This window comes from Drosophila erecta, unplaced genomic scaffold (genome assembly GCF_003286155.1).
Source record: "Drosophila erecta strain 14021-0224.00,06,07 unplaced genomic scaffold, DereRS2 tig00000393-arrow-arrow-pilon, whole genome shotgun sequence".
NCBI lineage: Eukaryota > Metazoa > Arthropoda > Insecta > Diptera > Drosophilidae > Drosophila > Drosophila erecta.
In genome coordinates this window covers 2,081-74,169 of record NW_020825238.1, presented here as the reverse complement: position 1 = coordinate 74,169, position 72,089 = coordinate 2,081, and positions in this window count along the sequence as shown.

Genomic DNA, 72,089 nt, shown 5'->3' with positions numbered 1-72,089 from the left:
AGGTTTTTCTGTTGACTCTACAGTGTAGGTCAACGACTCCTCGCTGTGGATAGTAGCGATGTCGGAGTGTGCATCATTATCTAAAGTATTTACGTTTTGCCGCGACAAGGCGTCGGCTACGTGGTTTTCTTAGTACACTTGTGCGTTATGTTCATCAACAAACGCTTTCCACCTTTTGAGCCTGGGATTCCGATTTTTATCCGACATTGAACCGGCCAGTGGTTGATGGTCGGTGAATATGTTTAACTTCTTTACGCCATAGAAATAGTTTCTGAGATTTTGAAGTGCCCATACTATTGCTAGAAGTTCTCGTTCATTTGTTACCATTGGAAGCTCGGTTCCGCGTAACGTGCGAGAAATCATGGTGATCGGACGACCTTTCTGTGAAAGAACAGCCCCTAGGCCGCTTCCAGAGGCGTCAGTGGTCAAGTCAAATGGCTGAGTGAAATCTGGGTATGCCTACATGACATCGTCAGATTGCAGGGTGTTTCTTAGTTTTTCGAATGATTTTCTCTGCTCGTTGGTCAGTTCCAGTTTGACTTTCTTTGAGTGGTTTGCACCAATTTTTTAGTTTTCACCTTTTAGAATATTCGTCAGAGACCTTGCGATGCTAGCAAGCCCCTTTATGAAACATCTATAATAACTGGCCAATCCCAGAAGTAACCTGAGACTGAACAATGTGGATGGGGGTTGAAATTCTTTTATAGCCTTAACCTTTTCAGGTGAAGTTTTAATTCCCCCTCGGGACACTATGAATCCCAAATATTCTACGTTCTCTTTAAAGAACTTCGATTTTTCAACAGACACTCTCATGCCTGCATCGCACAAAGTGTTTAGAACCGTGTTTATATCGTTGACATGACTCTCCATTGTTTGGGAGAAAATGATTACGTCATCGACGTAGACATAGCAAGTTTTACCGATGTGTTCTCTCAGAACATCATCTATGGCTCGTTGGAAAATACTGGGTTTTTTATACCAAAGGGAAGTCTGCAGAATTCATACTTCCCGTTGTTGACCGAAAAAGCTGTCTTTTCTCGATCGCGCTCCGCGAGCTCAATTTGATGGAAGCCCGACTTCAGATCAAGAGTCGTGAAGTACTGAGCTTTTCCAATGTTCGACAGTATGATCGATATGGATAGTATAGGATACTTGTCATCAATTGTTTTCTGATTCAGTTTCCTGAAGTCAATAACAAGACGTTTCTTCATATGACCTTCTTCGTCAAAACCCTTCTTATCAACAACCAAAATTGGGTTATTGTAAGGCGACCGGGATGGCCTTATTATTCCGTCTGCTAGAAGTTGTTTAACCTCCGGATTGACGAAATCGGCAACACCCATCGGGTATGGGTAAAGTTTTGAATATACGGGTTCCCCGTCAGTGCGAATCGTGGCGACCGTATCTATGTTAAAGGGCAGGACTCGTTTGGGTCCGCAAAGGCTTTTGATCTGTTTTTGATCATCCTATTGAAATCTTCGCCGACGGCGTTTGGCACGTCCACGTCATCGATTTTAATAAAGTTTACATTTCTGCATTTTGAGTAAAAAATTTTCTTCTGAACCATGATCATGCTTAATGATGTTTTTTGTTAGATAGATTTTTGCATTGACCCCTTTAAGCACTTTTAGTCCGACAATTCCGTCATATCCGTTCAGGTTGTTTACCAAGAAGAATATATGAATCAGACACTTTTGTTCTATTTTTGTATGGCCATGGATTAACGTGACTTCAAATGGTGTTTCCACCGGTTTGAGGTGTTTTAATTCTGATAATGGTTTTATGTAATTTTTGGAGGCTCCTGTATCCAACAGTAACCTAATTCCCGCCACGCTACCGTACGAATTATGTACGGGTGCAGGGACGTTCCCCTAAAAAATTACATGCTTCGGAATCGGACGCGTAATCTGCCTCGGTTTCCGCTGTTTCGTAGGATGACTTTACCCTATACTCCTGGTCATTTGACTGCTCTTGAGTCGTATGGTTCAACCGCTGCGAGCTGTCTGCTCGCCCCTGAATTTAGAACGTGATGTGGGATCGACATCCATTGGTTCAGGGCCTAGGTTTTGCGTATAGCTTTTTCGAGGATTATTTGATTCATTGCTCTGTTGCGTTTGGCCTTTATTTCCTAGGTTTTTAGAAAACTGAGAGCTATAAGCTTGATTACTAGTGCCCGGTGCATTATTGTTTTGATTTCTCTGGAAAGCACCCTGGGAGTTGTTGTGGTTATTACCTTGTGTGGTGTTATGAAAACGGTTACCCTGGCGACGGTTTTCCGAATTGTAAGATTTTTCTTCTAAATTTTTATTAAAGCTCGCAACGAACCAGGCTCGTTCATTTCAAGACTCCGCCCGTTGAGCCACGGCTAATGCTGATGGCAAATCTTTGGGCGCAGCTGAGAAAACTACATGTCGGAGATCTATTATTTAAGATAGCGGAAGTATTTGTGTCATAAGACAACAAAGTCTTACTAATAATAAGAGTTAGCTTTTTCTCAATTTCATTATAAAAGGTCATTAGGGGAAGTTCTCCCTGACGCATAGTAACCATTTGCTGCTGGGTTACCCCGATTGGAGTTCGTTCTGCATATGCGCAGTCCACTCTAGCTATTATAGCATCGAAATTTAGTACTGTATTATGTGACGTAAGCATTACTCCCGCGGGATCTATTACCTTGTTACGTATGATTTCTACGGCCTGATAGGTTCTAGAACTAACCAAAAATGGTTTGTAGATTTCGTAGGCGTTAACTACTGCGGTTCGCCTTGCGACATACTCATCTTGTTTGCCGTCAAAAATTGGTATGGACTACACCAAGTCTAGTGGTTCATTACAAGGGATAGCTGCGTTGTGTGGTATTTGCTCGCCAATATTTGCTCGCCTGGGCGCCAATTAAACCAGTAAGGTTTGTATTATTTTATTAGAGCCAACTGCTCTTTATTCTGGTCCGTTACGAACTAAATACAAATCAAATTTATTAAGGCCGCCGAGTCTTCGGCTGGAGGCAGAGGACCCAGCAGAGCGCTTGATCAGCGCCTCGTGCCGTCCGTAACGTCCGTAAAGATGCCTTAAAATCTAATCTCTGTAAACTACATTTAAGGTAGCTTCAAGCAAAATATTATAAAAATTGTATGATAATAAAGCAACTCATTAGTTAAAAAATAATTCAGACAAGATTAAAGGCAGTGAACATTAAAAAGTAATTCCGTTGGTTACGCAAGATAGCCAAGTAACGGAATCTTCCGCTAATTCGTCGTTCTGCCGGTTTATTATTGCCGCTATTGCCATATCTACTGAAAATTCGGAAACGTTACCGCTGATGCAAACAGGGTGATATTTTTAAAGCGACTGCAATTTATAACAGAGTGGAGTTCTGCGTTAACTCACAATTCCGTTTTTCATATGAGGTTGGAGCTGATCAGTTTATCGATTCAACAAACATTTTGAGGAAGCTTTAAGAACTTGAAAGTAATTTGAGTGGGAAATATGATGTTGTTCCTGTAACGCTTAAATCTTCAGTTCGAGGAGAGATTTCAAGGCGCGCAACTCAACCTTTGCTGACGCCATTTCCTCGTGTGATTGCGGCCGTCAGTAGCGTCCACTCCGGCATAGGGCACCAACGCTTCCCCCTCTTGAGCTACCAAAATTCGTTGGAGGCTATGCAAACTCCTGGATTTCAATTATATGTTTACTACAATCATAGATAGCCATCCTGACCTTACAAATATAGAAAAGCTACAGCATCTACGATCATATCTGTCGATCACAGGAAATTTCGGAAGGCAACTATGCTATAGCTTTGGAATTCTTACAAAACAGATTTGCTAATCGGGCTCATGTCACTAAGATGCTGGGGCTAAGGGCAGTGCAGAGTGGTTCCGTGTTAATGATTCGTGAACTATCAGAAAAAATAATATTCGCACTCTTAATGGATTTGGTACAACGAAACAAACCATTGGATGCATTATCGCCCAAGTACTTGTCCAAAAGCAGGATCCAGCGAGTCAGACCAAATGGGAAGAGAATTTTAAGGACATTTTAAGGACATTTAATAATTTAATTTCAACGTGGGAATCCATGCGCCAGTCAGCCAGGTGAGAACAAATCGTTCCTCTAATATGCGTAGGTAAGCCTTTTTCGCCAGAAATCTTAACCCTCCGACCTGTATTTTCTGTTATGCTTCTAGGCACTCAATTCAGTTATGTCAGAGTTTTAAGAACCTGAGTCAAGCAGGTCGATTGCAAGAAGCAAAAAGGCTGTCTCTTTGTATAAATTGCCACAGAACCCTCTGCATTGTCTGGCCCATCTCCATCTCTTATTGGTCGATTTAGGCAAAGATGTGGTAGTCCTAGTCACTGCCACCGTGTTAGTAAAAAACCGTTCAGGAACGTTTGTTCCTTGCCGTGCTGAACTTGACTCGGGCTCCCAGCTGTACTTGAGAAAGTCCCGATTTGTAAATCAGCTTCAAGTTAAGAAAACACAATCCGCTTGTGTTATCGGAATAGGTGACTCTAGTTTCAAGACAGATGGCTTGTCAGTTAACTTAACAACGCGATCTCAAACCTCCGAATACTTGACTTCCATCACTGCTGCTGTTGCTTCCAATAAAACCGCACATCAGCCCAGATTTAACACCGACGTTTATAACTGGAACATATCCCAAAACCTTAAGCTCGTGGATACAAATTTCAATCGGCCTCAGCGCATAGATTTATTGATTGGCGCCTATCTATTTTACGAGCTGCTGTGCGTCGGTCAAGTCAAGCTTCTGTCAGGATTGCGTCTACAAGATTCGTTTAGCTGGGTTGTTCGGCTGCGGTCGCTCCAATGGCAAGGCTTTAATATCGTCGTGCGCGGTTGTTCCGCGTAATGAGAAAACCCAACTGGATCGTCTTGAGGTGCTGCTTTGACGTTTTTTTGAGGTGAAGGGTTTCGCCGACCCCATTTTCCGTGCCACTAAGGAGAGCTTAACTGTGAAGCTCATTTTGTTAAACATTTTAATCGCTGGCCTAGTGGGGATTATTCTGTTCGATTGCCAGCCAAGTTTAATTTAGAACTTTTGGGCGAGTCTTTCCAGCAAGCTCCGCAAAAATGCGTATCTCTCGAGAAAACACTATAGAATCTTTCATCCCAGGATACATCTGTAAGATGTACCGGTGTGTCAGGGTTTCCCCTGAGGATAGCTACTTCCAGTACATTTTGTGGAGAGATCTGTGAATGTTCAAGTTGAATACTGTTACGTATTTTTTAGCAAGCTGTGAGGTCGATGCATCAGTTGTCCATGGCTGAGGAGGCGACATTTCCAGTGAGTGCTGGGATTCTTTGCGCCTATTGTCCAGAGCCAATTTTAAAATAAGGAAGTGGTGTTCAAATGTACCAGCCGTTTCGAAAGGAGTGTCAGAAGATGATAAGGAATCCTTCTTGAAGTTTGATGATGAAGGTGATTTTACAAAAACGCTTGGCCTCGTCGGGATCCAGTCTTATCAGCTGTTGTGTTCATTTTCAACCCTACTATCAACAGCAAGGCCTCGTCGACGTTTAGTTTTATAAGCAATCGGTAAATTTTATGATCCTCTTGGGTCGGTTGGACCAAAGACACTAGAATAATAAGATGCGTAACGGCCATACTTTGGTTTTGCACTATGCAGCCACTTTTTTGGTGGCGGCAACAATTGCTCTCTGCCCGCTCGCGTGAAATTGAGAGCATAACTACGCATGTGTGCGTAGTTGTGCCAGAAGACGATTTTCGGCCCAAAATCAATTTTGATCTAAGAAACGAATTTCATTATTGTTTTGGTCAATTTCGTTGTAATATGAGCTAATAAAATATTATTTAAAAATTGAAGCCGTGATTATTATTTTTTTTAAGAATTTATTTTTATATTCGTTAGTTAAAATCGCCGCTCGAATTAGCTACCGTTTACAACAGAACTTTACATATAAAGTTTTATTGAATATAAATACGGATATATGTACATATGTATTATTAAAATTTGGGAAAAATAATAGCAAACCATGAGCTATTTGTCAGCTTTAAGCAAACGGATTAAGAGGAAGTAAAAGAAGAAACAATCAATTTGGCGCCAGTTTTTATCCACCCAAAATTGCGAGGTTTTTAAAAATATCAAATTAGAATATACCAAAAACATTCAACAAAATAATATTTGCATTTCAAATACTGAAAATTGGTCCCTTACATATTTTTACATTTACATTTAGTATACATATTTTTTTTTACTTGTATACTAAGTATTTGTACTAATAAATATACTAAATAGTTAAAAAACTTCATATGGAACCTGTTTATTGCACCTAAGAATTTCTAACTACAAATATATTTTCCACGTCGCGAGCTGAATACTCTAACGACATATTTTCTATTATAAAGAAATCTTTGAAATTAATTAGGAATTATTATTAATTCACCTATTATATTATGATTTATTTAAATAATTATCATGTTAAGGCAATGCAAAATTATAGTTCTTTACTTGGTGGCCATCGAGTACAAATAATATAGATTGAAAGTCCATAAACTTCTGAAGTGAAGGGCATATATGAAGGGCACATACAGTGATCGGCTTTCGCTGTATGCGTACAAGAGAGCTGCTGGCTCTAGAGCGTTCTCTCTTTGGCTCTTGAACAAAAATTCGAGAGAGCCTGGAGCCAGCACGAAAAAATCGTGTGCAAAAAAATCGTATGGCGTTACGCATCTTATTATTCTAGAGTCTTTGGTTGGACCAGTAATCACAAAGTCCAAGATTTTTCTTCAGCTGCTGTGCAAGAAAAAGTTGTCCTGGGACGAAAACCTTCCTTTAGCGCAAGATTCAGAATGGCAAGATATTTGCAGTAGTTTTGCACAAATTCGGCATGTCTCATTCCCACGGTTGACCCTTTCTCCAAGCTCTGAATTACAGATTTATGGTTTTTGTGATGCCAGCATTGAAACTTATGGAGCCGGTCTATATGTCGTTTCTAGGGGACAATCGCGCAGCCACTTACTTTGTTCAAAGTCTCAAATGGCTCCCTTGAAAACCCTAACAGTGCCAAAAATTCAGCTTTGCGGAGCTGAGGTTCTAGAAGTGAAATTCTACTGCTGGTGCGACTTAACTGTGGTGCTTGCTTGGATCCGGGAGGACACATCTAGATTCAACCTGTTTGTACAATTCAGGAAATGACGGGTACAATGGAATGGCGCTACATTCCAATTGCCTTAAATCCGGAAGATATTCTTTCTCGAGGAGCTCTTCCCACCGAGTTTAACGAGCCCCTTCTGTGGGCCCATGGACCGCCCTTTCTGAGTAGCTCCACAACTGATTGACCACAAACAGTATTAACAGAGAAGCCAACACTGGAACTTTGGCGAAGATCGTGCTTGTAAAATCTCCGTACACTGATATTGTTGCATGCGAAATATGCGAATATATTTGGTGCTTTACAACGTAAGTTTGGATAAATCACAGTTTTCGACATCCTGGGCTGACAGTCACCAACATTAAAAGTAGGACATCTTTGTTGTTGCGTCTGGTTCAGCGGGCTAATTTGTGGAATGACATTAACTCCTTGCAAACCAAAGAAGTAGAATAGTTGTCTAGTTTACTTGTCTCGCTGTTGCCCTTCATTGAGCAAGTTTGACTTCTTCGAGTAGATGGTGGGCTAAAAAACTCTTCGTTGGATTTCAATGACCGCCACCCCATTATACTACCGCCATTATAAATCCCGCTCATAATCGCAACCTACATACTGGTCCTCGCGCTCTGATCATAATTCGAGGCACATATCACACATATTAGCTGTATTTTATTCTCGACCATTAGTATAAATTTCAGAAAGCCCAGCCGATCTGGATGCAAAGCATTTTTTATTGGTGTCCCGCCTTCATCGCTTATCGAGCCAGTTGAATTTAAGCATCAATCGTTTGGATAGCTAGCAGCGCATTGCATACCTGCAGCAGACTTTCTGGTCCCGATGGAAGAAAGAGCAGAGCAGTTGCGTGAGCAGCTAAGCTCTCCCCTTTCGTGCGGTCGCTTTTGTACTCTCGTTGTCTTAGCGTTCTACTGTTCGCTCTGCAATTAGGTCAACACTCGCTTTCGGAACATATGCATGCGCGAGTTACCGCCTCAGTATTCACCCTCGGCGGTCCTCCGCCGAAATCCCCTTGGCAGCCAGAGGTTTAGACAGCACTTAAGACTTTGTACCTCCACGGAAGTTGCTGAACAAACATATTGCCTCACTACAGTATCGCATCAGCTCCAATTTCACTTCCAGTCATATCAGCAAACAAAATGTAGCAACCAAAACTGAAAAGATCAATCAAAAGATATTATTCTGGAATCAAAAGCCAAACCCTATAGACGTCATTTCGTGAAGCATACAGAGTAATCTCTTCGAACCGACACTTAACTGGCGCAATCGGCAGAACTCAGGCCGAAGGACGAGCTTACTTAAGATTCGTGAAGACCGAGGATAATCAAGAAATTGTAGAAACCGAGGATAATAAGGATAATATTAGGTATTATATCAATGTAAGGAAAGCAAGTGAGTAGATTGAAGTGCATGGAATGTAGGTGGCGATAATAAACAAATCGCAAGTTATAAAATAAATTCGTAAATCAATGGAAAGAGTAAAACCAAAATGCAAATAAATAAAGAAATAAATAAACCGAAAAATAATGAAAGAACTAAACATATAGATAATTATGGAAATTATGTGCAACTCCCATAGATATAGGTAAAATAAATTAAAACAATAGAAGGCAAAAGAAACAATAAAAAGAAGTTGGCTCGACCAAGCGAACAACCGGTCACGATTCGATGGCAACGTCCCAACGGTGCCTCAAACTTCAACTGCAACCGGCCGTATCGTTCTGCATGGCATCGGCCGACGCTCGTTCGCTCGGGCGTAGCTCTTCGGCACATCGAACCGTCGATAAACTCCGCCGTTGATCGAGCCGGTTGCTGTGGCATTACGTTTGGTTCGAACTTTTCCCCTTTTGGTGTCACATGATCGAACATTGCATACAAGAACAGGGGCGGATTAAAAGACACCGGGGGGCCTGAAGATTAATAAAGTTTAATAATTTCGGCTCTTTCGCATGTTTTAGGCAGGGCACTGTGCAGAAGAGGGCGGCTGCCCAGCATGAGGAGGAGTCCAGGGATAATGTTGTAACCATTCACATGTATAAGCCGGCGCACTGTAACGCACACTACGGCTGCCAAGCGTAGGGATGGTTATACTAGACATATATTAAAAGGAATAATATTAATGAAGGAAGTGAAGTGAAAATTAATTAAAAGAAAGAACTTAGCGACCCAGCCATTCACATGTATTAGGCGGCGCACTGTATCGCTAGGCAGGACGGCTGTCTAGCGTAGGGATGGTTAGGGGTAAGCTGTACAAGGACTACAAGCCATTGGGAACACCGGGGTATGTGTGTCATGTAAGTCCACATTTGGTTCCGAGGCTGCATCGCATAGCCAAGGGACTAGCTTCAGCATGTAAGGTGTTGGGGGTAAAGAAGCATGCAGATAATTAAAATAAAGAAATAAAAAAACAAATAATTCAAATAAGTTAAAAAAAAACATGCGACAAGTATTATGAAACCCCATTTTGCCTAACGAAATCTGGAATGTCAAAATTAGTCATGATAATTAATTGCAGAACGCTCCATTTCACGGACAGTTCAGGACCACTACACACAATACACAGAGTTCGACATTTCAACACACTGCTTATTAATTGAGAAGAAATAACATTTGATTATGTACACAGCGACTTATCGCTCAAACACAGACATTTCTTAGTAATCGATAAGAACGACACTAGATTAAGCACACAGCGGTTTGGCACACAAACAAAGAACACATACACGTGAGATAGGTATGTCAATTCAGACGGACAGGAAAGGGACAAGTATGGCAACGACAAGCGTATTAGAAGCCATCAAGGTAAAAGACCTGGTGGAGCTTATTCCGAATTACGATGGTGAAGGAGGAAAGTTGGACGGAATTATAGCAGCAGTTGAGCAGATATTAGGCCTTATCAAAGGAGAGGAAAGTTCAAATATAGGAGTTATAAGGCAATTAGGAGTAAGATAGTAGGAGCAGCGGATAGAGTCTTAGATGTGGATGGGTCAGAATTGAATTGGGATCAGATTAAAAGGATATTAAGTACCCATTTTAAAGAAAAGAGATCAGAGCAAGATCTGATAATGGAATTGACTCATATCATAGATAAGAAGCTAGAGGTGGATGCGTTGTACACCAAGGTTAGGACGTTGAAGAAGGTGTTAAAAAAAATTAAATGGTATGAAGAGATGGCATTAAACGCTTTTATTTCGGCTTTGAAGGGGTAGACTGGTGTGACCATTAGAAACATGGGAGTTCCAATCATGGAAAAAGAAAAGAGGAAGGAACCGATCCGGAACCGAAAGCACAAGAGGCAACGGAGTCGCCGGATAAAGACACTGAGGAAACTCCAAAACAGTAGTAGAAAGTATCCCAGCTACTAGAAACCCACAGGGAAACAGCAGTTTGGTCACAGTACCAGTGGGGAGCAAATAATCAACCTTCGTTTGGGTTGATGAATGCCGTAATAATCAATGCCGTTAGGCATGCCAAATATGAATGGATGGCTGGGATTCGGGTTTCCATATCCGACGATGGGTAATCCATTCAAGGCTGGTAGCTTCAACCAAGGAGATTCCTTAAATTATCAAAGACCGTATCGTAGTTACCGAAATAGGAATGTTAGATGGAACCAATTTCAGGAAAACCGAGATAGACAGTGGAACAATTATAACAACAACGGTTATAAAAATAACGGTTGCTACAACAACAATGGCAGGGGACAGTTAGCAATTGAGGCACCAGCCATCACAGAAGGCAGTGGCCAATCGAGAATGTCTAGGAACTCTATTCTAACAATTCGGGGCAATCCAGACAGACAATTGCATCCGTTCTTCGAAGGATTGATCGGAATAGACATGCTGAACGGTTGGTTCAACAAAAAACAAAACAAAAAAATCATTTTGCTTCATATAGACCGTCAGAATTGTATACAATAGAAGCCGAGTCAAAAAGAGTTATATCTGTTCCGGTGCAATTACAGAATAGAGACTTCTTGTTAAACAGAACTATAATAAAATACGTCGAGATTTCGGAAGGTATTTACAGGGCAGTGTCAGGACAAAGATGGAGAGAAGTGACAAACATGCAGAGATAGATCAGGAGTTGTTTTTAGAGGAGCCGATAAAAGTTGTGAAATTTAAAACCACACAGCATTTTGAACTGAAAAATATAGAAGAAACAAGGAACAACGGTAATATCGTTCCATTTGACAAAATAAGAACAGGACACTTGAACAAAGAGGATCTCAGGAAATACCCAAGAGTTTCCATAAGGAAGGAGATAACCTATCCTGTAAGCACCAGGTAAGAACAAGGGATGGTATTCCCATCTAGGAAAGACAGGAGGTCAGAAGACAATTAGAGAAGTTACTAGAAAACCAGAAAATAATTATGCATAGCCATACACCTTGGAGTGCACCGGTGTGGCTAGTGCCAAATAAGAAGGATGCCTCAGGCGAGAGGAAATGGCGAATGGTAGTGGTTTATTCAGCAAGAGGAAGTCGTTAAAGATTACCACTATATAACCGCAGGGGAACAGAGGAGACATTAGCACATATGAAAAGAACGGTCTTTTTCCCTCATATGAAAAAGACGATAATACAAAAAATTAACAACTGCGACAGTTGTCAAACGCAAAAATACGACAGACAATACCATACAATCAAATACAGTGTAACGGAAACTCCAGAAAGATGTTAAGCAATGAAGAACTTTATGGCCTTATTCGGAATACCCAAAAAGGTAGCTTGTGAACAGGGAGTCGAGTTCTCGTCGAACCTCTTTAAGGACTTTTGTAGGCAGTACGAATTCGAACTGCAAACAATGTCCTTTCAGCAGTCGTGGAGTAACTCTACGGTTGAAAGATTACACTCTACGATAACGGAGATATACCGATTAATTATGAAAAACAAAAAAGCACAAAAAATTATACAATAACGCCATTCAATAATGAACACGATTATTTACAGAAAATCAATGCATTTAAGGCCGAAGTCTACCCCAAAATAAAAGAGAGGGAGGGAGTCGAAGAATTAAGAGAATTGAGGCAGCGAATTCAGATAGGCAGGAACCAGACCCGATACAGGTGGTCTATCGTCGTGGCCGAGGAGAGTGGGTTCGAAGTAATACCCTTGAAGGGGAACGAACTGTTAGCTCAAATACAAATGGGAGCGGCGAGAGTGACCCAGACGCACACGACCTTTGTGCATATAGTATAAGGAGTATAAGAATATAATAGAGGGGATGGAGAGGACACTTAGAGAGATAGTAGATGAGTCAGAAACTAAAGACTTAGTTAAGTCATTGCAGAATAAACTGCAGATGACAAGAAGTAGGCTAGAATGCATATGACCCAAACACAGAAGAGCAAAAGGACTGGTCAATGGATTAGGTTCGGTTGTTAAAGCAAAAACAGAGAATTTAGATGCGAACGATGCAGAGAAATTAGAAGCGGAAATAAAGAAGATGAGAGAAGAGGAAAGCTTAAGAGAAGACATGAGTTTGCAAGAATTTTAAGAACTTGACAAAATACATCAATGAAGAGCAAAGTAGGGTAAACACGTTTATTAATAACTATAACAATGGCACCAGTAAGTCATCTGTAGAAGACAGGAGAAAATATAGGTTAGAATATATTGATAGAATCTCGCTTACGATAGACATGTTAAGTATAAACTTAAACGACGTTGCAGAACTGATGTTGGCCAAGATAGGATTAATTTCTACATTTTTATTCGGAAAGCAAGAAACAGACATATGCGTTCAGGAACTAGAAAGACAAGGAATACAGTTATTATCGGATGAACACATGTACGATTTTTTAGAATTAAATGCTATCGTTAACAATACGGACATTCTATTTTCAATTAGGATACCTATATTCAAAAGAGAAATTTTCTCTTTAAGAAGATTGATCCCACTTCCCATGAACATCACAGAATTTGTGATAACTCCAAACTATGTGGTGGTTCATGAGGATGAAAGACATTATTATAAGAAGAAATGTCAGTTTTTAAGAAACATTTTTATATGTAAAAACGATAGAAGTATAAGTCAAATGAACCAGAAATTAATCACTAGACTGTTAAGTGAAAAGGAGGCATAATGCGAAACTTAAGAGGTCGGGTTCGTCACAGCAATCTTCGAACCGGAGGCCGGATCTAGAAAAGAAAATACAGATTAACAAGATGTGTGGAACCACGGTCCATACAACGACGAAGTACACGATACTCGGGGTGCCACTAGTACTCGCCGTGGCTTGTTTCCCCAGGAAAACAACTATTTTCGCACCGTGGTTCAGTCTGAGGGGGGAGGAGTTATCGCCTCAGCATTCACCTTCGTCGCAGTAGGAGTAACTCCTCCCCCCCCAGATTGAAGCGATGGCCATAGTGACGGTATGTCCAGCGCGACCATGGGTACATGATGTTCTGGACTTGGTGTAAAGATTGTGACAGGCCTTCTTGCTTTCCAGACAATGATTGTTGCTATGGATAGTACTGCCACTATCATATAAAGGATGGACGTGTGCTGTGTTGTTGTGTTACTTGCGATGATTACCCTCTTATGTATGTCTATTGCTTCTAGATGTAATCTTTGCAGTGTCAGTGTTTCCACCGTGTTGTTTCTTGAAATCCCTCTTGTAGGTGGTATAATTATCTCTGGATGTTCTAATATACTTTCTATAGTGTTGTCATAGTCCAGTCCATGTACTTCTACTGTAGCATTTCCATAAGTTATTATCGCCGATCCGTTTATACAGGTCTCATTGCCTTCTGGTGTTTTTACTTTAGTTTCCTTCGCATTAAAGATGAAGATGTATCCCTTTTCTGGTTCAAATATATCTGTGACCATGCCAGTATTCTGCATGTCACAATTACTGTGATTATTCTTTAGTAAATTCTGGATACATAATTCGTTTGTTGGTCGTGTTTCAATGTTTTCTATATCGCAAATGGATTTGTTGGCAGTTTGTTGGCATTTGTTCGAAAGGTGTACAATTTTATAATCATTATATGCTATAAACTTAGGCGCTATTATAAAAAAATATCCATATGTACTATTTCAAGTGGAGCACTTGGAATTTCCGGAGTTTGATAGGGTATTTTTGGCGGCTGTCTATCATATTTTAGCCTAAGGCATATTTCACAGTTCTTAATAACGTTGCCTATTATGCTTTTCATATTAGGAAAATATATTTCTCTTTTTAAATGTAAATAGGATTCATCTATACCCCTATGATTTCTATTTTGGTGGTCTTTATTAATTATTTCTTCCTGCTTAGCTTTATCCTTTTCTTCTGGCAGCAGCTCAAGTGACCTAACAAGTGTGAAAGTTTTATCTTGTGGGAAATTTTGTGCAAATACTTCTTGTACTATTTTAAAAATATCCTCTGTTGTAAAAATTGCATAAATCTTTTTTGGTTTAAGTGTTGCTTTTAATATGCGTTCTACATTCTCTTTTGTAAATGTTGTTTCCCTAAAGTATTTTCTTAGTTTATTTTTGAAAGGTATTATTATTTTCTGTTCCGTTGTCTGTCCTCTCTGCAATACTATTTGTAAATTAAAATCATTTATCGGTTTTTCTGTTATAGGTATCTGTATATTAGTTATTGTATTCGTTGCGGTGTCCTTTGCTACTACTTCGCTTGTGTGTACCTCATGATCAATTCTACTAAGCGCATCCGCTATAACGTTCTGTGAGCCTTTTTTATATATTATGTCGAAATCGTATTCCATTAATTGTATTCTCCACCTTAATATTTTTGAACTTGGCTCCTTAAAATTCATTAACCACGTTAGCGGCTTATGATCTGTGACAATTGTGAATTTGTTCCCATAAAGATACGGTCGAAAATATTTAACCGCCCATATTATGGCTAACATCTCTTTTTCAATTGTTGAGTAATTTACTTCTGCGTCCGAGAGTGTTCTACTCGCGTAGCAAGTAGGTTTGTCATTGTTTAAAGAGCCCTGGGATAATACTGCTCCGATAGCAAAATTACTAGCGTCGGTTGTTAAAATAAAAGGTTTATCGAATTCCGGATATTTCAAAATTGGGTCGTTAGTCAGTAATGTTTTACATACTTCAAATGCTTCTAGAAATTCTGCATTGATTTGTACTGGTTTTTTTCCCTTTCAATTGTTTAGTCATTGGCTTCGTTATTCGGGCGAAGTCTCGAATAAACTTTCTGTAATATCCTAGTACTCCTAAAAATGATTTTATCGTCTTTCTGTTATGTGGGCATGGAAAATCTTTTATAATCTGAATTTTATTCGGATTAGGTTTTACCCCCTCCTGTGTGACCACGTGTCCTAAAAACTCCACTTCTTTCCTTAAAAACTCGGACTTATTCAATTGTACTTTAAAATTTGCTTCTCTAAGTCTTTGGAACACTGCTTTTAAATTTGATATATGCTCTTGCAGGGATGGTGAAAATATAATGATATCATCCAGATACACTAGACATATTTTACCAACCAAGTCTTTCAGTACGCTGTCCATTACTCTTTGAAAAGTTGCTGGTGCGTTTTTTAGACCGAACGGCATTCTAACATACTCAAAATGACCGCCTTCTACTGTGAATGCTGTTTTTGGTATGTCTTCAGGACTCATTTCTACCTGATGATATCCACTAGCCAAATCAAGGTTAGAAAAATACTTGGTTTTCCCTAGCTGGTCTAATATATCATTAATATTCGGTATTGGGTACTTATCCGAAACTGTCTTCTCGTTAAGTTTCCTAAAGTCTGTAACTAGTCTCCATTTCTTCTGTCCTGTAGCGTCTGCTTTCTTTTGTACTACCCATACTGGAGCACTCCACGGTGAGTGACTTGATCTAATTACATCTTGTTTCAGTAGTTCGTTTACTTGTTTCTTAATTTCCTGCCTTAATGCAAATGCATATCTATATGGTTTAATAAAAATCGGATTTTTGTCTGTTAACGGAATATTATGTTTTACTAAACTAGTAAATGTTAATGGTTCGTTTTCTTTATAAAATATGTCCGAAAATTCCCTGCATAATTTTGAAATCGCTTTCTTTTCTTCTAGATTTAAATGTTCGAATCTAAACTTTTGTGATTCTTCGGGAGTATTCTGCAGTGTATATGTATCAGAAGTAATTGTATGTAATTCGATAACTTCTTCTTCTTTATAGGGTATTGATTCTATTGGTTGTTCGACATATACTAGTCGATCAGTATCTGCGTAGTTGGACACCTCGAAATTACTGATGCCGTTTTCGGCCCTATATATCCCGTCTGATATAATTAAATCCTTTTCAATGGCTACTGCTTTGCATATTATATCTCCCTGTCTCGTTTGTACCGGCAGTGGTATTATTGTTTTAGTATGTCCCTCTATTGTAAATATGTTTGATGTAGTATTATTTATAATTATAATGTCAAGATTTGCATCAGTCGTAAACAGTTTACGTTTACTTAGATCAATTTTTGCCTCTAACTGTGATAATATGTCCATACCAAAAAGACCATTAAAGAATGGGTGAAATTTAAATAATAGTAAGTTTATAATCCCTGTCCTGTTAAATTCTTGCGGCATCTTCCATGCCGTTCTTTCTGTTATTGTATGTTTGTCTAAGGCCGTTTTTATAGTAATTGGTGAACTTAGAGCCTGTATGTTTTTAGGTTGGACAAGTAACGGATCAACAAAAGAATTAGTAGAACCTGTATCCAACAAAAATCTTAATGGGGTGTGGTCATTTGTATGTAATAGTATGAAAGGTAAACCCGCCCCATGTGTTTGACCATTTATGAACCCGGTTGGTTTGGGGAGGCTCTTGCCTGAAAATTTGTCGTTGTCTGATTTCCTACCTCACTTTGTTCCGTTTCTATATTATTCAAACTAGCTGAGGGAACGTTGCTGCTCTTAAAAGGGTTATTCCTCTGTTCAAAATTTTTGCCATTATTATTATATTGTTTCTGTCCGCTACTGAATCTATTGTTAATCTGTCTCTGATTTTGATTATTGTACGGATTCGTACGACTACCTTGATTGCCTCGCTCTGCATAACTTCTATCTCTCTTTCCTTGGTAATAAAAGGTTTGTTCTACCTGACAACATTCGTAGGCCTGTTCTATAGTTGTAGGGTTTTTTAGTCTTATAATCGTTCTAAGGGGTTCTCTTAGAGCGACCATGAATGAGTTCAGAGCAACCTCGTTATAAAGTTGTTTCTTCGCTTCCATTACAGTGGTCGCGTGATTTCCTCCTTGTACCGATGATACGAGCTGCCCTCTAATTTTGGTAATTGTCGAGAATAGCTGACCAAGTGACAGATTATCTGGGAGTGATTGAATTTCCCTAAGGAGAATCGCTTCTGACTTCTTACTGCCATACAATCTTTTGAGTCCCTCTTTAATATCATCCCACACTAGTGAGGTACCGGCTAGGGTCAAACTTTCATCTGCTTTTCCTATAACTTTATTTCTTATAGCCCGAAGAAGTAATAATCCATAGGGAGTTTGATCGGTGCCCCTAATAAGCATTATTATTTCCTCGACATTAGTGATGAATTTATCCAACTGACTCGGCTGGCCATCAAACGTTGGCAATTCCTTAATGAATGATAATATATCATTAGGGCTCAATGTCGTTGATATAGTGCTTACTCCACTCACCGTTGGTGAGATCGAATGAGAAACGTTGCCAGAATCCATATTACCTGCTACCTGTTCAACAATCTGACTACTCGCTCTAGTAGTTGGGCCTGCGGATTTACTTGAGCCTAGTCCCTGTCTAGTTTTTTCTACAATCTTCTTTGACATCTAGACGCAAGCTATTTCCAAGTCGAATCCTAATATTCTCTTTTCTTTCAAATATTGTGTTCTTAGAATATTTATATAAGATAGATGTGCGTTACAAATTGTGTGCAATATTTTGTGTTGTTTTTAACAATGTTATATGTGTAATAATAATAATTTTTTGTTTATACTGTATATGTTAGTGAGTGTTTGTGGTGTTCTCTCTGTAATGTAAGATACTTTAGTATATGTTTGTTTATAGATATATGTATCTTTTGCTGTGCAGCAGTTTTTTGTAAATTAAAAGAAACTTTCTTAGTTTTGAATTTATGAGTATAGCTCTGTATGTCAGCGATCGTGCCACATTAACTTTGAATGCATGTATGTATGTATACTTCTATTGCGATCGAATCAGCATTCTTTGTAGTCTAATATCAGCGATAGATATTGCTACTTTTGAATACATAATACGTACTTGCCAATAGTTTATATATTTATTCTTGCCGTGCTATGTGACAACAACAGTAGTCTCAGCGTTTGATACCCTGTTGTCGTGAGTTTGTAAGTAAGTATCAGCGTTTGATCATTACTACACTTCACTCTTTCACTACGGCACTAATGTGTTTAAAATTGTGTGGTATTCTTTTGTGCAGCTATTTTACAACAACAGTGACATCATCGTTTGATGTCTTGTTGAAGCGAATGTATAAGTATAGCAATATCAGCGATTGATCTTTGCTATCCTCCACTCGACTATAGCAACTGAATTTTTCTTTGTCAGTACTTTTTTTTTTTTTTTTTTTTTTTTTTTTTTGTTGCCATTAAATACATACAATGTAGATTCGTCGTCAGCGTTTGACTTCGCCACCACGTCACTGTTTATATTTGCGGCATATACTGTTGGTTATTTATATGTGTATAGTTTAATTTTGCTTATGTGTTTTGTGTGTGTGTATTTTTGTGATATGTGCTCTTATTTGTATGTTTTAGTTATATTTAGGCCCTTTTTTTTTTTTTTTTGTTTTGACCCGATCACTGGTTTATAGTTTTAAGCTGTGTATATTTGCTACATGTTTCTTTTAATTTATTTTCCACTGCACTCTACTCACTGCATAATCTTAAATATAATCTTGTGTAAGTTCATTCCGTTTTCCGGCTGCGCCAGTCACCATCAGAGTGGGAGTCCTCTTGGTTCAGTCAATCGTGGCCCAGGTGACGTCGATGATGTATCGCTTCTCTAGTCAAATTTCCATTTGTGTTCTTCAGTAAATACAGCACTTTATTTCGTTTGTGATATTTATATTTTTAAGTATACAAAATATGTCTGGACAGTACACGTCCGTTCGTTAGCAACGTTGAATAAAGAGTAAATTGAGATTGAATTCTGAAAAATGTCTTTGCCTTATATATATCTTAGCTAGCTCAGTTTGTTTACATTATAATTTTGCAGCCGGCCAACTGTCCAATGCTTGACATAGTATTCTTGCTGATGTAGCTTCTAAGCGGATGTGTCTGCAGTTGCGACATTCGCTTATTAGCTACAATGTTTCCCGGTTCAATAACATTGTTAGTGAATTTGGAACGATCGAGGGGGTTTCGGTGGAGAGTGTAGGCGTGGTACCGATGGGTCGGTAACTCGTGCGTTGTTGTGAACATTAAAAAGTAATTTCCTTGGTTACGCTCTTGCGTATGCACTCTTCTGCATATACATAAGAAGTTATATTTTGCGCGTTAATAGCCAAGTAACGGAAGCTTCCGCTAATTCGCTTCCGGTTTATTATTACCGTATTGCCATAGCTACTGAAAATTCGGGAAACGTTACCGCTGATGCAAACAGGGTGATATTTTTAAAGCGACTGCAATTTATAACAGAGTGGAGTTCTGCCTTAACTTGACAATTCCGTTTTTCATATGAGGTTGGAGTGTCTTGTTCGACGGGAGATTTCAGATCGGCATGATCAAGGATTGTGGGGCTTACTATGTTCGATTTGGCCAATGTAATGGTAAGAATCAAATTTTGGATTTCTGTAAATAGCATTCTATTCCTGGCCAATAGTGCTTCGTATAAATGTGAGGCGTCAACCAAGTCGTTTTTCCTGGTACTAATTACTTTATTAATAGTGTCGGTAAATTTATTTATTTGCTTTTAGGCTTCTGAGTTGATGGTTATCTGCCTAGAGTTAGACTGCCTAGAGTTTTAGGAAATCGGAGGCATCAGGAGTATCCGCCACTACCTTTAAGGTTGTACCAAAGAAGGGAACGCCTACTTGAGGTTTTCCTGAGGTTACCGTGTAGGTCAGGGAGAGCTTGCTGTGAATAGTCGCAGCGTCTGATTGGGGTTCGTTTTGTAAGGCATTCTCATTCTGCCTAGAGAGGGCATCTGCCACGAAATTTTCTTTGCCAGGTTTGTAGAAAACTTTGGCATTTTGCTGGTCTATATAAGATTTCCATCTCTTTATCTTGGCGTTCCTATGGCAACGTAGGAGGTTTGTGGTCGGTAAAAATATTGATTTCCCTGGAGCCGTTCAAAAAGTTCTGTAGTTTACCTAGGGAACATACAATGGCTAGCAATTCCCTTTCGTTTGTGGCATAGTTTTGCTCAGGCTGTTTAAGGGTAAGGGATATCATTGTGATTGACCTACCCTCTTGGGATAGAACTGCCCCGATACCACTTGCCGAGACATCTGTGGTGGGGTCAAAGGGCTTTTTTAAGTCGGGGTACTTGAGTATGACATCTTCGGATGCCAGCATGTTACGAAGCTTTTGAAATGCGTTACGTTAAGTTTCATTAAACTCAACGCGAATCTTCTTATACATGTTCTCCCCTTTTAGGATATCTGTTATGGGACGAGATATGGCGGCAAAGTTTTTGATGAAGACTCTGAGTAGCTGGCTAAACCAAGGAAAGATCTAACACTGTCTGGTTCAGGGTACTCCTAAATGGACTCTAGCCTTTCTGGATCGTATTTAGTTCCGTCCTTGCTTACTAAGAAGCCGAGGAACTCTACACTTTCTTTGAAGAACGTAGTCTTTTTCTAGCTTACTCTCATATTTGCATCGATTAGGCATTTATATGTAGAAATTATTACGTCACCTACATAGACGTAACATATTTTTTCAATCTGTTCTCTCAGAACGTTGTCTAAGGTTCTTTGGAAAATGCTGCTTCCATTTCTGAAGCCGAACGGCAGACGACAAAATTCGTATTTGCCGCCATATACCGAGAAAGACGTGTTCTCGCAGTCATGCTCCGCACGGTATATTTGGTGATACCCTGACTTTAGGTCAAGGGTAGTGAAGAATTTTGCCTTGCCAAGATTTGCTAGAATCATGGGAATACTAGGCATAGGGTAACGGTCTGGGATGGTCCGCTCATTGAGCTTCCTGAAATCAATGACCAACCTCTTGTTCGAGTTCCCGAGGGCGTCAGTGCCCTTTTTGTCCACAACCCAGGTCGGGCTGTTATAGGGTGACCTTGAGGGCCTGATAATGCAATCCTTTAGCATTTGCTTGACTTCGTTGTTTGCGAAGTCAGAAACACCCATGAGATTTGGGTAAGCTCTTGAGTACACCGGTTCGCTGTCTACTGTCTACTGAATCGTGGCAGTAACAGCGGTGTTGAATGGGACAGCTTCATTTGATGTAGAGAGGGCCTTTTTCCTTCTCAAAATGGTGTCCTTGAACTCCTTATTAATGGAGGCTGGTACCACGATATCATTCACATTAGTGAAGTTTACGCTAGGGAAGCTGAAATAGTGAAGTTTTTGACAAACGCCCTGATATTCCAAGAAGTCCTGCTAGGTTCAACTTTACCCCGGCCTGTGTTAACAGGTCCAAGCCAATAATAGCGTCGAACGAGTTGAGTGTCTTCAATAGGAAGAATAAAGAGGTGTGCTTGAAAACCTTTATTAAGCACATTTGTTTAATTTCGGTAGAGCCATGTATTGAACTCACCGAGAACGGTCTGGCGACTGGCATTACATTTTTTAGCTCCTTTACGGGCTTAATGTAATTTTTTGCGCGCCGGTGTCGATTAACATTCTTAAAGTTCTCCCAGCCGTTCAATGAACGGCAACCGGGAGCATCACCTAAAAAATTTGGTGAGTCATCGGTCGGAGTGTACTCATTTTCACTGTCGATCTCTCCGACTGCAGCCTTTGCTGCCTTTTCGTATTCGTGCTTGCGGTCTTTGGGTTTAGCCGCGTTAGGTTTGGACGTTTCTTGGACAACATTATTAATATGTTGACGTCTTGGACCTGTCGAACGGTCCGAACGACCGGAAGAATTTCTCTTAGAAGCATTCAACTCATTTTGGGGGTTATTATTATGTTCGGTGCGCTGCCTAAACCTGGAGGACGAGTCGAACTCCATAGGCTGCGGTGCTTGCGCCTGGTTGTCATTATTGTTCTGACCGTTTTTACGGCTGACAAAATTTGGATTCCTGTTTTGGCCATGCTCTTCCCTGCTTTCTCTGGCCAAAACCAAGGCAGATGGCAAGTCTTTTTGAGACCAAAATGAAGGCATGCAGGGCATCGGCTCGAACCTCAGCGTTGAGCAGGTCACCGCCCTCTTGCTCGTGTGTCATCACAATTTTGTTGGTAACGAGCGTCAATTTTTTCTCGACTTCGTAGTAGTACTGCATCAATGGTAGATCACCTTGCCAGACCATCTCTAGTCCCTGCCTCAGTAGGCGTAGGGATGTTTTGTCTGAGTACGTGCAGTCTAATCTTGCCAAAATGGCATCGAAATTCAACACAGTATTGTGAGACACGAGCAAGTCTCCAGCTGCGCCTCGAATTTTGTTTCTTAGGATGGCTACAGCTTGGTAGTGCGCACGCTGCCGTAATAAGGCTTAAAAAGGTCGTAGGCTTGTATAGCCGATTGCCTCCAGGCCACATACTCGTCTTGGGTGCCAGAGAACTCTGGGACGAACGGTCTAATGGTACCGCGGAAATTGTCGAACCACCTCGTCCTGGACTAGTGCCAGTGTGTGAAGATGTCTTTCGGCTTTGCCGCGAACAGCACATCCGTGAGGTTGCGCCTGAGTCCTAAGATGAAAAAGCGCAAGGCGTCATTTCGGAATTTCTCTTACAGAACCATTGCGTTGGCACGGATACCTTTTAGTGCAAAATTTGTTGCTGAATCGCCGCTCTCGGACTGTGAGTCGCTAGCGTACTGTGTAGAATTCTTATATTGTCGAAATGAATTGCTCATGAGGAGCTGTGTATGTTGATACTCAAGCCGTTGTGCCCATGGCCGCTGCTTTGTCAGGCGACGACAAGGTGAGGGGCTCGCAGGGAACGGGCATCCGTATTTATCAACAAATATATAAATGACAAACAAAGCGTACAAAAAGAAATATAAAAGACAAAAAATTGACACAGCAATGCATGCGCTGCTGTATCGGATAACAAAGTGGAGCGGGGCAACGATAAGAAAGTCCGAGACGGCTGTGGAGCTAATGCAGAGAATTCAAGTTTAAATCAAACTACAGTGTCCAAACATTATACGAAAGTGAAAATAAAATGCACACAATAAAATATAAATCGGAAAGTCAACCAAAACTTGTGACAGTGTTCAAAAAATACACGAGATAAATCGCAAAGTCAATCAATATTTGAAAGTTCATTTTTTCTCAGCGCATCGGCTGGGATATTTTAAATTTTATAATAATACGCGAATTAATTATTATTAATTACAAAAACATGTAGGCGTTTTAATTATTACAGCAATGCAGAGCTTGTGCTTTCTGAGCTTGTGTTCTTTACTATATGAATGTTTAAAACGAACTGACTTAAAAACTAACATAAAAAAGCTATATAGCATTGTGCAGACCTTTTCGGAGACCTGAATTTCCTTTAATACAGTACTTGTGCGTAAAGACTCTCTCTGCTGGAGAGAAACAAATTTACGATCAATAAAAGAGTTCGATGCCCCTGTATCGATTAGAAAGCGTAACGTCCTACCAAACGGTGAATAAATCAAAATAGTGTAGTGTCGATCCGTGTTTATCCTTATAATTTTTTAGGTACCCTGTCGGTTCTCTGAGGCTGGTCTTTAAAAATTTACCGTTTCCTCTAAATTGTGAAGTGCTTAAGCGGTTTCCAGGTTATTCAATCTGATAGTATTTGTCTGACGTGAGAAACTATTGGATTGTCCACCTCTATATTGGCGTGACTTGCCATCTATTGGTTTATTATATCTATTAACACCGTTATTAGAGCGATGGTCCTGTCCGTAATTATTCCCGGTTGAGTCAGGAAGAGATCTATACTGTCCCCTACCTTGCTGGTAGTCTGAAAGACGATTATTATATGGATTTGCTGGGTACCGTCGTTTCTCCTGCATGTACTCATTCCTCTCCTGAATGGCTATATCGAATGCTTCATCCAACGTATTTGGTCTAGAAGCTTTGAGCGCATTCCGTAGTGGTACCGTTAAAGCCTTAATAAAGGTTTTCAGGCAAAGCGCAATATAGAAACTGTCTGTCTGACTGTCTGTCTCGGGGGACAACGAGGGAGGGGGTATCGAAAAGCACAAAAGTCACTCTACACAAACACAGGCCCGTTGGAGCGCGAGAGCTGGACAGGGAGGGTATGCAGCTGCAAGCACCGTTAGCGGTTAACGTACGGAGAAGAGATCGCGTTACCGGTATAGGCCCCGCGGTATAACGGCACAAGGAGCAGACGGGAGAACCGAGGTTTCTTTGAGGAGAGGGCGGCTCGAGTCTCCAAATCAAGCTTTATCAAGGGAACAGCCCGGAGCGTTATGGAGTAGGGCATTCCGATTGCTATATCCAGCTCCTGGCGTCACCCCTGCTGTCGCGATCCCCATCCCCGCTGGTGGACTCGGAGGCGAGCCGACAACGGAGACGGAGGGAGGAGATCGTCACCCTCTCCTCCGAGAGTGAGGAGGACGACGGGGGTGAGACGGTCACCCCGGTGGTATCGTCGGATGAGGCGGATGCCGTACGCGTGGCGCGGGCCAGGATGGCGTACCGCAGGGTACGGCGTGCGACGCAGGGTCGGAGGTGCAGAGATTTATGGAGGCACGGGTCGCCACCCTGCAGCGTCTCTAGCAGCTGGTGGAGGCACGGAAGGCGGCCGCCGCCCGGGCCGCGTGGCAGGAGCGGTTGGCCCGGCGGTCCTTCGCTTCGGTGTCTCCTCGCATAGACATTTTCCTCGTCTCTCGTCTCGTCGACCCTGCGCCTTTTGTTCTCAGCCTAGTAGACCCCGTCTTTTAGCGTCTTGACTTGGCATCTCGAACATCCTCACGCCCTTCTCCAGCCTCCTTCCGTTGTCCTGTACCTTCCTGATCTCAGCCTTGGCGTCTCATCCTAGCAGACTCTGTCGTTTAGCGTCTTGACGTGGCATCTTGATCCTCCATATAGCTCCTGACTCCTCTCGTCGACCTGCGCTTCCTTGATTTCAGCCTAGCGTCTTAGCGTCTAGACTCGGCATCTCGATCCTCGCGCCCTTCTCCAGCTTCCTTCATCTGCTGCCGTCTGCTCCTCGTCACCAGCTCTGTATTTAAACTGGCAACTTCACCGAACCTCACCACGATCGAGTTATCGATATTGATGGCCGGCGTTACCACTTCCTGTTTATGTCGATATTCCTGGGGTTGCCATTTTGTGCCGATTGTTGCCAATAGTGTGACCACGTGTTGAAAATCCATGTGTATCCCGTCGTCATACAAACTCTGGGCCGATCAGAGCAGGTGGGACAAGAACTGGCCGGAGCTGCAGCTGGCGGTGAAGACTAGTGTGGCGGAGTCCACCGGATACTCGCCAGCGTTTATCACGCAGGGAAGGGAGCCAAGGCTGCCGAACGCATTGTTTGACGAGCGTACGACTGGGACAGGCCGGTGTACAGTGAGGGACACAGTGTGGCCCAAAGAACACTACCTATCGTAGGCAGGCGAAGGCTTTGCAGCGAAGTTGGCGGCAAGGTTCGACGGGCCGTTCAGGATAAAGAATTTACTTCACCGGTTATCTGCATCCTGGAACACGCGGCAACCAAGAAGGTGAAAACGGCACACGTTAGCTTGTATAGCATTGTTATATGTTGCTACTGCTTCTGCGAGTATTTGGAAATGATCGCGTTCTAGGCGTGCTTCCTTTCTTTTGTTCAGGATTATCCTGTATAGTTCGGTTAAGGTGGAGTGCAGTCTCTCGACAGAAGCGTTGCCCGTTGATTGTTGGAATGAAGTTGTATGAACTGTTATTTGGAATTGATTTCGTTGAGAGGTCGTTGAATAGACTGCCCGAAAGTTCCGCGCCCTGGTCGAAAACTATTTCTTTGGTGTGCCATAGTGACTTATGATAGTAATAGGGCATCTTTTAGGGCGGCTTTTATTGAATTCCTATTGCTAAGGGGGTAGGCTTGCGCTAGCTTGGTGAATCTATCGATAATTGTGAGGTTACAATTATTGTTAATGAAATATAGGTCTATCTATCTTCAGTTTTAGATTCTATAGGTTCACCATATTTCAATATTACTTGATAGTTAAAATCTTTTAAGGGTTTTTCTGAGATGTGGATGTGAACATCAATGTTCGTCTGCTGAGTGGATTGTATCTGTTATTGAGTAACTGTCATTTATGTTCACGTCAATTTCTATCCTGCTCAATGCGTCCACTACCAAATTTTGAGAACCTTTCTTGTACAACAATTCGTAATCATTCCTTAAAATTCCCTAATCATTCCTTAAAACTCATCAATCATCTAAGAAGCTTATGATCAGTTACTATAATGAATTTGCTTCCAAACAAGTAAGGGCGAAAGTACTTAATTGCTTATACTATTGCTAGCATTTCATTTTCGACAGTGGCATAATTGCGTTCTGTATCGGACAATGTTCTACGAGCAAAACAGACCGGCTTGTCCGAACCCAAGGGTCTTCGTGATAGCACCGCTCCAAGGGCAACGTTACTTGCGTCTGTTGTTATGATAAGATTTTTGAAATGTCTGGATATTGTAGTAAGGGATCATTGCAAAGAAGAGTTTTGCATTTTTCGAATGTAACAATATATTCCTGGTCTATTGTTACATACTTTTGATTGCCTTTTAATTGGGATGTAAGTGGTTTTGTGGTTCTGGCCTTATCTTTAATAGACTTCCTATAATAGCCTAGTAAAAATGATTTAATTTGTTTTTTAGAACGTGGGAAGGGAAATTTCTTGATGGCGATAATTTGGTTCGGATTTGGTTTAACACCTTGGTCCGTAACAATATGTCCTAAAAATTCAGTTTCTTTCTGAATGTGGACTTCTGTGAATGGAGCTTTAGTTTGGGGTTACTTATTTTGCTAAATATTTCTTTTAAGTCTGATATGTGTTGCTGCAATGAACCGGAAAAAACTATTAGGTCGTCAAGATAAACCAAACAACATCTCCCTTTTAAGTCACGTAAAACATTGTTCCTTACCTTTTGAAACGTTGCAAAGGCGTTCGTCAGACCAAATGACATTCTGATAAATTCAGAGTGGCCGACCAACGCCGTAAAAGCTGTTTTAGGAATATCTTTTGGTGCCAATTGTATTTTATAATACCAACTAGCCAAATCTAAAGTCTAACAATATGTAGCTCTACCTATTTTATCAAGTACTTCGTTAATATTAGGGATGTGATACCTGTCCTTAACGGTTTTTTCGTTCAGCTTTCGTTAGTCAATAACTGACCTCCATTTTTGTTCTCTTTAAACCAAACAGGTTAACTCCAAGGTGATATTTTGGATTTGGTCATTGATTTCTTTTTGTTCTTGGTAGTATCTATCTGTAGTTTCTATTTTGTGTTTGTATTTGAAAATGTTAATCTATCTGACGGATCGTGAAAAAGAAAGGGAAATTGCAAACATAGCTGCTTAAGTTGGTTTGAAGAAACAAACTGAAAGGTGGCGCGTATTGACTCGTTTGTCTTCGTCGCACCAATGAAAGTTCAATTCTACGTATTCATCTTGAATGAATTGGGTGGTGGATAATGGGAATATTTCTATCCGTGCGTTGTAATTGTCAGCTGTATATAGTCCTTGTTGAATGTAAATATGATCTAATAATTCTACGGAATGAAGTAAAAGTGTACTACCATTCCCAAACTAGCTTCGATATTAAATATATCTGTAGTTCTATTTTGTTCAATTTGAATGGGGATAGATGCCGTAGGGTTTTGTAAAATTAACATTTTAAGATCAATATTTGCTTTTATAGTTCATAAGACATCGAGACCTATTAGTCCGTCAAAATATTCGTGAAATTTGAGGAGTACAAATGGAAATGTGTCTTTTAAATTAAATTCGGCAAATGCTGGGTATTCAATCTTTTCGAAGACCTGATTTTCCATTAGTACAGTATTAATGGCTACATTTGTGCGTAAAGATTCTCTCTGCTGGAGAGGAACAAATTTAGGATCTATAAAAGACTTTGATCGATTAAAAAGCGTAACTTCCTACCAAACGGTGAATTAAACCGTGTTTATCCTTATAACTTTTTAAGTACCCTGTCTGTTCTCTGAGGCTGGTCTTTAAAAAGGTACAGTTTCCTCTAAACTGTGAAGTGGTGGTAGGGCATAATTGCCATAGAGAAATTATTATGTCCATTAACCCCGTTGTTTGAGCGATGGTCCTGTCCGTATCTATTCCCGGTTGAGTAAGGAAGAGCTCATACTGTCCCCTACCTTGCTGGTAGTCTGAAAGACGATTATTATGTTGATTTGCTGGGTACCGTCGTTTCTCCTGCATGTACTCATCCCTCTCCTGAATGGCTATATCGAATGCTTCATCCAACGTATTTGGTCTAGAAGCTTTGACCGCATTCCGGAGTGGTTTTCAGGCAAAGCGCTATATAGAAATTTTTTTTCTAGAAAATCGTAAGCTGGCAGCTCCTTTGTGTAGGTATCATACAGCCAAAACATACATGGTATCATACAGTTTTGTAATTGGCATCCTTCTAAAAGGAACCTCATGCAGTTCCTCTATCTCCCTGTTTTTTTTATTTCTTTTTAGATTCTATTCTTCTTACTTTCATCCCAGTTTTATGGGGTATCCAATCCATCCAATAGTTCACTCGCTCTGCCCATTATTTTATTCCTAATTGCTCTTAAATACATTTGCCCCCTTGAAGTTTTAATAAAATCTCTTCCACACTCTATATTAATCTCTTAGGTTGCCGACGTAGGTCGGAAGGTATTTAATAACGTCTGGGAGTCCGGCAGACAATTCAGATATTCTGACCTCCGATATATACTCATTCTTGAGCTTGTGGCTATGTCTGTTTGGGTAGTTTCGGTTATGTTTTTTATAAAGGGTGGTATTTTGATTGTCTGTCTAGTAGTCCGTATTAAATTAGGAGTAACAGATTTAGTGTTATCTTTAAATTTCTTTGACATTTAATACTATCTTATAATTATCTTAATATACAGTGTGGTTTGGTGTGTGATGAAGGCTTTTATAACAGTGTAACGAATTGTTTTCCTTGGTTCTGCTCTCTACGAATTGCAACAGCTAGCTCAGAGAGTTTGTTTGTTCGTCCAACCAAATTTATGATCTGTGTGATTGCCCGACCAAAGAGAAGACAAAGTTCTAGGTTAGAACAGCTTTATTTTCAGACTTCTTCAATGATAGATTCCTACAGTCCTCGCTTTCGGCTGCGCGGTGTCGCTCTTTCATCGTCCTTCCCTTGTTCACGACCGCTTGCCCGTGCCGGCTCAAATGAGGCTTAGGATGTTATGGTGGGGAGGTTTATCGCCCGTTAGGTCAAGCTGAGGCTCTTTCCCGGACCACCTTGACCGACCAATGATTCCACCGTCCCTTCTGACGGTGCCAGGTTCCTGTGCGGTGCCTGATATCCTTCGTTGTCCTGCGGCGTTCTCGACCGCGGTCCCGTGTTTAGGCTTGGTGCTTAGGATGTTATGGTGGGGAGTTGTATCGCCCGTTAGGTCAAGCTGACGCTCTTCCCCGGACCACCTTGACCGACCAATGACTCCACTGACCCTTCTGACCGTGCCTAATTTTCCACTCTCAGGGACCGTCCTCCTGCGCCGCTCGCTCCTCCCGGGCTGCCCTTGCGCAGTCCCTTTTATAGGCCGCGGAGATCCCGTTATTTACCCCTTTTGGGCACGGCCCGCTCGGGTACAAGGTCCAACCCCGGTCCTGTTAGTTCACGGTGCGTCCTCTTTGTGCTCGACCAAAGTCCGCACAGTTCCCATTCGACCTCTGTGCCCTTGGCCAGCTTGAGTCCAAGGTCCAGCGCGGTACCGTTATTTCACGATCTCTCCGCTTTGCTCGGGTCCAAGGTCCATTATATCCCTTCTGACCTGGTTGCCCTTGACTCCTTCTACATTCCAGCATTCTTCGCTGTTGCTGGGCAGCTCTTTTTCACCTCGATTTGTGGGGAGTTTTAAGACTCCTCACATCTCCCCCTTCCTTCGGAAGTTTTGAAAAGATGAAGCCTCCGGTGGTCCTCCGCTTCGGTTTCTCCTCGCATAGGCAGTTTCCTCGTCTCTCCTCTCGTTCTCTCTCCTCTTGTTGTCAGCCTGTTGTTTAGCGCCTCGACTTGGCTTCTAGAAGATCCTCGCGCCCTTCTCCAGCCTCCTTCCGTTGTCCTGTACCTTCCTCATCTCAGCCTTCTCAGCCCGTCTCAGCCTAGCAGACCCTGTCGTTTAGCGTCTTGACGTGGCATCTTGATCCTCCATATAGCTCCTGACTCCTCTCGTCGACCTGCGCTTCCTTGATCTTAGCCCGGCAGTCTCAGCCTAATAGACCCTGTCGATTAGCGTCCTGACTCGGCATCTTGATCCTCGCGCCCTTCTCCAGCTTCCTTCATCTGCTGCCGTCTGCTCATCGCCACTAGCTCTGTATTTAAACTTCCCGCCTCCATTTAAATTCCCCACCCTTTCGTGTCTGGCAACTCCACCGAACCTCACCACAATCGAGTTATTGATATTGATGGCCGGCGTTGCCACTTCCTGTTTATGTCGATATTCCTGTGGTTGCCATGTTGTGCCGATTGTTGCCAATAGTGTGACCAAGTGTTGAAAATCCATGTGTATCCAGTATTTTTGTTCCCTATCGAGCACACTATCGATCGACCGCCGCTATCGCAGCGCCTCTATCCCGATTTTCGGTGTTGCAGCTCAATGGAGGTATATATTGCTGTTTTATGCGTAAATTTGCCGCCATCTTTACCCACTCTCTCTTTTGATTGCAGCTCCACCTTTCATGGATGCCCCTTCATGCTCCAGGGTGGCTGGCCTTGGACCCGAGCGCCCCGGAGGCAAACTTGCGGCAGCAAGGGCCTCACCTCGCGTCACCTCCCCTCGCGCTCATCCATGGCTGATGCGGATGCCACCCGCACTTTTTGTTTTTGTGTAGTGCAGTGCCACCCTTACCCTCCCCTGACCCGATCAATACACATTAATTTCCGTGGATCGCCCTCATGACTTTAGCCTCCCCACCCCTCCGCACCTTGAGGCGGTAGCGCTGGCCGTCATGCAGGGCCCTGCGGTCCTTCCCCCCTCTGACCGCCTGTCTTCCGGCCTCCTCGGCCACTTCGGGTGGCCACTCCTCCCTCGGCAGCTCCCTCCACACCTGGTCTGTCAGCGACACCTGCCTGCGGGGGTAGGGCCGCAGCGGTGGTGAGCGTGCCTCGGGGCACGAGTCCTGCCGTGGCAGCTTTGGCGGCGGCGGCGCTTCCTGGGGTGCGAGGCACACCCACGGACCCTTCTCCGTGCTCTCCTCCTCCGGGCTGTCGCCGGGCAACGCCTGCCCGACGTGCGCCTGGTCCACCTCCCAGTACTGTTGGCGCTCGCACCGTGGCCCTTCCTCAGCCTGTGGTGGTGGCGTCCGGGGTGGCGGTGTGGGCGTGCGTGTGGGCGGCAGTGTCGGCGGTGGTGGCAGCGGTGGTGCCTGCGGCTGTGTCGGTGGCATCGGCGGTGGTGCCTGCGGCTTTGGCGGCGGTGGTGACTGCGGCTGTGGCGGCGGTGGTGGTGGTGCCTGCGGCTGTGGCGGCGGTGGTGGTGGTACCCACAACGCCTCCTCTCCCTCCTGCAGCCGGGCCAACCGCTCCTGCCACGCGGCCCGGGCGGCAGCCGCCTTCCGTGCGTCCACCAGCTGCTGGAGCCGCCGCAGGGTGGCGACCCGCGCCTCCATAAATCTCCGCACCTCCGCCGGGTCCTCGGTCAGTGGCGCGACCCCGAGGCTTATCCGCCCGTGACCCCGGCTCGTCATCCGACAAACGGACATCCGGAATCTCCTCCGGGTCCTCAAGCGGGGATGGGGATCGCGACACCAGGGGTGACGCCAGGAGCTGGAGATAGGAATCGGAATCCCTACTCCATAACGCTCCGGGCTGTTCCCTGATGCCGGTTTCCCGCATCACTTGGTCGCTAACGTCGCTACGTGCTGTCATCCCTAAAGCTTGATTTTGAAAGACGGACTGGAGCCGCCCTCTCCGCGAAGAAACCTCGGTTCTCCCGTCTGCTCCTTGTGCCGTTATTCCGAGGGTCCTATACCGGTAACGGGACCTCTCCTACGTGTACCTGCCACCCACCGAATTAGCAGCTATGTGCGTTAACCGCTAACGGTGCTTGCAGCTCCATATCCTCCCTGTCCCGCTCTCGCGCTCCAACGGGCCCTGTGTATGTGTAGAATGACTTTTGTGCTTTTCGATACCCTGTCATCACCAAAGGGTTTTCGCTACTGTTCCGCTATATTAGAAAGTGGTGTCCTCTGGCCCGCCGGCGCCCGAGTTAACATGCCCTCGATCTCTGGCCACAGGGAAACAACACCGACCCAGCAACAAAAAACTGAGAGCAGAGTAAATTCAACGAAGATCGCCAATACGAACTCGGACGAAGCATACAACTTTTGTAATAAAGAGGATCATTCTCATTTCATACCCCACGCTGCTCAGTTGTATTTTGAAAGCTTTCCTCCCTCGGCCACAGGATTGTAACTGGCGCAGCCGGACTACGGACAAGGGATTAACAATGCCCACAACGCTTATGGTTATAATTCTAAAGAGGTGAAGAACATGTGACGGCAGTGGTTGTGGGGATTTTAGTAGTGAGTTGTGAAAAAATACATTAAATAAAAACGTATTGGAACAAATTGACGTGCAAGTGGGTGCGTTATGAAAGTAATACGCATGGTTTCATTGTCACGTAACTACCTGTCGTAGCACGCTCGGACCTGTCTGAAAATTTGGGGCGAAGTCTCTCCTTTCCAACGCGCTCGGTCTCAGTTCGCTCTGAGCAATAGAAGTGGTAGGACGTGTCCTAGAGCGAAGTCATTTTTTCTGTTGTGTCACGGTGCGATGGAGCGTTCGCTGGAACAGCGGTACGCCATAAAGTTTTGTGTGCGACAGCGCGTTGGAAAGGAGAGACTCCGCCCCAAATTTTCAGACAGGTCCGAGCGTGCTACGACAGGTAGTTACGTGACAATGAAACCATGCGCATTACTTTCATAACGCACCCTGTATCTGTAGTTTATATTTTGTATATTATATTTTGTAGTTATATTTTGTTCAATATGAATGGGGATAGTTGCCGTAGGGGCTTGCAAAATTAACATTTTAAGATCAATATTTGCATTTATAGTTCATAAGACATCGAGACCTATTAGTCCGTCAAAATATTCGTGAAATTTGAGGAGTACAAATGGAAATGTGTCTTTTAAATTAAATTCGGCAAATGCTGGGTATTCAATCTTTTCGGAGACCTGATTTTCCATTAGTACTGTATTAATGGATGCATTTGTGCGTAAAGATTCTCTCTGTTGGAGAGGAACAAATTCAGGATCGATAAAAGAGTTTGATCCCCCTATATCGATTTGAAAGCGTAACTTCCTTAATCAAAATATTGGGTAGTGTCGATCCGTGCTTATCCTTATAACTTTTTAAGTACCCTGTCTGTTCTCTGAGCTGGTAGCTCCTTTGAATCGCCCATGTATGTCAATATCCGTTTTAGATCCATAATGGTATCATACAGTTTTGTGATTGGCATCCTTTTAAAAGGAACCTCATGCAGTTCCTCTATTATAGTCAGTTCCTCCCTGTTATTTTGATTTCTTGATAGATTCTTTTTAATTTTATCCCAGTTTAATGGGGAATCCAATCTATCCAACAGTTCACTCGCTCTGCCCTTTATTTTATTCCTAATTGCTCTTTAATACATTTGCCCCCTTGAAGTTTTGTCTGTGTCTCTAAACATCAATAAAATCTCTTCCACACTCTATATGAATCTCTTAAGTTACCGTCGTAGGTTGGAAGGTATTTAATAACGTCTGGGAGTCCGGCTAACAATTCAGATATTCTGAGCCTCGACGTATTTTGAGGAGGGGTACTCATTCTTGAGCTTTTGGTTATGTCTGTTTGGGTAGTTTCGGTTACGTTTTTAATAAAGGTGGGAATTTGGTTGTCTGTCTTGTAGACTGTGTTAAATTAGGAATGACAGATTTAGTCTTATCTTCAAATTTCTTTGACATTTAATACTATCTTATAATTATCTTAATATAGAGTGTGGTTTGGTGTGATGAGGGCTTTTATTACAGGTTTAATACCTTTTTATGTATGACTGTGCTTCCTATTTAGTGCGACATCTGTTGTTTTGTATAACAGTGCTTCTTATTTATCTGCTTGTTTTGTGTTTCCCGTAAAAAATTTTGATTTTCATTCATTTTGTTAACTTTATTTTTTTTTTTTACTCAGTTTTTAATATTATAAATATTATTATTTAAAAATTTTTTTTAAAATGGATAATGGGAATTCCACACAAATCGTCTGATCCTGATCAGAATAGTTGACTATTTCTATTCGTGCGTTGTAATTGTCAGCTGTATATAGTCCTTGTTGAATGTAAATATGATCTAATAATTCTACGTAATGAAGTAAAAGTGGTCTCTGTTCATATTCGACTGGTATCTGTACTACCATTCCCAAACTAGCTTAGATATTATATATATTTATCTGTAGATCTATTGTGTTCAATTTGAATGGGGATAGATGCCGTAGGGGTTTGTAAAATTAACATTTTAAGATCAATATTTTCTTTTATTGTTGATAAGATATCGAGACCTATTAGTCCATCAAAATATTCGTGAAATTTGAGGAGTAAAAATGAAAATGTGTCTTTTAAATTAAATTCGACAAATGCCGGGTATTCAATCTTTTCGGAGACCTGATTTTCCATTAGTACTGTATTAATGGCTGCATTTGTGCGTAAAGATTCTCTCTGTTAGAGAGGAACAAATTTAGGATCGATATAAGAGTTTGGTGCCCCTATATCGATTTGAAAGCGTAACTTCCTTAATCAAAATATTGGGTAGTGTCGATCCGTGCTTATCCTTATAACTTTTTAGGTACCCTGTCTGTTCTCTGAGGCTGGTCTTTGAAAATTTACAGTATCCTTGAAATTGTGAAGTGCTGGTTGCTCTGAAGCGGTTTCCAGGTTATTCAATCTGTTAATATTTGTCTGACGTGAGAAACTATTGGATTGTCCACCTCTATATTGGCGTCTATATTGGCCATCTATTGGTTCATTCTTAGGTGGCATAATTGCCTTAGAGAAGTTATTATGTCTCTTAACACCGTTATTTGAGCGATGGTCCTGTCCGTAATTATTATCGGTTGAGTCAGGAAGAGATCTATACTGTCCCCTACCTTGCTGGTAGTCTTGTCGATCGTCTCAAAGACGATTATTATGATGATTTGCTTGGTACCGTCGTTTCTGCTGCATGTACTCATCCCTCTCCTGAATGGCTATATCGAATGCTTCATCCAACGTATTTGGTCTAGAAGCTTTGTCCATCTCTATATTGACGTGACTTGCCATCTAATGTTTCATTCTTAGGTGGCTTAATTGCCTTAAAGAAATTATTATGTCTATTAACACCGTTATTTGAGCGATGGTCCTGTCCGTAACTATTCCCGGTTGAGTAAGGAAGAGCTCTATACTGTCCCCTTCCTTGCTGGTAGTCTGACAGACGATTATTATGTTGATTTGCTGGGTTCCGTCGTTTCTCCTGCATGTACTCATCCCTCTCCTAAATGGCTATATCGAATGCTTCATCCAACGTATTTTATCTAGAAGCTTTCAGCGAATTCTGGGGTGGTACCGTTAAAGCCTTAATAAAGGTTTTCAGGCAAAGCGCCATATAGAAATTCTTTTTTCTAGAATAGTTGAAGCTTGAATGGCGCTCGAATGGGGCTTGGGATGTTATGATGGGGAGGTGTATCGCCCGTTAGGTCAAGCTGAGGCTCTTCCCCGGACCACCTTGACCAACCTGTGTCTGACCTGGGGTACAGCTTCTCGCGTATTCTCACTTACTGTCGCACCTGAGGTACAGCTCCTCGCGTATTCACACTGACTGACTGGCCTGTGGTAGGCCTTCTTGCGTATTCTCACTGACTATCCACCTGTCCCGGGGTAGAGCGTTTCGCGTACTCTAGCGTATTCTCACTGACCGTATGAGCTGGGCTTGCGCCGTCCCTTTTATAGGCCACGGGGATTCCGTTATTTCCCCCTTTTTAGCACGGCCCGCTCAGGTACAAGGTCCAACCCACGTCCCGTTAATTCACGGTGCGTCTTCTTTGTGCTCGATCAAAGTCCGCACCGTTACCGTTCGACCTTTGTGTCCTTGGCCAGCTTGAGACCAATGTCCAGCGCGGTACCGTTAGTTCACGGTCTTTCCGCTTTGCTCGGGTCCATGGACCATCATTTTCCGTTTGACCTGGTTGCCCTTGACTCCTACTCCATTCCAGCCTTCTTTGCTGTTGCTATGCAGCTCTCCTGCACCTCGATTTGTGGGGAGTTTTAAGACTCCTGTAATGATACTTGGATTAATTTATGTGTTGTGTGGAATATATATTTTACTTGATATTACAACATAAAGGCAAGGGTACATTGTATTAATGTGTTGATTCATTTTAATTTCTTAATTTGTTGTCTTTCACATTAATGATGCACGAACAACCCCATAGGTCGCCAATGAAAAATGCATTGTATTTGACTCTGTGAAGAGGCAATCGCCTCACTTCAGCGGTCGAGAGATTACAACACAGCTACCAAATGGCCGATATGGTCGTGTTGTACATCACCAATATAAGATTATTTTTCGTTTGATCGTGTCTAGTTTGTAGTTTTTCATCAGTTTGTGACCGCTGATCTAACATATGTATGTTTCTGTGGTTCCGTCGCGTATCAGTGACCTGTTCGAACATAATTGTTTGCGACCAACTTGACGGAACCTTCCTCGACTACATGTCGACCACTGCTATGCCTGTGGTCCACCGTGTATTTTTGACATGCTTGCACATAATGTTCGCATCGAGCTTAGCAGCCCTCTCAAAGCACTTCACAGTTGTCTACTTCTATGCTGCTATACTATATCTGTAGTCACGTCATTATATGTTTGTTTTGTATGTATGTTCGTAGTCCTTTTTATGTATGACTGTGCTTCCTATTTAGAGCTGCATCTGTTGTTTTGTATAACAGTGCTTCTTATTCATCTTCTTGTTTTGTGTTTCCCGTGAAAAATTTTGATTTTTATTCATTTTGTTTATATTTTGTTTACTTAGTTTTTAATAATATATTTATTATTATTTTTAAATATTTTTTTGTTTTACTTTTAAGTGTAGTTTAGTAACTCTTGCATCTTTTAAAATATAACTCTACTCACAAATTTAAATTATACTTAAGAAGCGTTGTTGGTTGTTTCATTAGGGCTTTTGAAGCCCTCTTGGTTGGATGTATCGAAAATAGCTCTTTGCAGGTCTCACATATTTACATGATGAATTCTATCACATGCTTTCTTATATACAATTTTTGTGTGTTCTTACCCGTTATAAAGTTATAAAGTTTGGTAAAACAATAAATTGTGTGTTATTAATAGATACGGAATTAATTAAGTTTATTAACTGATAAATGTCTTAAGTCAGTATATTTTTTTTTTAAAAGAGGGAAAGTAACTTGTAAACATTTTCTTATATCGTTTCCATTTTTTGTTGATCTTATCGATTTTTTTGTTATTTAATTTAAATTTCGGAGTTAAACCCCCCAAGGTAGATGTTTCGGTTACTTGGAATTTAATATGTGGTTGGGGGTTATATTTTAAGGTGTCTGTCACACATAGCAAATTTTTATAATCTAGGCAATTTTTGATTTCATATTAGGAAAATATAATTGTATTTTTATGTGAGCAACGGTTTCGACCGTACCTCTATGATAGTTGTTAATTTGAAACTCTTGGTTCTGAGATTCTAATAAGTAGGTTAAGAATATAGTACATCTTAGAATGTTATAGAAGTTGTTTGAAAGGTATTTCTTATAACTCTCTTGTATTTGTTGAAAAACATCGTCGGGTGCAAAAACTGCAACAGTCCTGTTTGGATGAAAGGTTTTGTTTAAAATATGTGTAATTCGTTCTTATGTAAAAGTCAGTTCAAACTTGTCTCGTTTTTCGTTTAAATATATCTTCAGTTTTAGATTCTGTAGGGGCAATATATTTCAATATTACCTCGATTTCTATCCTGCTCAATGCGTCCGCTACCATTTTGAGAACCTTTCTTGTTCAACAATTTTGGATGGTTGGTTTGGAGGATGGTTCCTTTGAACTCATCAACCATAATCATGTTGCTTCCAAAAAAGTAAAGGGGAAAGTACTTAACTGCCCATACTATTGCTAGCATATCTTTTTCGACATTGTGTTCTGTATCGAACAATGTTCTACTAGCAAAACAGACTAGCTTCAACAAACCCAAGGGTCCTTGTGATAGCACCGCTCCAAGGGCAACGTTACTTGCGTCTGTTGTTAAAATACATTTTTTTGAAATGTCTGGATATTGTAGTAAGGGATCACTGCAAAGAAGGATTTAGCATTTTTTGAATGTATCAATATATTCCTGGTCTATTGTTACATACTTTTGATTGCCTTTTAATTGGGATGTAAGTGGTTTTGTGGTTCTGGCCTTATCTTTAATAGACTTCCTATAATAGCCTAGTAAAAATGATTTAATTTGTTTTTTAGAACGTGGGAAGGGAAATTTCTTGATGGCGATAATTTCGTCCGGATTTGGTTTAACACCTTGGTCCGTAACAATATGTCCTAAAAATTCAGTTTCTTTCTTTAAAAATGTGGATTTCTGTGAATGGAGCTTTAGTTTGGGGTTACTTATTTTGCTGAATATTTCTTTTAAGTATGATATGTGTTGATGCAATGAACCGGGAAAAACTATGATGTCGTCAAGATAAACCAAACAACATCTCCCTTTTAAGTCACGTAAAAGATTGTTCATTACCCTTTGGAACGTTGCAAAGGCGTTCGTCAGACCAAATGATATTCTGATAAATTCATAGTGGCCGTCCAACGCCGTAAAAGCTGTTTTAGGAATATCTTTTGGTGCCAATTGTATTTTATAATAACAACTAGACGAATCTAAAGTCTAAAAATATCTAGCTCTACCTATTTTATTAAGAACTTCGTTAATATTAGGGATGGGATACCTGTCTTTAACGGTTTTTTCGTTCAGCTTTCTATAGTCAACAACTAACCTCCATTTTTGTTCTCTTGTTTCGGATTTCTTCGGAACCAACCAAACAGGTGAGCTCTATGTTTTGTTCTAATGGGTTTTGCTCTAATTTGGTGTATAATGAAATTCCAAACAAATTGTCTGATCCTGATCAGAAAAGTTGACCATGCGTCGTAATTGTCAGCTGTATACAGTCCTTGTTGAATGTAAATATTATCTACTAATTCTACGGACATTCGACTGGTATCTGTACTCCCACTCCCGAACTAACATCGATATTAAGTATATCTGTAGTTCCATTTTGTTCAATATGAATGCGGATATGAAAGCGTAACTTCCTACCAAACGGTTAAATAATCAAAATATAGGGTAGTGTCTATCCGTGCTCATCCTTATAACTTTTTAGGTACCATGTCTGTACTCTTAGGCTAATCTTTGAAAATTTACAGTTTCCTCTAAATTTTATTTTATCTAGAAGCTTTCAGCGCATTCTGGGGTGGTACCGTTAAAGCCTTAATAAAGGTTTTCAGGCAAAGCGCCATATAGAAATTATTTTTTCTAGAATAGTTGAAGCTTGAATGGCGCTCGAATGGGGCTTGGGATGTTATGATGGGGAGGTGTATCGCCCGTTAGGTCAAGCTGAGGCTCTGACCTGGGGTCTGTCTGAGGTCTGACCTGGGGTACAGCTTCTCGCGTATTCTCACTTACTGTCGCACCTGAGGTACAGCTCCTCGCGTATTCACACTGACTGACTGGCCTGTGGTAGGCCTTCTTGCGTATTCTCACTGACTATCACCCTGCCCCGGGGTAGAGCGTTTCGCGTACTCTAGCGTATTCTCACTGACCGTCTGAGCTGGGCTTGCGCCGTCCCTTTTATAGGCCACGGGGATTCCGTTATTTCCCCCTTTTTAGCACGGCCCGCTCGGGTACAAGGTCCAACCCATGTCCCGTTAATTCACGGTGCGGTACCGTTAGTTCACGGTCTTTCCGCTTTGCTCGGGTCCATGGACCATCATTTTCCGTTTGACCTGGTTGCCCTTGACTCCTACTCCATTCCAGCCTTCTTTGCTGTTGCTATGCAGCTCTCCTGCACCTCGATTTGTGGGGAGTTTTAAGACTCCTGTAATGATACACTGCATTGCTCCGGCACATAGCCGTAAATCTTTGTTATAATTAACGAACACTTTGCTACACCACAAGCCTAGTAATATCAACCAAGGGGGCGAAGTCAAGCCCTTCACAATAAACTTCCTAAGAAGAACAAAACATGGGACACAAGTGTCTCACCACGACTGTGCAAGAGGCGCCCAACTTTACTGTGGGCGCCCAACTTCACCACGAACAACAGTATAATTTAACAGGGTAGTTAAGTTACAGAATATGTAAGTTTGACAATTTATTTCCACGGCATCCCATCAAGTGTCTCTAGCAAAAGCTTTAAAATAAACAAGTGAAATAAAAGAATTCTTTATCTGGCCACGTAATGGTTGTGAAATTCACTTTGACTAAATTTTCACTGCATACTTTGTAAATAAATATTGCATACCCCTTTATAAAATAAATATTGCATACTTTATAAAATGTATTGTATAGCATACTTTTTCCTGGTATATTTAATTAGCCGATCGCTTATGCTCGGCGAAAGTGTATTTGTGTAGTGCCAACCAACCAATCAGTTGGGCAGGTACATATAGAAACGTAAAGGTTGAATACGAAAGCGAGGATAGCTGCGAGGAGGAACAAGAAAGCCAGATAGTAGATCAGCCGTTAGCTAGTACCCCCGTTGACAGCATCATGGGCCCCGCTCAAATCCGAGCACTTATCAAAAATGCCGTCAGACAGGCGTTGGCACAACAATAATCTCAGTGTCAGACACAAATAAATTTCCTAGCTGATCGGGTACAGAGCTTGCAGGTGGAAGCACCTCAAATACCGCACATACGAAAAGGTTTCTGTGAATCCTGAGCTCACTGGTTGGCCCAAGAAAACGTGAAGCAGGTACTCTCTGAGTACTACTTCCCAGAAATTACCAAATAGGAGAGCGAAATAGCAGCCAATAGCAAGCCTGCGCCAAAGCGAAGTATGACAGACATCCGGGGAAACAAGATCTAGGTGAGATACCAATCCCGGCCCATGTAGGAGAAATTTTGCAGATTGATATTTTCTCAACGGATAAAAATTACTCACCTGCATTGACAATTTTTCTAAATTCGCTATGGTACAGCCGATTCCGTCTAGAACCATATAAGATATGAAAGCACCCCTGTTGCAACTTATGAATGTTTTCCCCAAAGGCAAAGCCATCTACTGCGACAATGAACCATCATTGAAATCGCACACAATAGTGGCCATTCTGGGAAAACATTTCGGCGTCAGCATCTCGAATGCACCGCCCCTCCATAGCGTCTCCAACGGACAAGTGAAACGCTTCCACAGCACTGGTCCAACTTGATAGATGCCTAAAAATCGACTAAAAATCTGGCCACAGCCAGATATAACAAATCTATCATTAACAAGAAACCGGCCGAGGTCATGCGGGCAAATCCGGACGATACACAAAATGATGTTTCGGAAACAATTAGAAATGCCCAAAATATGAACAGAAACCGAGAAAAGGAAGCAGACATCGAAGCAGATTTGGGGACCACAGTCCTAATTAAAGGCAGGGTGGTCCACAAAGACAACCTCAAGTAATCCGGGCGCAGCACAGTTACGGTTCCCTCGGAGCTTTTTCATTTTTTCACAATTCATAGCAAGATGACATAAGCTTTATTGTTTTTTTCATTATTTGTAGCCACTTGCCATAAGTTTTGTTACCGTTTAATATTAATAGCCACTTGGCATATTTTCATAACATTTTCTCAACATTCGATTTTATATCCTCTATTTTACTATTATTGGTGGTGGGTAACTTCATTCTGAATACGCATACCAACGCTTCTACTCCATTTCCTATCCGTAACGTCGGTCCATATAACTGATTATTCCAAAGCGAATTATATTCCCGTCGTCGTCGGTACAGTCTTGGTATGGGAAGAATTGGCCTATGTAAGAAACTCAGCTAATCTCACTGAGTATAGGCGAGTGGTGGAAGAAACCGACAACATGGTCAATATGTTTCTCCAATCCCACATGAGAAGCTTCTGAGCATTGATATCGCTCATCTACGTGATATGGTCGACTCGTTGAACGTCCATCACAGGGTAGCCAGGATCCTAGACTTCTTGGGACGCTCAGGATTTGGAAAACGATTCACGACTAGTTGAGGCACACAATAAACAGATCGGACTTAACACCAAACCACGGATTAGAATTAACGAACTCACCATACAAATAGATTAAGGACACCTGTACAAGACGCTATTGACTCGTAACAGAATTATTATCATGGAATTGCAAAACCTCATGTTGGCTATTACCCTCGCAAAAATCAATTTAGTTAATCCAAGTATTTTGGATCACGCAGAGGAAGTATATAAACGTAATTCTTTCAAAAATATATTAAAATCCCTAAGCAACAAACATATTTAGTCTTATCTGTGATTTTCTACTTTCTGGATGTAGATTGTTTATCACCAACACAAACATGAACACATTTATTAACTGAATTCACGGACTTCCTGTCCACTGTTAGAGGGAACGTATAGTGAAATATAAGCCATAACAAGTTGGGAATCATTTTTAAACACTATGAGCACCAGTTTCTCATTACAATGACTTGGTCTAGAGTTTACTTAATACATTATGTATTCTTCACATTAATATGAAAAAAATAGGGACTAAATGAAGAGCTTGAGGTTATTAGCTGCTAATGCGCATATCTTAAAAAGATTGAAAATGTTTAAATTCTATTAAATTTTACTAACAGATTTACATTTTATACGTTCAAAAACACATAACAAAAATATAAACGTTCTTCTTTAAAAAATATATTTAAATCCCTAAACATATTTAGTCTTATCTATGATTTTACTATCTGGATGTAGATTGTTTATCTGCGCACAAAACCACTTATCGTGCACCAACACAAACATGAACACATTTATTAACTGAATTCACGGAACTTCTGTCCACTTGTTTATAGGCTGTTAGAGGGAACGTTTAGTGAAGCATAAGCCATATAAACTTGGGAATTGTTTTTAAACACTATGGGTACCAGTTTCTAATTACAATAACCGAAGACTAGAGTTTACTTATTAAATTTTGTATTCCTCACATTATTATGAACAAAATAGGGACTAAATGAAGAGCTTGTGGTTAATGGCTGCAAATGCGCATATCTTAAAAAGATTGGAAATGTTAAAATTCTATTAAATTGTACTAACAGATTTACATTTTATACGTTCAAAAACACTTAACAAAAATATGAACCTTCTTCGTTAAAAAATATATTAAATTCCTTAAACATATTTAGTGTTAGCCATGATTTTCTACTTTCTGGATGTAGATTGTTTATCTGCGCACCGCAGAAAACCACTTTTCGTGCACCAAAACAAACATGAACACAATTATTAACTGACTTCACGGAACTTCTGTCCACTTGTTTATAGGCTGTCAGAGGGAACGTTAATGAAATATAAGCCATAACAAGTTGGGAATTATTTGTAAACACTTAGGCACCAGTTTCTAATTGCAATTACCGATGACTTGGTCTAGAGTTTACTTATTAAATTTTGTATTCTTCACATTAATATGAATAAAATAGGTACTAAATGAAGAGCTTAAAGTTATTAGCTGCAAATGCGCATATTTTAAAAAGATTGGAAATTTTTAAATTCTTTTAAATTTTACTAACAGATTTACATTTTATACGTTCAAAAACACTTAACAAAAATATAAAGGTACATCTTTCAAAAATATATTAAAATCCCTAAATAATCCCTAAACATATTTAGTGTTAGCTATGATTTTCTACTTTCTGGATGTAGATTGTTTATCTGCGCACCGCAGAAAACCACTTTTCGTGCACCAACACAAACATGAACACATTTATTAACTAAATTCACGGACTTCCTGTCCACTGTTAGAGGGAACGTATAGTGAAATATAAGCCATAACAAGTTGGGAATTATTTTTAATCACTATGAGCACCAGTTTCTTATTACAATGACTTGGTCTAGAGTTTACTTAATACATTTTGTATTCTTCACATTAATATGAAAAAAATAGGGACTAAATGAAGAGCTTGAGGTGATTAGCTGCTAATGCGCATATCTTAAAAATATTGGAAATGTTTAAATTCTATTAAATGTTACTAACAGATTTACATTTTATACGTTCAAAAACACTTAACAAAAATATGAACGTTCTTCTTTAAAAAATTGTTTATCTGCGCACCGCACGAAACCACTTTTCGTGCACCAACACAAACATAAACTGAATTCACGGAACTTCTGTCCACTTGTTTATAGGCTGTTAGAGGGAACGTATAGTAAAATAAAAGCCATAACAAGTTGGGAATTATTTTTAGACACTATGGGCACCAGTTTCTTATTACAATTACCGACGACTTGGTCTAGAGTGTACTTATTAAATTTTGTATTCTTCACATTATTATGAAAAAAATAGGGACTAAATGAAGAGCTTGTGGTTAATGGCTGCATATGCGCATATCTTAAAAAGATTGGAAATGTTTAAATTGTTCATAAGCTGTTAGAGGGAACGTATAGTATATCTTAAAAAGATTTGTAGTGACCAACTTAACTTTACACTGCAATAACTCTTCAAGACACCCTCGCCCTAAATTATAGCAGCTTTTGTGTAACACAAAAAGTGCGGGAATTGTCTTAGACCAATCAGGACAGAATATGATCGTACGATTATACAGTTTGGAAAAGAAAAGCTATAGCAGCGACCACCGGCATGCAGCTTCCCAGAGCTTAATTCATTATCGGATTAAACCTCGTGGCGAACGCTCACAATTTTTGACGCTGCCCAATTAAACTTCACATACACGTGGAAATATAATTTAATTATATCCAATCCCATAAAAACAAGAGTGGGATATTTCAATAAATTTCCGGGTGCGATTTGTGTGAAAGTGGCAAAGAGATTCGACCCCAAGGCGTAAGAAAGGCCAGGCCTATATAAGAGCATTTGGTTGCTCTACAACCGACTACCCCCCCGTCTCGTCAACCCCCGCATCAGCTCATGGTTTAAACCCATTTCGCTCCAAGAAGAGGCCACGAGGCCGACATAACTTTCAGCCAACAAGTTAAGCAACCGGCCACCTGCCGAATGATAACTGGCCAAATAATCAGCTGTGTAGAAGTTTAGACGACCGTATCGGATTTAATTATATTTGGACATCATCAACGTTACGCAAGGAAGATCATCTCCTATGACCAACGGAGGTCTATCTTTGTGATTCCGTCTTATCGCAGCGCAGCGTAGCAGCCAGCGGTTTCCTAAGGTCTTATCGCTGCAGTGCTGCAGTTACATTTCGTGTTTTGTTTTGATTCTTGATTTTCTTTTGTATTGCATTAATAATGAATTAAATACTCGCAGATTGACGGAACTTTTGGCATTTGAATTCTCTAGAGGCATCAGGATAGATGAATTCATTTACAGGATATGCTCACTTACCAAACAAAATCTAGGTAATGATTATGGACTTCTATGTGACCATTTGTACCTTCTGTTTGCAGGAAAAGCAAGCGATTGGTATTGGAAGTTTCATCGAACAATCCAAATTTAGATTGGAACACATTTTGTGGCGAATTTAGGAAGAGATTCGAAGATATAGAGACAGATTATGATATTTGGGAGGGAATCCGAAAACGCAAGCAAGGAGAAAATGAAGGATTTGAAGATTTCCAGGAAACCATGGAACGGTTGATTGACAGACTGCAAAATGGAGTTTCCAAAACACAATTAGTTGAGTTATTGGTTAGAAATTCGAAGCCTAGCTTACATCATGAGTTGCTGCATCTTAAAATCCCAAACAGAACACAACTCCGATACGAAGTGCGCAGGCATGAACAGTTTTATAACAATCTCAGGACGTTTAAGCCAAAACCATATCGCTCCTGCGTGGCAGAATTAACCACCGAAGAAGAGGAAACAGGTTTAGTAAGAGTAGGTGAAGAAGTAAACCAAATTCAACGTCGAAATACCACAACTTGTTGGAATTGTGACAAACATGGACACAGATTAAGAATTCAAAATTACAATAATAAGCGTAGAGAAATATTTGGTAATGTAGATAGTATAGGGACTCATTTTAAACGCAGACGATCTACTAGCCGATTGAGAGAATTTTGGAAGAAGGTGCGTCGTGACCGACAGAAACTTATTTCCGCTATAGTACTTAGCTCTGACCAAAGACTCTATACGGATATCAATATAGAGGGTCAAACTTACAAGGCTTTATTAGATTCTGGAGCAACAATAAGTTGTGTAGGCGGATTAGCTGCTCAGAACTTCCTTAAACACAACAACGTAAAAAAATGTTCTGGCGAAATTCGCGCTGCGAACGGAACAAAAAGCAAAGTAGTGTCGAAACTTATAACTTCCATTAAGTATGGAGATACGATAGACAATCTTGAATTATTTATAATACCAGAACTTCAACAGGATGTATATTTAGGCATTGATTTTTGGCAAAAGTTTGGATTACTAAATAAAATTACGAGCAATCCGACCATTGTTGAGTTAGACATCGGTACTTTGGATGATGAGGAAGATTCTCCAAAATATCATGAGCTGAACGAAGGAGAAAGACTTCGGCTGGAGACAGTAATAAAAACATTTCCATCCTTTGCTTCCGAAGGTTTAGGTCGTACTACCTTGTCCACACATAGCATTGATATAGGAAATGCGAGTCCTGTTAAACAACGGCATTGACCAGTTTCACCTGCCATTGAAAAGCTGATGTTCGCTGAAGTGGATAACATGCTAGCCTTAGATGTTATCGAAGAGTCAACTAGCGCTTGGAGCAGTAATTGCGTGTTAGTAAAGAAAGGAGACAAGAACCGTCTATGTCTTGATTCTAGAGAGGTAAACAAGGTTACTCAGCGGGACGCATATCCTCTACCTCATATAGACGGCATCTTAAGCCGGTTACCACCATAAGTGGTATCGACATGAAGCATGCATATTGGCAGATACCGCTCGACGAAAATTCTAAGCAATACACTGCGTTTACAATACCGAATAGACCGCTATATCAGTATAAAATGATGCCCTTTGGTCTCTGTAACGCGGCCCAAACTCTTTGTCGTCTTATGCATCGAGTCATTCCAGCTCATCTTAGGAATAGAGTATTTGTTTACCTTGACGACTTATTAGTTTTGTCCGAGGATTTTGAATCCCATATGCTTTTACTACAGGAGATAGCTTTATGCTTACTTAAAGCAAATCTCACTATCAATGTCAGCAAATCTAAATTTTTTATGAAGGAGATCATATATCTCGGTTTTATAAATGGGAATGGACAAATAAGAACCAACCCAGATAAGGTTAAAGCGATAGCAGAATTTCAACAACCAACTTCGATAAAGCAGTTGCGAAGATTTCTAGAATTAGCGGGATGGTACCGACGGTTTGTAGAAAACTTTGCCACTATTAGTTTCCCTTTGACGGAACTTCTTAAAAAGAAGAATACGCTTGAATGGAACGAAGAGGCTCAAACCGCTTTTGAAAACTTGAAATCATGTCTTACTGCCTCACCAATTCTCATAACACCAGATTTTTCCAAGCAATTCATTTTGTTGTGTGACGCCAGCTCTTTTGGTGTTGGTTGCGTACTGGCTCAGGAACGTGATGGAGTAGAACTTCCGATTTCGTATATGTCCGAAAAATTGTCCAAAGCGCAACGTAACTATTCAGTTTCCGAATTAGAATGTCTTGCCGTTATAAAAGGAATAAAAAAATTCCGCGCGTTCCGGCCAGGATTTCCTAGTCATAACAGACCATGCAGCCCTTCAATGGCTGATGTAGAAGGATTTATCAGGAAGGTTAGCTCGATGGTCAATGAAGTTGAGAGCGTTTACGTTCACTATAAAACATCGTAGCGGGTTTCAGAACGTCGTTGCAGACACCTTATCCAGACAGAACGACCCAGCCATCGATGAATTTTGTCAAAATGGACCCATAGTTGACGTAAATTCCCCACATTTCAAATCCACGGAGTACTTGGACTTAATAAAGACAATATCTAACAATCAATCAAGATTTCCCGATCTACAAATCAGGGATGGATATATTTACAAAAGAACTACTTTTGTATCAGACGATATAAAGCAAGAAAATCCATGGAAACTATGGATACCTTCGGCTTTAGTACCCGATATATTGTTTCAGGCTCATAATGCACCAAGTTCATCTCATTGTGGCAAGAGTAAAACTGTAGAAAAACTAAAAAGATATTTGTTTTGGCCTTGTATGGTTACGCAAATATGCAACTGTATATCTAATTGTGTAATTTGTCGAAAAGTCCAAACACGGTTCTAAAACCGCCAATGGGTAAACCGTTAACCTCAGACAGGCCATTCCAAAAATTATACATTGACCTCTTAGTCCCATACCCTCGCACAAAAAAAAGGTCACATAGGTTTGTTGATCGTCGTTGACCATAACACCCGTTTCCACTTTTTGTTACCTCTTAAGAAGTTCACCGCTCCTAAAATCTGTGATTTCTTAAAGGGGGCTATATTCTATACGTTTGGCGTTCCAGAAGTAATACTTTCTGATAATGGCAGTCAGTTTAAGTCAAGCTATTTCCATGCTTTCCTTACTAGTTTTGGCGTACAGCAAAAACTTACAGCCATATATTCTCCACAGGCTAACGCGAGTGAAAGACTTAACAGATCGGTGTTAGCCGCTGTAAGAGCTTATATAGGGAAGGACCACACAAATTGGGATGACAACTTAGACGCCATTAGCGGATCTTTAAGAGCGTCGTTACATAGAAGCACAGGTTCGTCACCTTACTTTCTGACATTTGGACAAAATATGATCCTTAACGGCAAGGATTATAGTCTCCTGCGTACTCTAAATATGTTAGCGGACGACACTCGGTTATCTAAACCGGAGGCTTTAGAACTGCAGAGACGGCAAGCTAAACTGAACCTAAACCGATCCCATGAAGAAAACGCGAAGAGATACAACCTACGCACTCGGCAGATAGAATTTAAAAACGGCGCTTTCGTTTACGTTAGAAACGCCGTAGTAATGCCGTATAGAAATTCAGTAGTAAATTGGCACCCGTATTTATCCCAGCTAATGTTTATAAGAAACGTAGCACGTACTAATATGAAGTAGAGGATGAGAGAGGAAAGAAATTAGGAGTATTCCATTTGAAGGATATACAAGCTAGAAAACAATGAGTTTCTTCAGATAAGGCTTCCTTGAAATAGTCTCGGTACCCGTATCTGTGGGTGTAGTGACCCACTTAACTTTACACTGCAATAACTCTTCAAGACACCCTCGCCCTAAATGGCCTGGCCTATATAAGAGCATTTGGTTGCTCTACAGCCGACTACCCACCCGTCTCGTCAACCCCCGCATCAGCTCATGGTTTAAACCCATTTCACTCCAAGAAGAGGCCACGAGGCCGACATAACTTTCAGCCAACAAGTTAAGCAACCGGCTACCTGCCGAATGATAACTGGCCAAATATTAGTTTGACAAATATCTTCCTTCCGCCTTTTTGTCTTTTGAATTTCGCGGCTATGTACAAAGCGCTACAGAGCTCGTATCTGGCAATACTATACATAATTTGAAAGGTATTGACATAACCTACAAAACGACGCTATGCATGATTAGTTCAACAGTTATAGACGTGTAAACATGGAGTTCACTAACGCCGAAATTCGCGCTATTTTAAAGTTTTCCTTCGTTAAAGGCAAATCCGCTAGAGAAACGTTCCGTGAGATTAATGGTGTTTTGGGGGATGGTACTCTATCACTTCGAACCGCGGAGGAATGGTTTCGACGATTCAGAGCCGGTGAAAACGACACCATGGATAAGCCAGCCGGCGGAAGACCTGTGACGACAAATACCGATCAAATCATGGAATACATCGAGTTAGACCGGCATGTGGCATCTCGTGACATCGCCCAGGAGATGGGAGTTAGTCACCAAACCATTTTAAACCATCTGCAGAAGGCTGGATACAAAAAAAAAAGCTTGATGTTTGGGTGCCGCATGATTTGACGCAAAAAAAAAAAACCTTCTGGACCGAATCAACGCATGCGATATGCTGCTGAAACGGAACGAACTCGACCCATTCTTGAAGCGGATGGTGACTGGCGACGAAAAATGGATCACATACGACAATATCAAGCGAAAACGGTCGTGGTCGAAGGCCGGTGAATCGTCCCAAACAGTGGTCAAGCCGGGATTGACGGCCAGGAAGGTTTTGCTGTGTGTTTGGTGGGATTGGAAGGGAATCATCCACTATGAGCTGCTCCCATATGGCCAGACGCTTAATTCTACCATCTACTGCGAACAACTGGACCGCTTGAAGCAGGCGATCGACCAGAAGCGTCCAGAATTGGCCAGAATTGAAGGGTGTAGTGTTCCACCAGGACAACGCCAGACCACACACTTCGTTGATGACTCGTCAGAAGCTAAGGGAGCTCGGATGGGAGGTTTTATCGCATCCACCATATAGCCCGGACATAGCGGCAAGTGATTACCACCTGTTCCTGTCCATGGCGAATGCCATTATCCTTATTATGAATTACCTATATTAAAATTCTACAAAATGCCACTCGAACGTCTAAATAAAATAAGATCTGCATTTGACTAAAGATTATATAACTATATTCGCTAATGAAATATAAGCCATAACAAGTTGGGAATTATTTGTAAACACTTAGGCACCAGTTTCTAATTGCAATTACCGATGACTTGGTCTAGAGTTTACTTATTAAATTTTGTATTCTTCACATTAATATGAATAAAATAGGTACTAAATGAAGAGCTTAAAGTTATTAGCTGCAAATGCGCATATTTTAAAAAGATTGGAAATTTTTAAATTCTTTTAAATTTTACTAACAGATTTACATTTTATACGTTCAAAAACACTTAACAAAAATATAAAGGTACATCTTTCAAAAATATATTAAAATCCCTAAATAATCCCTAAACATATTTAGTGTTAGCTATGATTTTCTACTTTCTGGATGTAGATTGTTTATCTGCGCACCGCAGAAAACCACTTTTCGTGCACCAACACAAACATGAACACATTTATTAACTAAATTCACGGACTTCCTGTCCACTGTTAGAGGGAACGTATAGTGAAATATAAGCCATAACAAGTTGGGAATTATTTTTAATCACTATGAGCACCAGTTTCTTATTACAATGACTTGGTCTAGAGTTTACTTAATACATTTTGTATTCTTCACATTAATATGAAAAAAATAGGGACTAAATGAAGAGCTTGAGGTGATTAGCTGCTAATGCGCATATCTTAAAAATATTGGAAATGTTTAAATTCTATTAAATGTTACTAACAGATTTACATTTTATACGTTCAAAAACACTTAACAAAAATATGAACGTTCTTCTTTAAAAAATTGTTTATCTGCGCACCGCACGAAACCACTTTTCGTGCACCAACACAAACATAAACTGAATTCACGGAACTTCTGTCCACTTGTTTATAGGCTGTTAGAGGGAACGTATAGTAAAATAAAAGCCATAACAAGTTGGGAATTATTTTTAGACACTATGGGCACCAGTTTCTTATTACAATTACCGACGACTTGGTCTAGAGTGTACTTATTAAATTTTGTATTCTTCACATTATTATGAAAAAAATAGGGACTAAATGAAGAGCTTGTGGTTAATGGCTGCATATGCGCATATCTTAAAAAGATTGGAAATGTTTAAATTGTTCATAAGCTGTTAGAGGGAACGTATAGTATATCTTAAAAAGATTTGTAGTGACCAACTTAACTTTACACTGCAATAACTCTTCAAGACACCCTCGCCCTAAATTATAGCAGCTTTTGTGTAACACAAAAAGTGCGGGAATTGTCTTAGACCAATCAGGACAGAATATGATCGTACGATTATACAGTTTGGAAAAGAAAAGCTATAGCAGCGACCACCGGCATGCAGCTTCCCAGAGCTTAATTCATTATCGGATTAAACCTCGTGGCGAACGCTCACAATTTTTGACGCTGCCCAATTAAACTTCACATACACGTGGAAATATAATTTAATTATATCCAATCCCATAAAAACAAGAGTGGGATATTTCAATAAATTTCCGGGTGCGATTTGTGTGAAAGTGGCAAAGAGATTCGACCCCAAGGCGTAAGAAAGGCCAGGCCTATATAAGAGCATTTGGTTGCTCTACAACCGACTACCCCCCCGTCTCGTCAACCCCCGCATCAGCTCATGGTTTAAACCCATTTCGCTCCAAGAAGAGGCCACGAGGCCGACATAACTTTCAGCCAACAAGTTAAGCAACCGGCCACCTGCCGAATGATAACTGGCCAAATAATCAGCTGTGTAGAAGTTTAGACGACCGTATCGGATTTAATTATATTTGGACATCATCAACGTTACGCAAGGAAGATCATCTCCTATGACCAACGGAGGTCTATCTTTGTGATTCCGTCTTATCGCAGCGCAGCGTAGCAGCCAGCGGTTTCCTAAGGTCTTATCGCTGCAGTGCTGCAGTTACATTTCGTGTTTTGTTTTGATTCTTGATTTTCTTTTGTATTGCATTAATAATGAATTAAATACTCGCAGATTGACGGAACTTTTGGCATTTGAATTCTCTAGAGGCATCAGGATAGATGAATTCATTTACAGGATATGCTCACTTACCAAACAAAATCTAGGTAATGATTATGGACTTCTATGTGACCATTTGTACCTTCTGTTTGCAGGAAAAGCAAGCGATTGGTATTGGAAGTTTCATCGAACAATCCAAATTTAGATTGGAACACATTTTGTGGCGAATTTAGGAAGAGATTCGAAGATATAGAGACAGATTATGATATTTGGGAGGGAATCCGAAAACGCAAGCAAGGAGAAAATGAAGGATTTGAAGATTTCCAGGAAACCATGGAACGGTTGATTGACAGACTGCAAAATGGAGTTTCCAAAACACAATTAGTTGAGTTATTGGTTAGAAATTCGAAGCCTAGCTTACATCATGAGTTGCTGCATCTTAAAATCCCAAACAGAACACAACTCCGATACGAAGTGCGCAGGCATGAACAGTTTTATAACAATCTCAGGACGTTTAAGCCAAAACCATATCGCTCCTGCGTGGCAGAATTAACCACCGAAGAAGAGGAAACAGGTTTAGTAAGAGTAGGTGAAGAAGTAAACCAAATTCAACGTCGAAATACCACAACTTGTTGGAATTGTGACAAACATGGACACAGATTAAGAATTCAAAATTACAATAATAAGCGTAGAGAAATATTTGGTAATGTAGATAGTATAGGGACTCATTTTAAACGCAGACGATCTACTAGCCGATTGAGAGAATTTTGGAAGAAGGTGCGTCGTGACCGACAGAAACTTATTTCCGCTATAGTACTTAGCTCTGACCAAAGACTCTATACGGATATCAATATAGAGGGTCAAACTTACAAGGCTTTATTAGATTCTGGAGCAACAATAAGTTGTGTAGGCGGATTAGCTGCTCAGAACTTCCTTAAACACAACAACGTAAAAAAATGTTCTGGCGAAATTCGCGCTGCGAACGGAACAAAAAGCAAAGTAGTGTCGAAACTTATAACTTCCATTAAGTATGGAGATACGATAGACAATCTTGAATTATTTATAATACCAGAACTTCAACAGGATGTATATTTAGGCATTGATTTTTGGCAAAAGTTTGGATTACTAAATAAAATTACGAGCAATCCGACCATTGTTGAGTTAGACATCGGTACTTTGGATGATGAGGAAGATTCTCCAAAATATCATGAGCTGAACGAAGGAGAAAGACTTCGGCTGGAGACAGTAATAAAAACATTTCCATCCTTTGCTTCCGAAGGTTTAGGTCGTACTACCTTGTCCACACATAGCATTGATATAGGAAATGCGAGTCCTGTTAAACAACGGCATTGACCAGTTTCACCTGCCATTGAAAAGCTGATGTTCGCTGAAGTGGATAACATGCTAGCCTTAGATGTTATCGAAGAGTCAACTAGCGCTTGGAGCAGTAATTGCGTGTTAGTAAAGAAAGGAGACAAGAACCGTCTATGTCTTGATTCTAGAGAGGTAAACAAGGTTACTCAGCGGGACGCATATCCTCTACCTCATATAGACGGCATCTTAAGCCGGTTACCACCATAAGTGGTATCGACATGAAGCATGCATATTGGCAGATACCGCTCGACGAAAATTCTAAGCAATACACTGCGTTTACAATACCGAATAGACCGCTATATCAGTATAAAATGATGCCCTTTGGTCTCTGTAACGCGGCCCAAACTCTTTGTCGTCTTATGCATCGAGTCATTCCAGCTCATCTTAGGAATAGAGTATTTGTTTACCTTGACGACTTATTAGTTTTGTCCGAGGATTTTGAATCCCATATGCTTTTACTACAGGAGATAGCTTTATGCTTACTTAAAGCAAATCTCACTATCAATGTCAGCAAATCTAAATTTTTTATGAAGGAGATCATATATCTCGGTTTTATAAATGGGAATGGACAAATAAGAACCAACCCAGATAAGGTTAAAGCGATAGCAGAATTTCAACAACCAACTTCGATAAAGCAGTTGCGAAGATTTCTAGAATTAGCGGGATGGTACCGACGGTTTGTAGAAAACTTTGCCACTATTAGTTTCCCTTTGACGGAACTTCTTAAAAAGAAGAATACGCTTGAATGGAACGAAGAGGCTCAAACCGCTTTTGAAAACTTGAAATCATGTCTTACTGCCTCACCAATTCTCATAACACCAGATTTTTCCAAGCAATTCATTTTGTTGTGTGACGCCAGCTCTTTTGGTGTTGGTTGCGTACTGGCTCAGGAACGTGATGGAGTAGAACTTCCGATTTCGTATATGTCCGAAAAATTGTCCAAAGCGCAACGTAACTATTCAGTTTCCGAATTAGAATGTCTTGCCGTTATAAAAGGAATAAAAAAATTCCGCGCGTTCCGGCCTGGATTTCCTAGTCATAACAGACCATGCAGCCCTTCAATGGCTGATGTAGAAGGATTTATCAGGAAGGTTAGCTCGATGGTCAATGAAGTTGAGAGCGTTTACGTTCACTATAAAACATCGTAGCGGGTTTCAGAACGTCGTTGCAGACACCTTATCCAGACAGAACGACCCAGCCATCGATGAATTTTGTCAAAATGGACCCATAGTTGACGTAAATTCCCCACATTTCAAATCCACGGAGTACTTGGACTTAATAAAGACAATATCTAACAATCAATCAAGATTTCCCGATCTACAAATCAGGGATGGATATATTTACAAAAGAACTACTTTTGTATCAGACGATATAAAGCAAGAAAATCCATGGAAACTATGGATACCTTCGGCTTTAGTACCCGATATATTGTTTCAGGCTCATAATGCACCAAGTTCATCTCATTGTGGCAAGAGTAAAACTGTAGAAAAACTAAAAAGATATTTGTTTTGGCCTTGTATGGTTACGCAAATATGCAACTGTATATCTAATTGTGTAATTTGTCGAAAAGTCCAAACACGGTTCTAAAACCGCCAATGGGTAAACCGTTAACCTCAGACAGGCCATTCCAAAAATTATACATTGACCTCTTAGTCCCATACCCTCGCACAAAAAAAAGGTCACATAGGTTTGTTGATCGTCGTTGACCATAACACCCGTTTCCACTTTTTGTTACCTCTTAAGAAGTTCACCGCTCCTAAAATCTGTGATTTCTTAAAGGGGGCTATATTCTATACGTTTGGCGTTCCAGAAGTAATACTTTCTGATAATGGCAGTCAGTTTAAGTCAAGCTATTTCCATGCTTTCCTTACTAGTTTTGGCGTACAGCAAAAACTTACAGCCATATATTCTCCACAGGCTAACGCGAGTGAAAGACTTAACAGATCGGTGTTAGCCGCTGTAAGAGCTTATATAGGGAAGGACCACACAAATTGGGATGACAACTTAGACGCCATTAGCGGATCTTTAAGAGCGTCGTTACATAGAAGCACAGGTTCGTCACCTTACTTTCTGACATTTGGACAAAATATGATCCTTAACGGCAAGGATTATAGTCTCCTGCGTACTCTAAATATGTTAGCGGACGACACTCGGTTATCTAAACCGGAGGCTTTAGAACTGCAGAGACGGCAAGCTAAACTGAACCTAAACCGATCCCATGAAGAAAACGCGAAGAGATACAACCTACGCACTCGGCAGATAGAATTTAAAAACGGCGCTTTCGTTTACGTTAGAAACGCCGTAGTAATGCCGTATAGAAATTCAGTAGTAAATTGGCACCCGTATTTATCCCAGCTAATGTTTATAAGAAACGTAGCACGTACTAATATGAAGTAGAGGATGAGAGAGGAAAGAAATTAGGAGTATTCCATTTGAAGGATATACAAGCTAGAAAACAATGAGTTTCTTCAGATAAGGCTTCCTTGAAATAGTCTCGGTACCCGTATCTGTGGGTGTAGTGACCCACTTAACTTTACACTGCAATAACTCTTCAAGACACCCTCGCCCTAAATGGCCTGGCCTATATAAGAGCATTTGGTTGCTCTACAGCCGACTACCCACCCGTCTCGTCAACCCCCGCATCAGCTCATGGTTTAAACCCATTTCACTCCAAGAAGAGGCCACGAGGCCGACATAACTTTCAGCCAACAAGTTAAGCAACCGGCTACCTGCCGAATGATAACTGGCCAAATATTAGTTTGACAAATATCTTCCTTCCGCCTTTTTGTCTTTTGAATTTCGCGGCTATGTACAAAGCGCTACAGAGCTCGTATCTGGCAATACTATACATAATTTGAAAGGTATTGACATAACCTACAAAACGACGCTATGCATGATTAGTTCAACAGTTATAGACGTGTAAACATGGAGTTCACTAACGCCGAAATTCGCGCTATTTTAAAGTTTTCCTTCGTTAAAGGCAAATCCGCTAGAGAAACGTTCCGTGAGATTAATGGTGTTTTGGGGGATGGTACTCTATCACTTCGAACCGCGGAGGAATGGTTTCGACGATTCAGAGCCGGTGAAAACGACACCATGGATAAGCCAGCCGGCGGAAGACCTGTGACGACAAATACCGATCAAATCATGGAATACATCGAGTTAGACCGGCATGTGGCATCTCGTGACATCGCCCAGGAGATGGGAGTTAGTCACCAAACCATTTTAAACCATCTGCAGAAGGCTGGATACAAAAAAAAAAGCTTGATGTTTGGGTGCCGCATGATTTGACGCAAAAAAAAAAAAACCTTCTGGACCGAATCAACGCATGCGATATGCTGCTGAAACGGAACGAACTCGACCCATTCTTGAAGCGGATGGTGACTGGCGACGAAAAATGGATCACATACGACAATATCAAGCGAAAACGGTCGTGGTCGAAGGCCGGTGAATCGTCCCAAACAGTGGTCAAGCCGGGATTGACGGCCAGGAAGGTTTTGCTGTGTGTTTGGTGGGATTGGAAGGGAATCATCCACTATGAGCTGCTCCCATATGGCCAGACGCTTAATTCTACCATCTACTGCGAACAACTGGACCGCTTGAAGCAGGCGATCGACCAGAAGCGTCCAGAATTGGCCAGAATTGAAGGGTGTAGTGTTCCACCAGGACAACGCCAGACCACACACTTCGTTGATGACTCGTCAGAAGCTAAGGGAGCTCGGATGGGAGGTTTTATCGCATCCACCATATAGCCCGGACATAGCGGCAAGTGATTACCACCTGTTCCTGTCCATGGCGAATGCCCTTGGTGGTGTAAAGTTGAACTCAAAAGAGGCTTGTGAAAAGTGGCTGTCCGAGTTCTTCGCAAATAAGGAGGGGGGCTTCTACGAGGGAGGTATTATGAAGTTGCCATCTAGATGCAAACAGATTATCGAACAAAACGGCGCATATTTGAACTAAATCCGATCACTGTAACACTTTTTATAAGGCATTGAATAAAGAGCAAAAAAGCGGAAGGGAGATATTTTCCAACCTATTATATTGAGAGGCTAGAGCCCATCCAGATTAATCAGCTGTGTAGAAGTTTAGACGACCGTATCGGATTTAATTATATTTGGACATCATCAACGTTACGCAAGGAAGATCGTCTCCTATGACCAACGGAGGTCTAACTTTGTGATTCCGTCTTATCGCAGCGCAGCGTAGCAGCCAGCGGTTTCCTAAGGTCTTATCGCTGCAGTGCTGCAGTTACATTTCTTGTTTTGTTTTGATTCTTGATTTTCTTTTGTATTGCATTAATAATGAATTAAATACTCGCAGATTGACGGAACTTTTGGCATTTGAATAGGAATTTAAATTAAAACCTTTAAAATTTGACCTACAGCTCGACAATGTCAACGTGATCTTGGGCCCAACTCTACGCACATCATGGAGTGGATATTTAAGGTCGTGAGTACTACCAAACAACAATGATAAAAAACCTTATTATGAATTACCTATATTAAAATTCTACAAAATGCCACTCGAACGTCTAAATAAAATAAGATCTGCATTTGACTAAAGATTATATAACTATATTCGCTAATTTTATATTCCATTACTTATGACTATTTGCTTTATACTTTACTTTTATATACTTCATTTTACTCACTAAATATAAACGAAAATGAAGGGTTAGAGAATGACTAGGATAATTACGCGTAGGTTAAAATTTGTTAGTTCGTAAAATAGATTTAATGGAACCGCTCACTAAACTAAATTTATATAAATGGAATTATAATTGAAGATATATTGAAAAAGAATGTATTGTGAATAAATAGATTTAATGGTTTGTCGAGTACTTATGTTGAACACTTTCTTAAATATGTGGTAGAGTTATTTTGAACTTGGCCAAGGGGCAATGTAAATATTTTAAGAAGCATTGTAATGGTAGGGAGGGTAAAGACTTAGGGAATTATTAACATCCAAAAGTCCCAATACTCATCAGAATCTGTAGCTTATCTTCACACGTGTCGGCGTGTATCCGTAGTATCAATATAAAGCCATTTCTTTTATTAATCGATAGTCCAGTTTGGAATATTGTTTTTGAGTAAGACGCACTTATTAAAATGTAGTAGCGTTTCGTACTATCCTAAGCTAAAAGAACCCCGACCTACGGCGATAGACCCGAGCATAGTAAGAGTGCGCATCCCTAGCGAAGGAAGTACAAGGTCCTCTTTATTAGTAATTACCACCCACTATTAAAAGACCAGCTAGTTAAAATCTGTCAAACTACGTACACTACAGATTGGAAATGTTTAAATTCTATTAAATCTTACTAACAGATTTACATTTTATACGTTCCAAAAAACACCTAACAAAAATATAAACGTACTTCTTTATAAAATATATTTAAATCCCTAAACATATTTAGTCTTATCTATGATTTTCTACTATCTGGATGTAGATTGCTTATCTGCGCACCGCATGAAACCACTTTTCGTGCACCAACACAAATATAAATTCTTTAAATTTTACGAACAGATTTACATTTTATACGTTCAAAAACACTTAACAAAAATATGAACGTTCTTTTTTAAAAAATATATTAAAATCCCTAAACATATTTAGTCTTAGCTATGATTTTCTACTTTCTGGATGTAGATTGAACATACACAACATGAACACACACCAACACAAACATGAACATATTTATTAACTGAACTTATTATTACTCACGGAACTTCTGTCCACTTGTTTATAGGCTGTTAGAGGGAACGTAAAGTGAAATATAAGCCATAACAAGTTGGGAATTATTTTTAAACACTATGGGCACCAGTTTCTAATTACAATTACCGATGACTTGGTCTAGAGTTTAGAGTTTAGATTTTCTACTTTCTGGATGTAGATTGTTTATCTGCGCACCACATGAAACCACTTTTCCACAAAAATGAACACATTTATTAACTAAATTCACGGCACTTCCTTTCCACTAGTTTATAGGCTCTTAGAGGGAGCCCCCCCTCCTTATTTGCGAAGAACTCGGACAGCCACTTTTCACAAGCCTCTTTTGAGTTCAACTTTACACCACCAAGGGCATTCGCCATGGACAGGAACAGGTGGTAATCACTTGGCGCTATGTCCGGGCTATATGGTGGATGCGATTAAACCTCCCATCCGAGCTCCCTTAGCTTCTGACGAGTCATCAACGAAGTGTGTGGTCTGGCGTTGTCCTGGTGGAACACTAGACCCTTCCTGTTGGCCAATTCTGGACGCTTCTGGTCGATCGCCTGCTTCAAGCGGTCCAGTTGTTCGCAGTAGATGGTAGAATTCAGCGTCTGGCCATATGGGAGCAGCTCATAGTGGATGATTCCCTTCCAATCCCACCAAACACACAGCAAAACCTTCCTGGCCGTCAATCCCGGCTTGGCCACTGTTTGGGACGATTCACCGGCCTTCGACCACGACCGTTTTCGCTTGATATTGTCGTATGTGATCCATTTTTCGTCGCCAGTCACCATCCGCTTCAAGAATGGGTCGAGTTCGTTCCGTTTCAGCAGCATATCGCAGGCGTTGATTCGGTCCAGAAGGTTTTTTGCGTCAAATCATGCGGCACCCAAACATCAAGCTTTTTTTTGTATCCAGCCTTCTGTAGATGGTTTAAAATGGTTTGGTGACTAACTCCCATCTCCTGGGCGATGTCACGAGATGCCACATGCCGGTCTAACTCGATGTATTCCATGATTTGATCGGTATTTGTCGTCACAGGTCTTCCGCCGGCTGGCTTATCCATGGTGTCGTTTTCACCGGCTCTGAATCGTCGAAACCATTCCTCCGCGGTTCGAAGTGATAGAGTACCATCCCCCAAAACACCATTAATCTCACGGAACGTTTCTCTGGCGGATTTGCCTTTAACGAAGGAAAACTTTAAAATAGCGCGAATTTCGGCGTTAGTGAACTCCATGTTTACACGTCTATAACTGTTGAACGCAATATCCAAACTAATCATGCATAGCGTCGTTTTGTAGGTTATGTCAAGACCTTTCAAATTATGTATAGTATTGCCAGATACGAGCTCTGTAGCGCTTTGTACATAGCCGCGAAATTCAAAAGACAAAAAGGCGGAAGGGAGATATTTGCCAAACTAATATAATGAAATATAAGCCATAACAAGTTGGGAATTAGTTTTAAACACTATGGGCACCAGTTTCTAATTACAATGACCGATGACTTGGTCTAGAGTTTAAAGTTTAGACTTTCTACTTTCTGGATGTAGATTGTTTATCTGCGCACCACATGAAACCACTTTTCCACAAAAATGAACACATTTATTAACTAAATTCACGGCACTTCCTGTCCACTAGTTTATAGGCTCTTAGAGGGAACGTATAATGAAATATAAGCCATAACAAGTTGGGAATTAGTTTTAAACACTATGGGCACCAGTTTCTATTTACAATTATCGATGACTTGGTCTAGAGTTAACTTATTAAATTTTGTATTCTTTACTTTAATTTAAAAAAAAAAATAGGGACTAAATGAAGAGCTTTAGGTTATTACCTGCAAATGCGCATATTTTAAACAGATTGTAAATGTTTAAATTCTATTAAATTTTACTAACAAATTAACATTTTATTCGCCCAAAAACACTTAACAAAAATATAAACGTACTTCTTTTAAATATACATTAAAATTCCTAAACAACAAACATATTTAGTCTTATCTGTGATTTTCTACTTTCTGGATGTAGATTGTTTATCTGCGCACCACATGAAACCACTTTTCGAGCACCAACACAAAATTGTACACATTTATTAACTGAATTCACGGCACTTCCTGTCCACTAGTTTATAGGCTCTTAGAGGGAACGTATAATGAAATATAAGCCATAACAAGTTGGGAATTATTTTTAAACACTATGGGCACCAGTTTCTAATTACAATTACCGATGACTTGGTCTAGAGTTTACTTATTAAATTTTGTATTCTTTACATTAATATTAAAAAAAAATAGTGACTAAATGAAGAGCTTTAGGTTATTATCTGCAAATGCGCATATTTTAAACAGATTGGAAATGTTTAAATTCTATTAAAATTTACTAACAAATTAACATTTTATAAGCCAAAAAACACTTAACAAAAATATAAACGTACTTCTTTCAAAAATATATTAAAATTCCTAAACAACAAACATATTTAGTCTTATCTGTGATTTTCTACTTTCTGGATGTAGATTGTTTATCTGCGCACCATATGAAACCACTTTTCGAGCACCAACACAAAATTGTACACATTTATTAACTGAATTCACGGCACTTCCTGTCCACTAGTTTATAGGCTCTTAGAGGGAACGTATAATGAAATATAAGCCATAACAAGTTGGGAATTATTTTTAAACACTATGGGCACCAGTTTCTAATTACAATTACCGATGACTTGGTCTAGAGTTTACTTATTAAATTTTGTATTCTTTACATTAATATTAAAAAAAAATAGTGACTAAATGAAGAGCTTTAGGTTATTATCTGCAAATGCGCATATTTTAAACAGATTGGAAATGTTTAAATTCTATTAAAATTTACTAACAAATAAACATTTTATAAGCCAAAAAACACTTAACAAAAATATAAACGTACTTCTTTCAAAAATATATTAAAATTCCTAAACAACAAACATATTTAGTCTTATCTGTGATTTTCTACTTTCTGGATGTAGATTGTTTATCTGCGCACCACATGAAACCACTTTTCGAGCACCAACACAAAATGTACACATTTATTAACTGAATTCACGGCACTTCCTGTCCACTAGTTTATAGGCTCTTAGAGGGAACGTATAATGAAATATAAGCCATAACAAGTTGGGAATTATTATTATATTCTACTTTCTGTATGTAGATTGTTTATCTGCGCACCACATGAAACCACTTTTCGAGCACCAACACAAAATTGTACACATTTATTAACTGAATTCACGGCACTTCCTGTCCACTAGTTTATAGGCTCTTAGAGGGAACGTATAATGAAATATAAGCCATAACAAGTTGGGAATTATTATTAAACACTATGCGCACCAGTTTCTAATTACAATTACCTATGACTTGGTCTAGAGTTTAGAGTTTAGATTTTCTACTTTCTGGATGTAGATTGTTTATCTGCGCACCATATGAAACCACTTTTCGAGCACCAACACAAAAATGTACACATTTATTAACTGAATTCACGGCACTTCCTGTCCACTAGTTTATAGGCTCTTAGAGGGAACGTATAATGAAATATAAGCCATAACAAGTTGGGAATTATTTTTAAACACTATGGGCACCAGTTTCTAATTACAATTACCGATGACTTGGTCTAGAGTTTACTTATTAAATTTTGTATTCTTTACATTAATATTAAAAAAAATAGTGACTAAATGAAGAGCTTTAGGTTATTATCTGCAAATGCGCATATTTTAAACAGATTGGAAATGTTTAAATTCTATTAAAATTTACTAACAAATAAACATTTTATAAGCCAAAAACACTTAACAAAAATATAAACGTACTTCTTTCAAAAATATATTAAAATTCCTAAACAACAAACATATTTAGTCTTATCTGTGATTTTCTACTTTCTGGATGTAGATTGTTTATCTGCGCACCACATGAAACCACTTTTCGAGCACCAACACAAAATTGTACACATTTATTAACTGAATTCACGGCACTTCCTGTCCACTAGTTTATAGGCTCTTAGAGGGAACGTATAATGAAATATAAGCCATAACAAGTTGGGAATTATTATTAAACACTATGCGCACCAGTTTCTAATTACAATTACCTATGACTTGGTCTAGAGTTTAGAGTTTAGATTTTCTACTTTCTGGATGTAGATTGTTTATCTGCGCACCACATGAAACCACTTTTCGAGCACCAACACAAAATTGTACACATTTATTAACTGAATTCACGGCACTTCCTGTCCACTAGTTTATAGGCTCTTAGAGGGAACGTATAATGAAATATAAGCCATAACAAGTTGGGAATTATTATTAAACACTATGCGCACCAGTTTCTAATTACAATTACCTATGACTTGGTCTAGAGTTTAGAGTTTAGATTTTCTACTTTCTGGATGTAGATTGTTTATCTGCGCACCACATGAAACCACTTTTCGAGCACCAACACAAAATTGTACACATTTTATAACTGAATTCACGGCACTTCCTGTCCACTAGTTTATAGGCTCTTAGAGGGAACGTATAATGAAATATAAGCCATAACAAGTTGGGAATTATTATTAAACACTATGCGCACCAGTTTCTAATTACAATTACCTATGACTTGGTCTAGAGTTTAGAGTTTAGATTTTCTACTTTCTGGATGTAGATTGTTTATCTGCGCACCATATGAAACCACTTTTCGAGCACCAACACAAAATTGTACACATTTATTAACTGAATTCACGGCACTTCCTGTCCACTAGTTTATAGGCTCTTAGAGGGAACGTATAATGAAATATAAGCCATAACAAGTTGGGAATTATTTTTAAACACTATGGGCACCAGTTTCTAATTACAATTACCGATGACTTGGTCTAGAGTTTACTTATTAAATTTTGTATTCTTTACATTAATATTAAAAAAAATAGTGACTAAATGAAGAGCTTTAGGTTATTATCTGCAAATGCGCATATTTTAAACAGATTGGAAATGTTTAAATTCTATTAAAATTTACTAACAAATAAACATTTTATAAGCCAAAAAACACTTAACAAAAATATAAACGTACTTCTTTCAAAAATATATTAAAATTCCTAAACAACAAACATATTTAGTCTTATCTGTGATTTTCTACTTTCTGGATGTAGATTGTTTATCTGCGCACCACATGAAACCACTTTTCGAGCACCAACACAAAATTGTACACATTTATTAACTGAATTCACGGCACTTCCTGTCCACTAGTTTATAGGCTCTTAGAGGGAACGTATAATGAAATATAAGCCATAACAAGTTGGGAATTATTATTAAACACTATGCGCACCAGTTTCTAATTACAATTACCTATGACTTGGTCTAGAGTTTAGAGTTTAGATTTTCTACTTTCTGGATGTAGATTGTTTATCTGCGCACCATATGAAACCACTTTTCGAGCACCAACACAAAATTGTACACATTTATTAACTGAATTCACGGCACTTCCTGTCCACTAGTTTATAGGCTCTTAGAGGGAACGTATAATGAAATATAAGCCATAACAAGTTGGGAATTATTATTAAATTCTACTTTCTGGATGTAGAATGTTTATCTGCGCACCACATGAAACCACTTTTCGAGCACCAACACAAACTTGTACACATTTATTAACTGAATTCACGGCACTTCCTGTCCACTAGTTTATAGGCTCTTAGAGGGAACGTATAATGAAATATAAGCCATAACAAGTTGGGAATTATTATTATATTCTACTTTCTGGATGTAGAATGTTTATCTGCGCACCACATGAAACCACTTTTCGTGCACCAACACAAACCACTTTTCGTGCACCAACACAAAAATGAACACATTTATTAACTGAATTCACGGCACTTCCTGTCCACTAGTTTATAGGCTCTTAGAGGGAACGTATAATGAAATATAAGCCATAACAAGTTGGGAATTATTATTAAACACTATGCGCACCAGTTTCTAATTACAATTACCTATGACTTGGTCTAGAGTTTAGAGTTTAGATTTTCTACTTTCTGGATGTAGATTGTTTATCTGCGCACCATATGAAACCACTTTTCGAGCACCAACACAAAATTGTACACATTTATTAACTGAATTCACGGCACTTCCTGTCCACTAGTTTATAGGCTCTTAGAGGGAACGTATAATGAAATATAAGCCATAACAAGTTGGGAATTATTTTTAAACACTATGGGCACCAGTTTCTAATTACAATTACCGATGACTTGGTCTAGAGTTTACTTATTAAATTTTGTATTCTTTACATTAATATTAAAAAAAATAGTGACTAAATGAAGAGCTTTAGGTTATTATCTGCAAATGCGCATATTTTAAACAGATTGGAAATGTTTAAATTCTATTAAAATTTACTAACAAATAAACATTTTATAAGCCAAAAAACACTTAACAAAAATATAAACGTACTTCTTTCAAAAATATATTAAAATTCCTAAACAACAAACATATTTAGTCTTATCTGTGATTTTCTACTTTCTGGATGTAGATTGTTTATCTGCGCACCACATGAAACCACTTTTCGAGCACCAACACAAAATTGTACACATTTATTAACTGAATTCACGGCACTTCCTGTCCACTAGTTTATAGGCTCTTAGAGGGAACGTATAATGAAATATAAGCCATAACAAGTTGGGAATTATTATTAAACACTATGCGCACCAGTTTCTAATTACAATTACCTATGACTTGGTCTAGAGTTTAGAGTTTAGATTTTCTACTTTCTGGATGTAGATTGTTTATCTGCGCACCACTATGAAACCACTTTTCGAGCACCAACACAAAATTGTACACATTTATTAACTGAATTCACGGCACTTCCTGTCCACTAGTTTATAGGCTCTTAGAGGGAACGTATAATGAAATATAAGCCATAACAAGTTGGGAATTATTTTTAAACACTATGGGCACCAGTTTCTAATTACAATTACCGATGACTTGGTCTAGAGTTTACTTATTAAATTTTGTATTCTTTACATTAATATTAAAAAAAAATAGTGACTAAATGAAGAGCTTTAGGTTATTATCTGCAAATGCGCATATTTTAAACAGATTGGAAATGTTTAAATTCTATTAAAATTTACTAACAAATAAACATTTTATAAGCCAAAAAACACTTAACAAAAATATAAACGTACTTCTTTCAAAAATATATTAAAATTCCTAAACAACAAACATATTTAGTCTTATCTGTGATTTTCTACTTTCTGGATGTAGATTGTTTATCTGCGCACCACATGAAACCACTTTTCGAGCACCAACACAAAATTGTACACATTTATTAACTGAATTCACGGCACTTCCTGTCCACTAGTTTATAGGCTCTTAGAGGGAACGTATAATGAAATATAAGCCATAACAAGTTGGGAATTATTATTAAACACTATGCGCACCAGTTTCTAATTACAATTACCTATGACTTGGTCTAGAGTTTAGAGTTTAGATTTTCTACTTTCTGGATGTAGATTGTTTATCTGCGCACCACATGAAACCACTTTTCGAGCACCAACACAAAATTGTACACATTTATTAACTGAATTCACGGCACTTCCTGTCCACTAGTTTATAGGCTCTTAGAGGGAACGTATAATGAAATATAAGCCATAACAAGTTGGGAATTATTATTAAACACTATGCGCACCAGTTTCTAATTACAATTACCTATGACTTGGTCTAGAGTTTAGAGTTTAGATTTTCTACTTTCTGGATGTAGATTGTTTATCTGCGCACCATATGAAACCACTTTTCGAGCACCAACACAAAATTGTACACATTTATTAACTGAATTCACGGCACTTCCTGTCCACTAGTTTATAGGCTCTTAGAGGGAACGTATAATGAAATATAAGCCATAACAAGTTGGGAATTATTATTAAACACTATGCGCACCAGTTTCTAATTACAATTACCTATGACTTGGTCTAGAGTTTAGAGTTTAGATTTTCTACTTTCTGGATGTAGATTGTTTATCTGCGCACCATATGAAACCACTTTTCGAGCACCAACACAAAATTGTACACATTTATTAACTGAATTCACGGCACTTCCTGTCCACTAGTTTATAGGCTCTTAGAGGGAACGTATAATGAAATATAAGCCATAACAAGTTGGGAATTATTTTTAAACACTATGGGCACCAGTTTCTAATTACAATTACCGATGACTTGGTCTAGAGTTTACTTATTAAATTTTGTATTCTTTACATTAATATTAAAAAAAATAGTGACTAAATGAAGAGCTTTAGGTTATTATCTGCAAATGCGCATATTTTAAACAGATTGGAAATGTTTAAATTCTATTAAAATTTACTAACAAATAAACATTTTATAAGCCAAAAAACACTTAACAAAAATATAAACGTACTTCTTTCAAAAATATATTAAAATTCCTAAACAACAAACATATTTAGTCTTATCTGTGATTTTCTACTTTCTGGATGTAGATTGTTTATCTGCGCACCACATGAAACCACTTTTCGAGCACCAACACAAAATTGTACACATTTATTAACTGAATTCACGGCACTTCCTGTCCACTAGTTTATAGACTCTTAGAGGGAACGTATAATGAAATATAAGCCATAACAAGTTGGGAATTATTATTATATTCTACTTTCTGTATGTAGATTGTTTATCTGCGCACCACATGAAACCACTTTTCGAGCACCAACACAAAATTGTACACATTTATTAACTGAATTCACGGCACTTCCTGTCCACTAGTTTATAGGCTCTTAGAGGGAACGTATAATGAAATATAAGCCATAACAAGTTGGGAATTATTATTAAACACTATGCGCACCAGTTTCTAATTACAATTACCTATGACTTGGTCTAGAGTTTAGAGTTTAGATTTTCTACTTTCTGGATGTAGATTGTTTATCTGCGCACCATATGAAACCACTTTTCGAGCACCAACACAAAAATTGTACACATTTATTAACTGAATTCACGGCACTTCCTGTCCACTAGTTTATAGGCTCTTAGAGGGAACGTATAATGAAATATAAGCCATAACAAGTTGGGAATTATTTTTAAACACTATGGGCACCAGTTTCTAATTACAATTACCGATGACTTGGTCTAGAGTTTACTTATTAAATTTTGTATTCTTTACATTAATATTAAAAAAAATAGTGACTAAATGAAGAGCTTTAGGTTATTATCTGCAAATGCGCATATTTTAAACAGATTGGAAATGTTTAAATTCTATTAAAATTTACTAACAAATAAACATTTTATAAGCCAAAAAACACTTAACAAAAATATAAACGTACTTCTTTCAAAAATATATTAAAATTCCTAAACAACAAACATATTTAGTCTTATCTGTGATTTTCTACTTTCTGGATGTAGATTGTTTATCTGCGCACCACATGAAACCACTTTTCGAGCACCAACACAAAATTGTACACATTTATTAACTGAATTCACGGCACTTCCTGTCCACTAGTTTATAGGCTCTTAGAGGGAACGTATAATGAAATATAAGCCATAACAAGTTGGGAATTATTATTAAACACTATGCGCACCAGTTTCTAATTACAATTACCTATGACTTGGTCTAGAGTTTAGAGTTTAGATTTTCTACTTTCTGGATGTAGATTGTTTATCTGCGCACCATATGAAACCACTTTTCGAGCACCAACACAAAAATTGTACACATTTATTAACTGAATTCACGGCACTTCCTGTCCACTAGTTTATAGGCTCTTAGAGGGAACGTATAATGAAATATAAGCCATAACAAGTTGGGAATTATTTTTAAACACTATGGGCACCAGTTTCTAATTACAATTACCGATGACTTGGTCTAGAGTTTACTTATTAAATTTTGTATTCTTTACATTAATATTAAAAAAAAATAGTGACTAAATGAAGAGCTTTAGGTTATTATCTGCAAATGCGCATATTTTAAACAGATTGGAAATGTTTAAATTCTATTAAAATTTACTAACAAATAAACATTTTATAAGCCAAAAAACACTTAACAAAAATATAAACGTACTTCTTTCAAAAATATATTAAAATTCCTAAACAAACATATTTAGTCTTATCTGTGATTTTCTACTTTCTGGATGTAGATTGTTTATCTGCGCACCACATGAAACCACTTTTCGAGCACCAACACAAAATTGTACACATTTATTAACTGAATTCACGGCACTTCCTGTCCACTAGTTTATAGGCTCTTAGAGGGAACGTATAATGAAATATAAGCCATAACAAGTTGGGAATTATTTTTAAACACTATGGGCACCAGTTTCTAATTACAATTACCGATGACTTGGTCTAGAGTTTACTTATTAAATTTTGTATTCTTTACATTAATATTAAAAAAAAATAGTGACTAAATGAAGAGCTTTAGGTTATTATCTGCAAATGCGCATATTTTAAACAGATTGGAAATGTTTAAATTCTATTAAAATTTACTAACAAATAAACATTTTATAAGCCAAAAAACACTTAACAAAAATATAAACGTACTTCTTTCAAAAATATATTAAAATTCCTAAACAACAAACATATTTAGTCTTATCTGTGATTTTCTACTTTCTGGATGTAGATTGTTTATCTGCGCACCACATGAAACCACTTTTCGAGCACCAACACAAAATTGTACACATTTATTAACTGAATTCACGGCACTTCCTGTCCACTAGTTTATAGGCTCTTAGAGGGAACGTATAATGAAATATAAGCCATAACAAGTTGGGAATTATTATTAAACACTATGCGCACCAGTTTCTAATTACAATTACCTATGACTTGGTCTAGAGTTTAGAGTTTAGATTTTCTACTTTCTGGATGTAGATTGTTTATCTGCGCACCATATGAAACCACTTTTCGAGCACCAACACAAAATTGTACACATTTATTAACTGAATTCACGGCACTTCCTGTCCACTAGTTTATAGGCTCTTAGAGGGAACGTATAATGAAATATAAGCCATAACAAGTTGGGAATTATTTTTAAACACTATGGGCACCAGTTTCTAATTACAATTACCGATGACTTGGTCTAGAGTTTACTTATTAAATTTTGTATTCTTTACATTAATATTAAAAAAAAATAGTGACTAAATGAAGAGCTTTAGGTTATTATCTGCAAATGCGCATATTTTAAACAGATTGGAAATGTTTAAATTCTATTAAAATTTACTAACAAATAAACATTTTATAAGCCAAAAACACTTAACAAAAATATAAACGTACTTCTTTCAAAAATATATTAAAATTCCTAAACAACAAACATATTTAGTCTTATCTGTGATTTTCTACTTTCTGGATGTAGATTGTTTATCTGCGCACCACATGAAACCACTTTTCGAGCACCAACACAAAATTGTACACATTTATTAACTGAATTCACGGCACTTCCTGTCCACTAGTTTATAGGCTCTTAGAGGGAACGTATAATGAAATATAAGCCATAACAAGTTGGGAATTATTTTTAAACACTATGGGCACCAGTTTCTAATTACAATTACCGATGACTTGGTCTAGAGTTTACTTATTAAATTTTGTATTCTTTACATTAATATTAAAAAAAAATAGTGACTAAATGAAGAGCTTTAGGTTATTATCTGCAAATGCGCATATTTTAAACAGATTGGAAATGTTTAAATTCTATTAAAATTTACTAACAAATAAACATTTTATAAGCCAAAAAACACTTAACAAAAATATAAACGTACTTCTTTCAAAAATATATTAAAATTCCTAAACAACAAACATATTTAGTCTTATCTGTGATTTTCTACTTTCTGGATGTAGATTGTTTATCTGCGCACCACATGAAACCACTTTTCGAGCACCAACACAAAATTGTACACATTTATTAACTGAATTCACGGCACTTCCTGTCCACTAGTTTATAGGCTCTTAGAGGGAACGTATA